Below are 72,089 nucleotides of genomic sequence, written 5' to 3'. Positions count from 1 at the left end.
TGCAGGGTACTTTACTTGGGGGAAAAATCATCAAACAGCTTCTGTGCAGAGAAAAGTAAAATCTGGAGGCTAGAACCAATATGCTAGAGCAGCCAAATCATGTCACTCACCATTAACCAAGAGGTAAACTTCTGCCTCAAAATGGCAAAAATTACAGAAATAAATTAAAATGGATAATTGAAACACTAGAATTGCAAGCCAATCAGTTGACAGGTCCATAGAACTTTATATGCAGAGCATTTAATTAGGATAAAGCAAAAAAAGTGGTCTATGATTGGATGAGGTATGGACTATGTGTTCAACAAATAACCGTACTCATAGTCATAACATTGGTAACAGCCTAACTAAAGCTGTCCTTCTCCTCATTAATTTCTCTTTGTTCCTTTTCTCCATAGCTAGCAGCAGAATCTTAGTACTTATCAATAAAATGAGTCAGCAGAAACTTAGCTTCCATATCACCAAAAGATTGATTTCAAATTCCAGCCAAAAGATCAATTAGCAAATGTTCATATCATTAAAGTTCACATGACAGCAAAAGATACATCATATAATAAGAAGAGGGGGGACAAGATTCTTGTCTCGCCTGATCAAGCAAAACTAGATGGGAACACAAGAATAACGTTAGAAGCGTCTAACCTCTCCATTCCAGGACAAGGAGGGCCACTAGCGATGTGCTCCAATGTAAGGACCTCCCTCACTGCTAAATACTCCAGAACCTGCAAAGATCATTTGAAAGCTTGCTCAGCATCCTTATCTGTCTTCTTTCAATAGAATGCAAATAGAAACATACTGTCTATTTTCGTCTAATTTTAAACTTCGTACTCTTCACTAAACCAGGGATTCCATCTTTACAGTTGCAAAATTACACTTCAACTTAAGTTCTTCTAAGAACGAATTTTCTAGGTGTCTTGAACACCAGGAAAGATAGGACTTGAAATGGACATACCTGAGGAAAAGTTCATATGGGACTAATTGAGGATAAATTAACAACAAAATGGTTTAGACAGGTGAAACAATGACTTTTGGATGCTCCCGCCAATTCAGCAGTGATCAGATCAATCAAACAATATAATAACCCAAAAATACAAAGCTCAGTGATGTGAGCACCTTGAGAAGCTTTCGAAGTATAGGGATCTTCTTAAAATCCCTCCTGTATTGTTTCATAATGTTGTGAAGCATCTGCAAACCTGAAATGACAAATAAGGATTTTTTTTAAAAGACTAAAGTAAGGTTGATGCAGTCTAAAGCTAATTCTAAGACTTGATTAGGATATGATGCACCATGCACATACAGACAAACTGCACTCACTATAAAGAAACCTGCCCAACATGTGAGCATCCATTCACAGAGAGTCCTCATTCCCCAATGAGATCTATAAATACTTAAAAATATGCAACAAAAGGAAAGGGAACAAGTACCATTTTTGCTTATAATATCAACTAGTACAACTCGGGATCTTGTTTTCAGAAGTGCATCAAGGATCATTGAAAGATCTCGGTTGCTGAAAGAAAAAGGAGAAATTATAGCCAATAACTCCTCAAAAAAATGATAAAAAGAATAAAAGAAATACCAATAAAAATAATCACATCAAGAAAAGCAGACCTCTGGATTGCTTCGTTGCCTCTATCACCTGAAGCTGCAGTGAGAAATAGGAGCTTCAAGTAACCCTTAGGAGCATCCTGTCATAACAAGAAAACAGAAGCCAAATCCAAAATTGTTCTTAGCAGCAGTATATATGATTAGAAGGAAAATATCAACAGCTGAAATCAAAACAGCATCCCAACATAAAAAATCAGATACATAACTCCAGATGAACAGAAATGACAATAAGACATCTACAAGGCATAAAGTGCCAGCAGGTGACCATCAGGACCGACAATGGTAGAAGGTTCTAGGATGGACATTAATCACAACATTCGGATATGGCATTAAGTACTAATTCAGTAGGCTATGGAGTGTGGCATTTGCAGCAAGTATATATCATTTTAAACTTATACATATCAAAATTATTAAAGCTAAAAAAGGAAAAAAAAAAAAAAGATCAAAAATTTAAAGCTAATATATTCGTTTGAAGTCCCGTGAAATTTTTCTAATTTTTTAAATTTTTTCTGGGGCAGAAAATTAATGAATACTTTCAAAAAGTTCAGGTAAATAGGCTCTAAAGCTACTTGGTACTTACTTTCCTTTTGCTAATCCCACCATCAGAATCCAACAACTCATTAAGTTTCTCTTCAACTGCACGCAACAAAAGCAGACAATGTTAGATACCTCCACCCAAGAATAAGCTTTGACATGAGTGGCAAATTAGAAATCTCCGACCTGCCTCAAACCGGCCACCAGAAGATCCTTCAACTGCTTTTCTGGGTTTGCTGAAAACCATCTGGGACTTGTGGGCAGTCCCCTGAACTTTGTCCATGTTAATTGAACTACCACTGTCTTTACTTTTCTTGATAGAGCCTGATGATATGGATTGTTTCACAAGAGGATGTAACCGTTTATCAATTGTATTGGACTTCTTTGTCCTGGTCCTGCTTGTGTCATCACGATGTAATTTGCTAAGCGGCTTGCTGGTAGAAGAGATTTCAGATTTCTCACTAGCATTCAGAACCTCCTTGGCAAAATTTCTTGCGGAGTTGCAGACACAGATATACTTGCATCATTATTTGTTTGTAGAATAATATCAACAGGCAGATCAGAAGAAGGGAGATTTGTATTTGGATCCCCATTATCTTCTGATGTTCGTGACTTCCCAATATCAGCAGCAGACTGATCCATTGAATTCTCATACCCTGAGGTGATTTGCGCACCCAATTGATTCAATGGATGAACTGTGCTACCATTCTCGAAAAGCATAATGGGTTCTGGATATTCATCATCCGAATCACCTTGAACAATTACATCAGTATTAAGTGGATCGCCACCTATGTAACCTCGACATTGTGGTGAACCACAAACGCATTTTTTAGCTGCAGCACCAAACACCCTTACATAGTTGTAATCAAATGTAACCTCTTCACCCTGCAAAACGGAAAAAACAATGTATTGATAGGTAGGGAATTGTAGTTGCAGAAGTGACAACATCCAGCCAGCAGACACAGGTGACATAGATAAGCAACACCTTTTCTTCCTCCTTGGTAAAAAAAAAAAAGCAACACTTCATTTCTATCCTCTTTTCTATCCTCTTTTACCTTTCTTTGAGAGATTTTCTTCAACAGCCTCTCATTTATTTTTGTTTCTTTGCTTCCTAGCCAACTTTAGAAAAATGGGATCCATAGTGATGAAATTAAAAGTGACTTAACAGCTGAAGTTGGTTGACAAAGTTCTATGTGCAGAGTAGTTGTCAAAGGCACTGTAGTACTTTAAGCATATGAATTTCAAGCTTCAGCATGTTAATGAGAATATAAAAACTATCTTGATTAAACTGATTTTTTCAAAAATTTCTAAAGAATAAAAGCATTAATACATCAACGTATAAGAAATTATCCCCAGTGGGAACTCATCAGCATTCAAAATGTCCGCCAATTGCAAAGAACAGAGGTGGACATCCATAAATACTAGCAAGTCAAACACAATAATTGTGCTCTCATGAAATTTTTAGTAGTGCAAGCAACAATATCAACAGCACTTCTTACCTTCTTAATATCCCTTATTGCAAACAATCCAATGCAAATTTCTCCATTCACCATCCACTGTTTCAAAAGATTTACAAGTCAAACACTAGATTCATAAGAACAGTTCATGGACAGAGCTGTCCAGTGAATACAAGACTATTCTGCAAATAAAGAATGCAAAAACCAAATATCAAAGTAACTCTCAGCAGAAAAGAACAAGACATAATGGAGAAGTTGCCAAAAAGCAACCTTTAACAGAAAGAAACAGAGCAATCCAGGAGCATGAGGCCAACTCAGCAAATTGATTCCGGCCCTTTTCGGGACAGAAAGCAGATATTGCTCAGCATCACCCAAACAATAATTAATTACTTATCGCCTAGTATCTTTCTGAAAATTTCTTAAACTTTTCAGCCAAGCATCTACCGCAGATATATGCACGAGGCGTGAACACCCAAAAAGTATACTTTTGAGCTAACTTTATAGTGAACTCATGTTAGCAGCACCATTGGTGGGACCACCTCCAGAATCACAAGCCATCACTCAGAAATCAGCTCCCAATGTTGAGAACAGAAAGAAAAGAAAGTTCAACGAGTGAATCACAACCAGAAAAAGAAGCCAACAAGCTGTTTGTGAGAATCCAGAAAGAAAAAAAAAAATAGCTACCCAAAAGATAGAAGATGCACAATATGAACAGGTCAAATAGCTATAAGCTATGACAACAACACTTTGATTAAATTTCAAGTCATCTAAATGAGGTCAACATATCAGAGTAGTCATCGTTATTACAATTTTTTTTTTCTGACAAAGAAACTAAACCTATCTCATCAATATCTCATCTCAGAAAGGTGAGACATCAAAAAGAATTTTTTCCTTTGCTTAATGGCCTACATAAGAAAGTACTCTGGTCATGAAAACCTCTAAAAGAGGCCAAAGTCCCAGTAAATAAAAAGGCCTACATAAATGTGCAGATCAATATTCTAACAACAACTCCATGGTACTTATATAAGAGAAAAATACTCACAGATACATCACTGAAACTGAAACTGATGAACTTCCACTTCTACGTAATTTGTATGAACCGGCCCCCCATGGGGGGTTTTTATTTTTTTTTGGGGGGGGGGGGGCACAGTAGGGGATAAAGAAGGCAGATCATTTAAATAATTTGTGACACCGATAAAAAAGTATGCAGGGCCAAGACAATGTTTACAAATTAACAAGTACAGAAAAGGCACTTGAGGTGGATTGATAGGTCACCTTCTCTGTTCGGCAATTGGGATCACAGCTGTGGTTGATGAACCGCCCCAAGTTCCCTTTGGCACACGCATCAATAACCTAAAGGGTGGAAAGGAGTCATGGATCAAAAGAGAACGTCAGGAAAGGTAAACAGAAAGGCAAAGCATTAAGTTACCTTAAAGACGTAACTGTAACAAAAGATAGACCAATCATTACCGAAGACATCTTGCTTTGAAGAAAAAAGTCACAGGAATGATAATGCAGAAAGAAACACAAACACCAATCTTCACAAATGCTTAAAGAAACAGAACTTCAAAGTCGACGAAAAATTCATCTAGTTAAAAAGAAAAAAAAAAAAAAAAAAAAAAAAAAAAGGGCAAGGGTTCCATCATGGAGAAGCCAAATGCAGAAGCATGGTAGTACGCCTATGAAGCAGGAACCATTTTTAATTCTGAATGAGATTCTCATTTTAAAAGTCTCAAAGAGTGGTGGGAACCGAAGACAACTCATGCTCAACTTTGTGATTTCGAAGTACAAGTGAGGAATAACAAGATAAAAAGATCAACTTGATGTATCCAGAGGATAAAATACTTCCAAGAACAATGCATAACTCTAAAAATCCAACAAAATATCTTGGAAATTAATTTTTTTCATTATATTGATCCATCTCATCCCGGTGGGAATGTACTCGAAACTTTTTTTGGGTGGGTGGACCAGCAGAAAAAGGTCCAATAAATAAGGCACAAGGGGAAGCCTCCTCAGTGCAGGGAGAAACTTAAGAAGTGAGCGAAGGGTTTCTGTTTCTATTAAAGCAAACAAGTACATATACTCAGTTCTCAAAACAGTTAATATCATCGAATATACTTCTGTCACATTTCGGAGAAATGTTTGCAGCATTGTCATTGAAGTAGTTTTCTTTGAAAAGCCTATCTAGACTGATGATTTGAGAAACATCCACCAAAATAGGGAAAATATTAGATTTCACTTTTCAAAAGTAATAATTAACTTGAGAGCCATAATCCTATTCAATCAATTTATGCCACCTGAAAGGAGAGCAACCCCACAATGCACAATCTACTCAGATTATAGATAAAATCAATCAGGCCTCAAAATTCATATTACTAAGAACAACCCAGTGCTACTGTGCAATGTGTACTACTAATATACAGTCAAAATGGGATAGATGCATACCTCGCTACCATTCAGTGTCATAAAATAGAAATGCTTATGACCCTGGGAAGCATACTCCCTTTGCCGTGCCTTATATGCAGGCATATCAAGCACCTGGATGTATCACATAAAGAAAAGTCAGCAACAGATGGATAGCAGGTGCAAGAGAACTAACAAAAGAACCTAAAACATTTTGCTTGTTCTGAAAGAAATTAAACATTAAGCAAGAACTTTTTATTCTTGTGAGTATAAAGCTGAAACATCGTTACAAGTACGCCAAAAACAAAAAAACAAAATAGAAAAGATCAAGGCATGTAAAACATCAAACTAAATTGGCACTTCAAAAACATAAAACTTATTAATAAAAGTGCCATTTCAACAAAATTCTCTCTGTGGCAAACAACACACTTTTCTCAAACAATCAATAACAACAGTTGGTGGAAATGAAAGGCCAAATTTTCCATAGCATAGATCCAAGAATCCAATCCTGATCTTAAACTTCAGTCCATTGAATTTCAGGGGGAAAATCAATAAGTAGAAGAAACTGTGTAAAAACTTCATTCGGCCAAAAGAAGAAACAACATTGGCCAAACACCGTGCCCTTTTAAAGGAGGACATGACCACATAAGGCGGAAAAAGTTCTTCCAATCAGATTTTGCAAAATAAAGTCGACAGGATCACCTCAGTTACCAGCGTGAGTTAAACTCCCAGAGATACTTTCCCCCAATAGAATGCATAAGTAGGCAAATTCAATTTATTCAAAAAAATCTTACTTGGCAGACAGTCAAAAGTAAAGTCTCGTAAGTACGAGCCTAATAAAATCAGGCAGCAGAACAAACATAAAACTCATGTGCATTACAAACTCCAACATTACCTCTCCTACGTATTCAATTATAAATCCCCCCTTGGATACATCCTCTAGCACCTGCAGCCCATAACCCTTCTTTCCACATCGAAGCCATTGCATTTTGGCATACTTGCGTTTCTGGAACTGTGGATAAATCCATAATTTCAGATATAACTCTGAAAATAAAATAATAGCAAGATGCAGTGTCCCTTCCTTGGCAAAGTACAATACCTGTTGATTTGAACAGAGGTCCCCACAAGGGCAGGTACCTTGAACACATTCAATGTTCAGCATTCGATTCAGGCATTCATCTCCACATCCTGACTTACCATTTGAAGGTGGTTTGCAATGGCAAACCATTATCTGGAAACAAGCACGATGACGATGACAAATCAAGATGACATGAACAACCACAAACTTCATGTGCCTCAAAGCAGAAAGTATATAAAGCAGAGCACTATAAATCAAAAAAGAAACAATCAAAACCAGGCAACTGGCCAAGGGAGAGATTTAATCAGCCACATATTCCCTCCAGGGCTGAATTCAGAGTATTTACTCAAGTTTGAAGAGAAACGAATGCTACACATGATAAAGGTAAAAGGCAGAATTGATCAGAAGCAGTAGCCAAGCATTGGCAAGTCAGAACCACTGGTAAATAATTTCACAGCCCTGACATGTAAGGTATTCAAAAAGGTTCAGGATACAAGACATCAATCATGAAGGCGCTGTCATGAAGGCGCAGCTAGCTCAACACCAAAACCAGGAGAATAATATATCAACTCAAGCAACCAAAGTTCACACTCAAATGCCAAGAATCAGATGTTGACCTCATCAATTGTTTGAGTTCTCCTGCTCCGGTGGAGAAACTTATTTGATTCTATCCGAACAAAAGATGATTTCTGAGGGACTGCAATGTAGATATGTAGAGTCAAGTACAGAGAAGCAGAAAGCAAAAATCCACCCTCAATTTAAAGTGAAAATGCAACCACATGCCCTACACAGACAAAACTATAATCAACTCAAACTTGGACTGCCCACCACCCCAAGAAAAGCCTCACCTCCTCAGCAAATTTCATATGCATCAAATACTTTTTTTTTTTTGGTTGATGATGTACCGTGGACCACGTACATAACTTGAAAGCAATAAACCATGCAGATTGATTAGCTTGCAAGTTTATTCTCTCTCACAAACTCTGATTTGTCAGATTGTCAGTATCGTGTTTATGTCGACTCTTCAACAAGCGGCCTTTCTAACCTCACCTATGTAATTTTATAAATTACTGCCATCAGGGGGAAAAGACAAGGCTTTGCAAGCCTGATTTAATGACTTAGGGATTCCACTAAAATGAAGGGGTGATCAGCAAGAAGCTAAAAGAGAAAATGCAGACCTATCCAGTAAAATTATCTTATATATCTAGTAACGACATAAAGAAAACCTGTTAAGCGGCTCAAACCCAATTCTTTATAATTGGGACGAGCAGTGCCCTCGTCTTCTTCACAAGAAGCATCTGATATGTCCAACTCAGCATTTATATCTGCATTAGACTTCTCTTGAGGGATTGAACAGTCGGCGAAAGCTACATCCGTGTTGTCTTTACAGGTCCTACAAAAAGAATCAGTGAGCTACTAAGCAATTACATAGAAACCATAGTAGTCTACGGAGACCAATCAGGCAAAACATTCGGCTGCTTCCCTGAGTTAAGAAAAATCTGGGCAAAGTAGACATTTAGAAACATATGTTCCATGCAAGAGGCAAAAAATTAATTCTATGGTAGTTTCAACTCACAAATCATTATGAAATTAGACCTCAAAAGGCCAAAAACTGAAGCAAACATAAAGTTCTTCAAAGGCATCAATTTATCACCAAAGCAATCTCACAAACACTAAACGATGGCGGTGTTACCTTCATGTCCTACAAAAAGCAACTAATGGCTGTAACAATATTTCTATTGAGTTTATCCTCAGCTTCAAAAGTAAAATATATATTAGTGAGGCCTGTACAGCTGCCGCAAATATGACAAGCACAAAAGCAGAGCCAATATGGATAAAACTTGATCCTTTTCAGTGGAGGCATTTCTGGAGGCAAAGCATACATATAGGCTGATTGTAGCTCCCTAAAATTAGATCATGCAATGCTAGAATATTTTGCAAAATCTGAAGCTATAACAATTCTAAAGCCAGACCATTGTAAATATGATGAACAAAAGAAAGAACTGTAGTGTACCAATGGCTATTTGTATCTTCAATAGAATCTGCAAGTGCAGCCAGTATCCTTCTCCATTTGTAGCAATCATCACAACGAACCCAAGCATTACGCAACAGTAAATGTTGGTCCCCTGAATCTCCCGAAATTGTCCCTGATCCAGGGGTACTTATAGGGACTAATCCAGCATCAGCATTAGAGTCAATTTTGTTACCCTGGTCACCGGCTATATCACAGTCTACAATGCCAATTTTAAAGAATCAGAAATTCAAATCTCTTGAGTGGCCTACTTCATCTACCAAGGCTACCAAAAGATTTACATTCAACATTACAAAAACGCTAGATTTTCCTCTAATCAAGACAATAGTAGGACAAAAGCTACAACTATTAAAAGCTAAATACCTGCTTTCATGGGACTTTTCACTTGAGACAGGGCCTGATTATCAATGTCTTCAGCCTTTACCTTGTTCTTTCCCAAGGGGCTTAGCCCGTTTTCCTTCCTGCTCTTTGTAGTATTGGAGCTTTTAGAGCCCCGCTTATACACTCTGCTAGATTTTGCATTTTGAGAAAGTTTACGTCCCGAACTCTTGGTGGAGCAATTTAATATACTGGCATTTTCAGATTCAGATAGTCCAAGACTTCCATCTTCCTCAGGGAATGTCCTATCAGCATTATCCACTTCCTGAAAAGCTCTAGGCACTGCACACCCAGCCTCCACTGGTGAAGTTAACAATTCACTATGGCTCAAGCAATCAATGGAAGCATTAGTCATGGTTGATACAGTAAAGTCCTCTTTAGATAAATGGCAGTCACTCGAATTTTGTCTGCCACCACGTTTCTTTGAAGATTTATCCTTGAGTGAGCGTGTTGAACCAGACAAACCATCTTTCATAGCATGATTACCTCGACGAGGCACCTTAATTTTCTTTTTTCCTCTTTTGGAGCCATCAACATTTTCGCAAGTGGCTAATTCTTGGGCACGGCGTAAAACAGCTTCATCAATGTCTTCCCTAAACCCTTCACCATCTTGGGCTTCTGGAACTAAATTAATTACTTCTGAATCAGGAGAAGTTTCAGGATCCAAATAACTGCCATCAGCAGTTCCTCCTGCTGTTTCAATCTCTGCACAATCAGGAATGCCAAGACAATCTTCTCTAGCATTTCCAGTGGACTTTTCTAAAATGATACCAGTGTCTGAGTTTCCAGTTTCCAAACCTGAACTTAAGCGAGGATCAGCAGAAACAAGTTTTTCCTTTGAACTGATATTGTCTAGACATCCCTCTACCCGTGATTTGTATTCACCATCGTCCGTTTGGGGAACCTCGGCACAGGTTCCCTTGAACGATGTCGTTGCACCAGTATTGGCAACAATGCTTACAGATCGGGCAGATTCAACAACCTCTATTACATTTGAACTACCCAGAATGGGTCCTTTGCCCAGTTTTACCTTCAACCTGATACGTGTGGATGAACCACAATTTGTTCCATTGGACAAGTTTGGGTTACTAACTTGCTGATCCTTTTTCTTTTTATCACTTCCTCTGCCAGTCCTAGCTTTACTTCGTCTTTGGCTTTTCACTTGCGTGAATCCCAGCCCATTCACCTGCTCAAACAGTTGAGAAACATTTTGAAGTGCACCCCAGGGGGAAGAACGGGCTGTTTTGGAGAGTGGGGTCCTCTTCTTTTTGGAAGCCTCACTGACAAATTCTCGAGTTTCAAGAAGGCATACTACTTTGCTTGCATTCCTCGAGTTCCTTGCAGCCCTTTTTACCTGAGTCTTCCTGCCTGATTTACTTATCCGGCCACTCTTCTGGGAGGAGGATGATACAATTTTGGGACCTGTGGTCTCAGAGCTGTGATCAGACTGAGTAGAACATTTTCCATCATCTATGCCATCCTTAAAATTGTCAACCTTAGAGTTTGGAACGATGACACCATTTGAAACCTCTGGCACATTTTTCAGCTTCAAAGAGCAGTTTGTGTATGTCGAAGATGGCAGATACGACGGCAGAAGATACGAATCCGCAACAGTGAGCTGAGAAGCAAATTCCAATGCCCCTTTCCCTGAACTGCTGCCAGCACTTTCGTCCAATTGTCCATCACATTCACGTGAAACCACAAGTTTCTCTTCTGTGAACTCTGCATCATCTGCAGCAAAAGCGATGCCTAGATCAGGTATTTCCATGCTTGAAGAATAAAATGGTTCAGGATCACCAATAACGCCCATATCCCCATCCTCACTCCTTCCCTGACAAGGCCACAAAGTGTAATGCTCCGCAAGAAGACTACTCGGAAAATCATCAGAACACGAGGGTTCCAACGTTTCATGGAAACTTTTTGAAGGCGATAGCTGGGTGCAGGCAGGGGCAGCAGCATCCCTTATTTCACTCGAGAGAACAGCAGCATTACCGTTCACGCCTTGGCCATCCTTCAGGTCCAAATCATCCAATGAACCGGCCTCGTTGGCAGACGCCATCAAACCAGCTTCCGAGCATAACGAGATTCTGCCAAGCGTATAATCCTCCGCTATAACTGAATTGCCATCTTCGTCGACCATGGAGCCCGTCCACTTCTCCGATAGAGGGAAGGCACGGCTCTCGTCCGGCATCGTGGAATAATCCACGGTTCCAGCGACCCCTTCCGACGCCATTTTACAACCCATCGACGATACGTTTACGTCGCAACTCCCATCTTCTCCTCCCAGCGTCAACGGATCCATGCCGTCGTCCGTACTCCGCTTCACTTCCCTCAAGCCGTTGACTCTTTCATCCCGAAGACCGGCCACATTATCACCATCCACCTCTCCGTTCTCTGCGTAAGAACAACCGGTCGCCATAGCTTCACGAAACGAACCGACGCCGCTTCCGCCGCCCTGCGAAACCGACAAACCGCCGCCCGAATCGGCACCCGCGCCGGTCAAACCGTCGTCCGCGAAGCCCGCGTCCGCGTCCTTCCCCGCAACGACGCAATCGACCGAATCCGTACAATCGCCTCTCGCCTCATCCGCCATCCCGCCACCCGGACTGCCCACGTGTACCTCGCCCAGCGTCATCCGCAGAGGAGGCCTCGCCGCGTCACCACCGATGCCGCACCGCCCCCGCCCCCGCCCCCGCGCCGCGCCGCCGGAGACCGGACGTTCCAGATCGGCGGGGTCGCCGGCGATCTGGAACGCGAGCTCAAGCGTCCGGACCGACCGGCGAAAACGGAGAGCGAAAGGGGGGAAAACCGGCGGTCAATCGCGGCACGGCTATGCTGGTCGCGAACTCCGAAATGCGCCCGGAATCTTCAATGGCCATCAAACGAGAGGGAGGAGAAAGTCGTGCGTGCGCGTCTGCAAACCCTAGACCGCGAGGGGGGGAGAATTTTTTTATTTTTTTATTTCTTTCTCTGTCCTTCCTTCCCTCCTTGCTTCCTTCCTTTCCTTCCTCTTTCTCTCTTTGGCAGACTAGAGCACGAGAATACGATTCAATAGAACGAGGAAGGAGGTAACGTGGGAAGCGGCGATGCCGCCGGTCTCGTGTGGCCTGGGCTTTTGAACTCCGGCCCAGTAAAAGCCCGTGGGCTTACTGGGCCGATAATAAAGCCGGAGGGTTAACCCGCTGACGGATGAATTGAAATGAGCATCCGTCGCGTCGTTTGTAAATTTGACTATTTAGGAAATCGAAAAAGTTCGAGGATTTGTGGCTGCATTTGGCCTCCTGAATTTATAGCTGGGATAAGACTAAATAAAATACACTATATCTTATCCATTATTTAGTAAGTGGTGATAATTAATTCGGATATTTTCGTATCATGTCTTTTTCGTAATTTAGTATAAACTGCATATCAATACAAATAAATTTGAAAATATACAAATAAATATTGTAAAAATCTCTCGTGGTTCACCTCCAAAATATCTACAAATGTATAGACGGTGATGATCTCCATCAATCAATCTATGACTGTTGCAATATCTTAATTTTAAACAACACGGGAGCACATTAGCGCGTTTAGAGCCACGAGTTTGACTTTGACTCTCTTGCCATTTTGGTGGAGCTTTGACGTGACTAAAGAATCATGGAGGAGTCGTGAAGAGTTAACGTGAACTAGAAATACAGAATAATATTGAATAAAAGGAAATGGAGATGGTAGGTATTTTTTTTAGAAATTTCATTGCTCTTCATTCATCAAATTTAGGAAATTCCCTTTCAATTTTGAATTTGTTCATTTGAAATCTGATTTTCCCACTTCGAATTTATTAGCTATTTTTTTATCTCATTTATTATTTCCTTTTTATTCACTTCCATTGATCTTTAATATTTTTTTTTTAAAATAAACTATAATAATATGCCTAAAATATGTAATAAATATAGATACTGATATATAAGCACAAACACACAAGCACATTATAAATAAAAATGAAAATTATGCTAGTTTTGAATTTTCTTTTTCATATTAGAATTTAAATATTATTTTAATTTTACTAAACTAAGAAGTTTGTCATTCAAAGAAGATAATTTTTATGTCACGAATATAACAAATCATGTTCATTTTTTATCCTACCCCTCATTGGATTTTTTTATCCAAGGTATATCCTCATCATATCAAACATATGATAAGATAAATTTTATCCTAATTATCAAAACTAGCATAAGTGCATAAAGAATTGAATAGGACAAACCAAGAAAGTTAAAAAATGAGTGAACAAAATAAAAATTTGTTGACTAAAACACGTACTCGCTAAAACTATATGGTCCACAATCTCATTTAACCTTAAAACTATATGCATGCCTTGTCGAGACTCTTAAAAACATACAGTGATTAGACCACAGCTGTCACTTAATTTTATCTTATTGGAAAATGATACACATTGTATATGTCAAAACAACTTCATAGAGAATTTCTTAGTTCACCAAATCATAAACCTGGTGTTTGGCAAGCATTAAAAACAAGCTCATGGTTCAGTCATAGATGACAAAAAAATTAATAGGAAGATTTTTTTTTTTTTTTTTTTGGCTTTCCACCCATTTATTAGTCTCTAACATCCTCTTATCACATTGAATTAACTACATTATTCCTTTATATCCACTTCAAACAATTTTTGTTCACTCTAGTCACATATTCCACACCCATTTCAATTCAACATTTCCTTCCATATATCTCTTATTCTAAACTTATTTCGCCAATTATTAACTTTATTTCTCTAGATTATCCTCATAATCATGAATTTGTTCACTTCGATTTTAAAAATGAATTTATGAGAATGTACTAAAAGATTAAACACTGTAGTTGATGAATGCATTATACACAATTTACTCATCTTTCATTGTATTTTTTTTATTGCAATCATTATGGAACACAATATTAAATAGGACGAAAACTGCTTGAATGTGTCTATTGAAGATGCAATTGTGAATGGGGAACATTAATCAATCATGTCAGCAAGTTCATTTAGAGCCTCTCACGCTAAACATTGATGCTCATTCCTTGACATATATTTATATCTATATATATATATATATATATATATATTCATTTTAAGTGAATAGTGACTCTTTTATTTATGTAATTTAAAACTTTTATTATCTGTTTCAAGTTAAAAAAAATAAAATCAAGAGAGTAACCTTTTAAAGAGAGCCAAGCACTTCAACAAACATTTGGCCTTGTTCGGTCCAGCTTTCCTAATGAGCTTTGGGCCCCCATTGCCCATTGGGGAAAATATTTTGCGATTGGTTCATACTTTTGAGTCTCCATTTGTCAAATGCTAGCATTTTCAGAATGCTAGTCTAAGATTTAATGAATTTTTCTTTCAAATATTGCCCTTACTAATAATCATGTTTTCCTTTTTTGCCATAAAAAAACATTGTTCATCGTCTTCTCCCTTCTTCCTCACAAAGCTCCTGCCTTCCTCGTGAAGCTCATTCGGCGAACGACGCTCGCCCGGGGGGGTAGATCTGGTTGCCGGGAAGCCTCACCTGAGGTCGAGTGACCTCAAGCGTCGCTTGGTCACGCAACCCAAGCGCCCGCCGCCTAGTTCGAGCGACCCAACCGCTTGAGGCCGTGCGACCTCGGGCGACACCCTAGGTCACACCCGAGGTCAAGCGACCCAAGTGACGCAACCCGAGGCCGCGCAACCTCGGACGTCGTCGCTTGAGGTCGCCGACCTCGGCAAGCCGCCTCCCCCACCGCCACCGCCACTAGCCACCTCCCCACCACCACCACCACCATTGCCGAGCAACTTCATCTCCTCCTCCCTTTTCTTTTCTTTTTTTCTTTTTTTCTTTTTTTCTTTTTTCTTTTCACCTTAAAGATGCTTTGCAAAATATACACAAAATTGAGTTTCCAAACACACCAACATTCACAAAATGCCCATTCATTCAAAGTTACTCGAGGAAATGCAAAGTTGTTTCTTCAAAATTGAACCAAACGGGCCCATTGATCTTTTGTTAAGTTGCATATGCAACTTTTCATTATTGCGGTGGATAATTTTGTTTTCATTAATTGTTTTTTTAAATTGTGATGCATTTAGAATTGACAAAAAAAAAATGTATTTGCAAATGGTTTGAACGAGCTGTCTTATAACACCATTACCATTGCCATATCTCTTGTCAATGGCTAATTATAAATAAAGATAATAATATTATTCTATATAATAATGTTTTAGGGAGTATTTTCTTTTGCATTTGCATGATGATGATGGATGTTTGGAATTTTTTTATGTATTGAACTTTGTCATATTTTTAATTTTTTCAAAAGTATATTTAAAACATCATATAATGATCGCATGAAATATAATAAAAAAAGTGGATTATTAGATTCACTGAATAAAATGAAAGTTGGGCAATTAAAAGTACATGCTATAATGTGATGACATATATCAGAGATATAATTAAACAAAATGACCGAGTCTTTTCACTTTACTCGTGCTTACGTTATTTTTTTAATAATGGTTTTCTAGTAAACTCATTATCACAATAGTTAGTTCCTGACAAAAAAAAAAAACAATATTTGTTTAGCTATCTACCAACTAAATTATTTTTCGGAAAAGAGGGACACAAATTATGTTCCAAATGGAGAAAGTAAAGGGAAAAATAAAAAGAAAAACAAAAAAAATGCGATAAACAATATTAAATCAACAGTGATCTCCACATTTAACCTTTTTAAATATTGTTTGAGATGATAATAAATATTATTTGAAATGAGCATGGGTAATTTCCTCTATAATAAAATTGAAACAAATGAGAAATAAGAAAAAAAAATGTGTCACGCCCTGAACCTCGAGCACGCCAACATCCCACCATGGTCATGCAAATGCGACATTCCCAGATAGTGTCGCCGACCCCATTCATTTATTATTGCGCAAGAGGAACGTATTATAAAACTCTTGACAATGAAATACACGATAGAAAAACAGGAAGCAAAACCACAACATAACACTTTTATAATTCAATAAAATTACAAATAGAGATCTACGGCCAAAAGTCTATAGAAGACCGGCTCTTAAAAAGGAATTGTCCTACGACCTACAAGTCGAACACGTTCTCCAATCCTTATGACTTCACCTCTACAACTCCTCAAGGTCAACCAAAGTTATCTACCCGCTCCGTTTACCATGAACTTGAAATTTTAATCCCACAACCGGGATGAGACATTGTCTCAGCAAGTTCAACCCCCTAAACCCCTATTAGAAAGAAAATACGCTCCGGGTGGCCTAGCCACATCACATAGAAAACTTACTTCGCATTAGTCTTTATCTGCAGGTTAGCATAGTTTATATAATTCAATCACATGCAATTATGATAACCAAACAACTATGGCACAATCACATTATCAGAACAATTCAACCACTTGGATCGTCTCAGCGATTAATCGACTTGGCCGATTACATGTCATTTTAGCAAATCAATCATTGCTTCCAATCATGACCCTATAGGAAGGTTTAATAACCAGTGGCAATCACGGTCCCACTCGACACGACCTTTAATTAGGTGATAGATCTCGGCCCAATGGGCACGACCTCTAATAGGTGGTCAATCACGGCCCCACTGAGCACAACCTTTAATAAGTGGTCAATCATGGCCCCACTAGACACAACCTTTAAATAGGTGGTCAATCACGGCCCCACTAGACACAACCTTTAATAGGTGGTCAAATACAGTCGTTCTTCCATTAAATTTTGACACTTGAGATTTTATAAAAAGAATCTCTATGTATCGCAATCACACTCCATTTGCCACAATCAATCATCAAATTCAAATTCTAAATACACAGCAGCGATCGACACGAAATTCTGAGCAATCGGGGTCAAAAATTATTTTTTCCTTTTTTTAATAATAATTTCGGAATATAATATAATATTATAAATTCCAGAATTTCAAACAATTAAATAATTCAAAATTAAAATCCTATTATGTCCCATTAAGGTTTATTATTAAATAAGCTCTCTTAGCCTTTAATTAAACATACTTTAAATTAAACAAACATCTTAATCTAAATCACAATTAAATAAACTAAACTAACCACCTAAGCTTATTTAACTTAGACTAAGCACACTTAGGGCATCATTAACCGTCTAATCAAGATTTAATAAGCTAAACTCACCCGATTAACGAACCGATCAGACCAAAACAACAAAAATGACGCGAGGATCGACTTTCCTTAAGGCGAGCCGAGCGTCCAAGCTCGGGAAGGCGGCCAAAATGGGCCAAACCTTCGCTGCAATACCCATTTCTTCCCTCTCCGTTTGCTGCTAGTTGGGGTCGGGAAAGGGCCGATTCGAAGCCAACTTGGGTCGGGAACGGGCGGAGGAGACTGGCGGGGCTTGGACGGGCCAGTGGGGAGGTCAACGGCGGCTCACGGTGGCAGGGACGAGATCCGGCAGCTCCTAGAACGCACGGACCGAGGCTGAGACGCAGCTGGGCGTCGACCAAACGCGGGCAACAGTGGAGCGCGAGACAGTGAGCGACGACGGGCGGAGGCGTGCGGAGGCGTGTGGCTGCTCCAACAGTGCTGTTAACTACTCTGGTGTCTTCTCAGATCTGGTGGAGCGTCGAGCACGAGCTGGAGATCGAGGAGAGAGGTTGCTCAACGAACAGAGAAGAAGGAGAAAGGAGGGGGCCGACTAACGGCGGTCCGGCGAAGGCGTGCAACGGCGTGAGGCCCGACGACTTGCTGGTCGATCTTCGCTGTTGCTGGCGTCGGAAGAAGAAGATGAAGAAGATGGAGGAGAGAGGCTCGACGGGAGAGAGGGAGGGAGGGAGGAGAGAGAGATGGGACCATTTCTTTTTCTTTTTCTTTTTCTTTTTCTTTAATCCAACAAAAATGGCCCACCATGATCTCATGCGACATCATTTCTCACTCACTCAAATCTTCCACCACAATCTTCTCAATAGGTCCAATTTCAATTTCCGCCGTGGCATACCAATTTTTAAACTTTATACATCATATTATTCAATTCTCTTCTAATTGAACCAAATTGAAATCCATAAAATTAATCAAATATCACCACAATTTAATTTACGTCATCACTTGACTATAGAACTAACTTGAGTTCCAAAAGCACGACCAAAAGTGGGTCTACTAATTTCTCGAGCCAAAATAACAATTCTCCGATTTAATTGCTGAAAAACTCTGATTACATGAAAAATCTTCCGAAAATGAGTTAATATTCCTAAAATGATTTGTGACACATCCAGACTTCCAATTTATGAATTCGATCTCAATTTCATGGTTAATTTCACTCTGGCACGATATTAGCACGTCCTAATCTACCGGATAGTTTTTAGAAATTTTCGTGCATTTGACATGTGGTTGATTAAGCCACAATATACATCTTTGACACATCGGCGACTCTCGATTATTGGGATAATCTCAAGGTTTCAAATACGGACATAGGGTACCCAATCGACAGAAAAATCGGTCTAGTGTTGATCGACAAGAATTGTGTGATATGGTGGAATCACCCACACTCGATCACATGCCTCTATCGAGTCGACCTATCTCCAGTCTTTAATCGATTTTTAATTATATCGTAATGACCCTTGCAGATTAGTTCGGTCGAAAGGTCGCTTCCTAGTCAAATTCTCGAGTCTGATGCATTAGAAACTCTTAACGACTTCACCCGATAGACTAGTTTTTACATGAGTGGCCGACTCAAGGAAAAGAACTATATGTGTGCCAACGAAATGCCCGTCTCAATTTATTGAAAATAGAAAATTGGTATGTCACAACTCTTCCCCTCTTATAAAAAATTCGTCCTCGAAATTTAAACCATTACACATCTTAAGCAAAAAGGTGAGGGTACAATTATCTCATCGAATCTTCGGTTTCCCAAGTTGCTCCTTCAATGTTGGTGCTACCAGATCACTGCTATCTTGTCCAAATCACTTCGGATCCAAAATATTAAACATTTGCCCACTTAAAATTCCAAAGGTCTTCAACACAAAATCTGCGAAGCTAAACTAGCGATTCTGAGCGATTTCTAAACTGTCTCTGACAATTGCGACTAAATCACTAATTTCTGAACAAACTCTGGACTTGCGATTTTCTGATTTCTGATCTCATCTCAACCGACTGAAATCCTGTATACTCTGCTCTGCATTAATTAAAAAGACAAATTACCACAAGGAATCTCGAGATAGGTTAAATTTCAAGAGTTGAATTTTTTAAAAGTCGTGTGATGGTAATGATGCCAAGATAATCACTCACTTTTAACCCTTTGATATTTGAAAGTCTTTGAAGCCTTTCTAAGCCTCACCCGAACCAACACTACAACCCTTATCCAAAGTCTCTTCTGATTGGGATGGTTCGAGTTGAAATGAGATATCACATAGGAGCTACTGCTAGAAGGAGTGGAAGCAATCATCTCTTATCTTATCTTCAAGGTTCTTGGCTTGTAAACCTGATGAAGATATTGATTGAATATTCATTTCTTGGCCTCAAAGTGCATATCCTTTGTGTAAGCCCATGACCAAGCTATCATTAGAGTCCATTTAAAAGACCTTTTGATCAATGGATTGTATTCACTATGAACATTTTCAAAAACCTTAGACATAGGTTGAGTGAGATTTCTCCAGTGAGATTTAAACAGTTTTCCCATATCAATGGTTGGGAACAAAAGCCCTTTTTGAGAACTAGTGTGAAAGACCTATTTTGATTAGGATATTTCCACCTAGCATATTTGAATTAACCCTTAGATGGTTAATCAGATCCAATTTTGTTAAAATCTTCTCTGAAAGGATTTGACAATCAATATTATTTCGCAAGATTATTTCTCCAGCAATTTCGAAAATCATACCCGGTCGAAACCCGTTTGTATACGGTGAGACTATCATACCCAGTCGAAACCCATTTGTATATGGTGAGACATTCCTCTAAGTCAAAACCCGTTTGTATACGGTGAGACTATCATACCCAGTCGAAACCCGTTTATATACGATGAGACTATCATACTCGGTCGAAACCCGTTCGTATACGGTGAGACCTTCCTCTTAGTCAAAACCCATTTGTATACGGTGAGACTATCATACCCGGTCGAAACCTGTTAGTATACAATGAGACCTTTCTCTCAATCTAAACCATAGGATTTGTGAGTCCATCCTTAAACCTTATTTTAGGTTCTAGGTTATCCTTAAACCTTGTCTTTAGGTTAGTGGTTATCTTTAAACCATTCATTTTCCATTTAGTGATTTCATTGTCTTCATTCCATTCCATGAGAGAGAGAAATAGAGATAGAGCGAATAAACCCCAACAAGAGTTCAAATACCCTGATGAGCAAAGGTAAGTATCAGGTACGTCCCTAACCAATCATCATTGCTCTTGTCATTTTCTATTTTTCAAAGCCGAGTCGACTAAAAATTTCATATATCAATTTTGTCTTTGAGTGGAACCTCTTCGAGCTCCCACCCAAAGAGGGGCAGCTGTTGACACCCGAAATTTTCGTCGACATTTTAATTATCCATTTTTTGCAAAATATAAAAAAAATAAAGAGCCAAAAAGAAAACAAAAAGAAAACAAAGAAAAGAAAAAAATAAAGAAAACAAAACAAAACAAAAAGAAAAAAATGAATGAAATGAAAAGAAAAAAATTAAAAATAAAAGGAAAACGAAAAAGAAAAATGAGAGAAAAAAAGGAAAAAATAAAAAGAAAAAGGAGGGGGCTCACATTCGGGGAGGACAAGGGCTTGCTCTCTTGCTCTCTCTCTCTCTCTCAAAGGCTCGAACGGAGGATCTCTCTGGATGCTTGGGGACGCTCGCTCTTCTGGTTCTCTCTCGATCTCTCTCAGGCGGTTTGGCGGCAACAACCTCCTCTGCACTTCCCAAAAACCCTAGAAAACAGATCAACTGCCGGGGAAGGAACTGGAGGTGAGGTGCTTAGATCCAAAGCCAATTGGCAACGGTGACAGCGAGGAGGATGAGACCAGCGGTTCTAGTTCCGCCGGATCTGATTCTCTCTCGGTAGACCTCCCTCTCTGGATTCTTGACTCTCCGGATTTGACTCGCCGAATTTGACCGGTAATATCAACGATATCAACGGAGACTGCGGTGGTGACAGGGGGTTCAGATACGACGCTCGCTTGCTCGATCGGGGATTCTCTCTTTATCGATTCTCTGATTCGGATGATCGTTTGCTCAATCGTGATCTCGCTCCCGGCTAGATCTGACTCTCTCGTCGTGGACCGCATCCCTCCGGAGTTTGAGATGCGGGGCTCAGTTTGCGCCAAGTTCGGAAGTCTTGACTTGGCTCCGAGGGTATAGATTTGAAGTTGATCGGTGGTGACATTGGCAGTAGCTTCTAATTTTTTTCTTTGTTCTGTTTCCCCGAGGCGAAACCGAAGACTAGATCCGCTGTATTGGAAGGTAGAAGCTTCTAGAGATTGATCCTTTCCCGATCCATTCAAGAACTGTCCATCTTGTTGCTTTGCTCGCCATCCTCTTTCGGGTATAGTTGTAACGCCGGTGTCTTTTATGTAGAGCAATAACATAGATTTAGCTTAAGTTTTCATTCGGTAGTTTCTGCTGAACATACTTCCGCTTCTGCATTCCGCATGTCTAGTAATGGGAGGGGATTCCTGGTGTTCGTTATTTTGGGGAATGGTTATTGAAAAAGTGAAAGGTCTCATGAACTCTGTCTTATTATCCTCTGATGGAAAAACTTTGAAGCTGAGGCTGATTATGGGATTGAAATCGAGAATTCTAAAGTGAAAGTAGCATCTTATTAAGGATGTATTATTGATTTGATCCTGCTTGGACGATGTTGTGCTCGCGTGATTTTAAGTTGCTGATTCACCCTCGCATTTTGGTCACTAAAATGAGATGCCTGTCATATGTTTGTGAAGATACCTGAATGAATTTCTGCCTAGTGTCTTCATCAATCTATATGCAAAATGTTCATGGCTTACTTAAATCATGATGCCCATATTGATTTCATCTTGCTTACTGTTGATCCAATCAATCTTAATAATTTCAGCATTATGACATGCTTAAAACCTGTGCTTATTGGCCTCGCCGACTTTGAGTGATATTCGTTTCCACTTCGAATCAGATTGAGTTTTAGAAAGTAATAAATCTCTGTTCTGGTCTTGTTTTTTTTTTTTCTCAAATTTGGGAAGTTTTCTCGATCAAGTAGAGATCTATTGATAGATGAAATTGATGGCTAAAGTTGGCGGATATAAGCAGAAATTTGTAGAAATAGAAACATGGTTTGTTACTTTTGTCGACCCTTTTAAGGTTGTAAGGTTTGCTGTGATTCATTTTTAGAACTACTCTTTGTGCATTGTTAGATGGTTTTATAAACCATTAGTTATGCATTATGTTCTAATTCATTTGTGGCTGATTTGTATGTCCTCATGATGATCATTTTTCGACTATCAATTTGACGTCAATTTGACGTCAATTAGACTCAACTTCTCTTAAGAAGTGGGCTTGTTTTAATCTTTCCTATGATGCTGATCTCACATGATTTGCGATGAGTTGATGATTATTGATGATGAACTTGAAGTTGATTGAACTTGATTTGCCTTGATCTGCAAATTCGTATACCTGATATATCAGTTTCTGTTTTGGTTGAAACGAGGTGTTAGATAAGGTTTTTTGATCTCGAGCCCTTCTAGACATATAAAATGCACTTCTAGAGCTTCGATTTGATATGTTGCACGCCCTGAACGGACGTCGTTCAATCATCGAAAAACGCCTACAAAATCTGTTGACTCTGCAGTAGTTTTAAGGTTGATTTGCTGTTTTGCGATTTTCTATTTTAACTGATATGAGCTGGTTGTTGTGGTTTTCTGTGTTCGAAGTCTTCATGAAGGTTGAAGATGGTTCAATTATCTTTCCAATGAGCTATAGAATGCCCTAATTGGACTTCATTTAATATGGTTTTTGTCTGTTCGAAGTGTTGTTCATAATCTGCCAAATATTTGTCTCTGTATTCTGAATGACCTTCTGTGTAAATCACTTGATATGAACTGATAGATAATGTTATTAAGACTTAATGTCTTCTAGATAATTGTAATAGACATCTCAAGCTTTAAAAATGACATATTGCATGCTTGAATCGACCATCATTAGCCATGTTTAACATTTTTTTTTAATTCATTCTGAAATCTGGAATTTGCTTTGGTCAGAAATGCATACTCTGTTTTTGGGTGGGCTTGATTGTCTGCCACTTTCCTACGACTTTTTTAGCATAGATTTTGAGGGTGATAATACCAAAAAAAAAAGAGTAAGTAAATCACGTGTGGGATGGTCTTGTTCTATTTTTATCTTTTTTTAGCAAAGTTCTGTTATTTGATAATTGATATTAGATATCCACCATCAAACCAATTTCCAACATTAATCACTTTGCCCAGTAACTTATTTGTGTTCTATTGATCCAAACTCTGTGTGTTTTTGTTTGTAAAGATGTCCAGAGTTATGTTGTTTTTTAGTATCGATATTTCTTTGCTTGCTATTCATATGTCTTAGTGTGTTGAATTGTTTAGCTGTGTCATTGATGTGATGTTCGCGGTTCATGTGTGCATTTGCTATGTTAACTGATGTCGAAGATGTACATAATATTAGTCCTCTAAGTTGCTGGACGTAAGAAGTTATGATATGAATGACCTGAGGTTGATGTTATGTAGTTCTTAAGGTGTATAAACATGCATGGCGAGATGGACATGTATGGATATGGATTGCTCATCACATTGTCATCATTTCCAACTTTGAATATAATAAAAATGTTTGCTGGCCATTTTGTTCTCATGGGGAATGCGAGGACTTTTAATACCATTTTGGGAGTGTTCTAGTTGTGTGAATATATAGAGAGAATGCCGCGTTGATGTTACATTTGCTTTTCATCAAATTGGGGCAATTCAAGGCTTGAAACATATAAGAAATGATAAAATTCCATGTTGCCCTGCTCTATGGTAGACTGATTGGTTCATATTCTAGTATTTTTAGAAATTCATATGTTGATATGATGATAGTGTCGTTATGAGATCTATTTGGGATATCACCTAGAATTTAATTTAGAGACTTTGTGACTTTAGTCACTCTTTTTGAACATAAAAGATGTCTTGCTTTTGATTGTCTTAATATGTGATGATTGTTTCTTTCATTTGTATGCATTTAATCATCCAGATTTCTTAGATTAGGTTTAGAATAGGATCCTAAAAGTGGAGAAGAAGTGAAGATGGTGGAGGTTGATGTCCACTCCGACCGTTATTATGTAATATTCGTTTCTCTCCCGACATATGTCTCGGGTTCCTTGTGTTGTATAAAATCCGACGAGTTGCGGGTTTTCTTTTTCCTCATTTTTCTTAATTGTGTTTTCTCTTTTATATTTTTAGAATTGCGTGATTAGGTTTAATTACTTTTTTTGATTGTTTGTTTCATGTCTTGCAATTTCATTTTTATTGTTTGTTTTCATTTCATTTCTTAAGAATAGAATAGAATGAAAGTAATCCACCACGCATGGACATTTAGTATAGAATTGACGATCCTGAAAATATAAAAAGAAATGCATGAACAATGTTAGGAAAAACACAACAAAGTGTTTAGGTACCGAAAGGGCGCTAATAGCAATATTAGCGTAACCCAAGTCCCCGAACCTAGATATCTGGTTACATAGGAATTGAGGGAACACTCCCAACCTCGATTGGGTTTCTAGCCGACCCCCAAAATGAGGCTAGTGGCGACTCCTGTATATTTTTTAGGTTGTTAAATGCCTAGATTATATAAATAAATCCGCTGTCACGCGGGGTATGAGCTTGGGAGAGCTCGTGATCTCATGAGGGAACTCTCGTGATCAAGTATCCCTAAACCCGACCTTTCCCTCCTTGGTCATTTCGAGGGGCGGCGAGATCGGGTCGCGACAACGCTCTCATGAACTTACGTGGACAGTTCCTAACACAATGACCGTGTTGGCCACATTCATATCATGCTCCCTTTTTTACTCTGACACTAGGCTGACTCATGCCTCATTTCCACAAACTCGGCACAAAATCGGTGAGTCCTCTACCTCCCATCAAGTGACATCATGCACCATTCCTTGCACTGGGGGTCCGTTCGAAGTACCTCATTAAACATCCTAAAGCATGTTTCCTCTATTTTTTTTCTCTCGATGGCGGTGCAAAAACAGCTATGGTTCCATCCGTCTATCCAGACAATCTTTGATCAAATGGCTTTACTGGCGACACTCGTAACAAGTCATTTCTCTCTTACAGCACAGGACAGATCCATGTCCTTTCTTACAGACACGACACACATCGATCGAGTGGAGCACTGACTTTCTAATTCTACTATTTCGGTTGGGTGAAATAGGGCACCTTTCTTCTGACATCAGCCTTTCCCCAATCGATTTCCGTTTCTGTTTACATTGAACTTTGACTCAGATACGGCGGCTTGATCCTCGATCACAACTCCAAATTGGGCGTCAACAGGCGCGGCAACAACAACGGTCATAACACTGGTAGCGGTAGAAACAACGGCAACAATGGCGGCTCAGTCCTGAACTTATTAACCCAACAAGCTTCCAAGGAACACTAGCGCCTTAACGATCCCATCAAACCTAGGATCGCTTGGTATTGCTACACTCTCAGTACCGACTTACGGCGATACTCTCACATTCGCGTTGGTCTAAGCCTGCGCTTTACCTTGGGTACCAACTCTTGTCAGCGTCCTACCCTGAGGTACAGGTCCTATCGATCTCTTCCAAGGAGTTCTTCACTCCTGGTCACTCATCCTACAGACTCTTTATAGACACCTATTTTCCAATTCCAACATCAGGTTGAAATTTGAGTGACCCCAAAAGCACACTACCAAACAGCTATCAATCACATGCGTCAGCATATTAAAAGCATTTCCTACTAACTATCTCACGACTCATCGCACCTTATCACTCCATACACAGACTATGCTCTGATACCACTTAAACGGGGATGTCATGCCCTAAACCTCGAGCGTGCCAACATCCCACCATGGTCATGCAAATGCGACATTCCCAAGTAATGTCACCGACCCCATTCATTTATTATTGCACAAGCGGAACGTATTATAAAACCCCTAACAATGAAATACGAGATAGAAAAGCAGGAAGCAAAACCACAACATAACACTTTCTTAATTCAACAGAATTACAAACAAAGGTCTACGGCCAAAAGTCTGCAGAAGACCGGCTCTTAAAAAGGAATTGTCCTACGACCTACAAGTCGGACACGTTCTCCAATCCTTATGACTTCACCTCTGTAACTTCTCAAGGCCAACCAAAGTTATCTGTCCGCTCCGTTCACCAGGGACCTGAAATTTTAATTCCACAACTGGGTGGACATTGTCTCAGCAAGTTCAACCCCTAAACCCCTATTAGAAAGAAAATACGCCCCGGGTTGCCTAGCCACATCACACAGAAAACTTACATCGCATTAGTCTTCATCTGCAGGTTAATATAGTTTATATAATTCAACAACGTGCAATTATGATAACCGAACAATTATGGCACAATCACATTATTAGAACAATTCAACCACTTGGATGTCTCAACGATTAATCAATTCGGCCGATTACATGTCATTCTAGCAAATCAATTATTGCTTCCAATCACGACACCTATAGGAAGGTTTAACAACCAGTGGCAATCCCGGCCCCACTCGGCACGACCTTTAATTAGGTGGTAAATCTTGGCCCGATTGGCACGACCTCTAATAAGTGGTCAATCACAGCCCTATTGGGCATGACCTCTAATAGGTGGTCAATTATGGCCCCACTTGACACAACCTTTAAATATGTGGTCAATCACGGCCCCACTAGACACAATCTTTAATAGGTGGTCAAATACAGTCGTTCTTCCATTAAATTTTGACACTTGAGATTTTATAATAAGAATCTCTATGTATCGCAATCACACTCCATTTGCCACAATCAATCATCAAATTCAAATTCTAAATACACAGTAGCAGTCGGCACGAAATTCTGAGCAATCGGGGTCAAAAATAATTTTTTCCTTTTTTTAATAATAATTTCGGAATATAATATAATATTATAAATTCTAGAATTTTGAAACAATTAAATAACTCAAAATTAAAATCCTATTATGTCCCATCAAGGTTTATTATTAAATAAGCTCTTAGCCTTTAATTAAACATGTTTTAAATTAAACAAACATCTTAATCTAAATAACAATTAAATAAACTAAACTAACCACCTAAGCTTACTTAACTTAGACTAAGCATACTTAGGATATCATTAACCGTCTAATTAAGATTTAGTGAGCTAAACTCACCCAATTAACGAACCGATCGGACCAAAACGATGAGGACGACGCGAGGATCGACTTTCCTCAAGGCAGACTGAGCATCCGGGCTCGGGAAGGCAGCCAAAACGGGCCAAAACTTTGCTGCAATACCCATTTCTTCCCTCTCTGTTCGCTGCTGGTTAGGGCCGGGAAAGGGCCGATACGGAGCCAACTTGGGTCGGGAACGGGCGGAGGAGACCGGCGGGGCATGGATGGGCCGGTGGGGAGGTCAACGGTGGCAGGGACGAGCTCCGGCAACTCCTGGAATGCACGGACCGAGGCTGAGACGCAGCTGGGCGTCGGCCAAGCGCGGGCGAGCGCGAGCAGCGGCGGAGCGTGAGACGGCGAGCGGCGACGGGCGGAGGCGTGCGGCTGCTCCAACGATGCAGTTAGCTGCTCCGGTGTCTTCTCAGATCTGCTGGAGCGTCGAGCACGAGCTGGAGATCGAGGAGAGAGGCTGCTCGACGGACAGAGAAGAAGGAGAAAGGAGGGGGCCGACTAACGATGGTCCGGCGAAGGCGTGAGGCCCAGCGGCTTGCTGGTCGATCTTCGTTGTTGCTGGTGTTGGAAGAAGAAGATGAAGAAGATGGAGGAGAGAGGCTCGACGGGAGAGAGGGAGGGAGGAGAGAGAAGGAGAGAGAGAGAGAGATGGGATCATTTCTTTTTCTTGAATCCAACAAAAATGGCCCACCATGACCTCATGTGACATCATTTCCAACTCACCCAAATCTTCCACCACAATCTTCCCAATAGGTCCAATTTCAATTTCCGCCGTGACATACCAATTTTTAAACTTTATACATCATATTCTTCAATTCTCTTTTAATTGAACCAAATTGAAATCCATAAAATTAATCAAATATCACCACAATTTAATTTATGTAATCACTTGACTATAGAACCAACTTGAGTTCCAAAAGCACGACCAAAAGCGGGATTACTAATTTCTCGAGCCAAAATAGTCATTCTCTGATTTAATTGCTGAAAAACTCTGATTACATGAAAAATCTTTCGAAAATGAGTTAATATTCTTAAAATGATTTGTGACACACCCAAACTTCCAATTTCTGAATTTGTTCTCAATTTCACGGTTGATTTCACTCTGGCACGATATTAGTGCGTCTTAATCTACCGGGTAGCTTTTAGAAATTTTTGTGCATTTGACCTGTGGTTGATCAAGCCACAATGTACATCTTTGACACATCGGCGACTCTCAATTGTTGGGGTAATCTCAATGTTTCAAATACAGACATAGGGTACCCAATCAACAAAAAAGTCAGTCTAGTGTTGATAGACAAAAATTGTGCGATATGGTGGAATCACCCACACTCGATGACATGCCTCTGTCAAGTCGACGTATCTTCGGTCTTTAATCGATTTTTAATTGTGCCGTAATGACCCTTGCAGATTAACTCGGTCGAAAGGTCGTTTCCTGGTCAAATTCTCGAGTTTGATATATTAGAAACTCTTAACGACTTCACTCGATAGACTAGTTTTCACATAAATGGCCGACTCAAGGAAAAGAACTATATGCATGCCAACGAAATGTCCATCTCAATTTATTGAAAATATAATTGGAAAATCGGGATGTCACAAAAGGTATGAAATTATCTTAAATGGATATGTAAGGGATAATATAATCAATTCAATGTGATTACAATTGATAGAAGTTGATAAATGAAAGATTAAGTGAGAATTTTTATAGTGCCATGCATAAACAATTCTAGGAGTGCCCCAAAACTTTCCAAAAGAAGCAAATTGTACTGGATGTGGAACATATATAATGCTTTTTGGGTGATTGTTATATCATGACGATGAAGGATAATTATAAGATGAAGTAAGATTGGTACATTATTATTCATGATAAGTGCATTAGAAGTTTTAAAATTTGTTACATAAACGTAACCAAGTCCTAAAACTTAAAAAAAATGTAATTAAATCATAAAATTTATCAAATTGGTAGAATGTCATTCTGTAAATTCCATCCGACTTGACTAATGAAAAATGTCAGCATTGACTAATGAAAAATGTCAGCATGACTATTCTTGTTATTGTCTCTCTCTCTCTTATGTGATGATGGCATGGTTGAAATATGAAATACAAGACTCAAATGACGTTACTTTGGTTCAAATATGATATTTTTAATAAAAATTTTAGTTAAATATTATAAAATATAAACAAACTTAAAAAAATTGTTAAACAGGGAAAACTCATACGTAGGCTTGCGATGGTGGCCGGGCCTTTCTAGCGATCTACTTTTTCCATTTTTTGTAGTTTTTAAGTTTGTTTATTTTTTAATATAACTTAAACAAAATTTGCGTAAAAAATAGATTTTGATTATAAAAAAAAAGAATGACGTCATTTTAGCCACATTAGCATAACGTATAATAGAGAAAATGATTTTTAAAAAAGGCTATGTCGGTATTTTCCATTAGCCAAATTGAATGGAGTTAACAAAATAACTTAATTATATTTTTGAAAATTTTAATATTTGATTGTACTATCATGACAATTTTTATTTTTATTTTTAGTGTGCTTGTCCTCTACAATTTCATCTTTCATGGGCCATTGTAAGTTGTGTGAAAATAGTGAAGGCAACACGGTCGGAGCCTAAACTTTTATCCTAGCTCCCTCATAATAATTTATGATGTGTAAATCTTTTCACAAGATTCATATGGCTCAAGCCCAGCTACATCAGGTTGGACTTTCACGTTGTTTGTGCTTATCCAAGTCTAGAAAAGAAAAGAAAAAGAATAAAAGAATCATACCTTTGATGCTATTGTGGCTGCTGTTGTGGCTCGAGCAAGGTCTAGGCAATGCTCGCGATCATGGGGGCCTATGATTAGGTCTAAGCATTAGACTTGATTATGTACTTGACATTCATCAATCCCATTTAAGCTTAAAGCAAAGTTTTGGCGGGTCTTTGTAATTACACTCCCTCCCATGGTTGAGTTCACCTCTCATGCTTATCAAGCTGCTAGAACCCTAAACATTTGATATAGACAAAATAACGTTGGTGGAACCAAAGGGAAGACCTTTGGGCTTCTATCATAGCCCGTCCATTGGGTTCACCCATTGATTAGGTGTAGAAGGCACCCATAGGCGAGACAATTCAAGAATACCCATTTTTGAATTTTTGTGTCATGGATTGATTTAAATGGGCTGCCATATCATGTCGCAAATGCATCCACTTTAACATTTTTAGATTGATGTCTACGAAGTGGAAGTTGGAGGTGGATAGCAAGCAATTTAACTGTTCAGTTTCTGTCAATTATTAAATGTCGAAGTGGAATCGAGGGACACGCACACATACAGATATACAAAATGAATGCTATATGCATTATTAGCCATAAAAGTATTCAGACACAAACGGTCAATTTAGGGACAGGTGAAAGCTTTTACATATTTTACGGTTGCTTCTATTTCTTGGGACTTTCAATCATTCGAGCCGGGCCGGAGCCCATCGGGTCGGGCTCACCGAGCCGAGCCGAACCGTACCGGCTCGAAGCTCCACCCCCCCGGAAGATTTGGCAGGTTTTTTGGTTTTCCCTAAATTCTTCGAGCCCGAATAAACCCAAAATCACCGGTCACCGGTTGCATCCCGCGCAACCCCTCCGTCCCTCCCTCGATACGCCTTTGATTCTCGGCCGAACCCTCGCCCCCCCCTCCCTTCAATTCCGTATCGGACCTCCATCGCGGAAAATTCCATGGAGGTCCATCAGAAGGCCGATGCTGCCGGTGCCGGCGCCGGCGGCGGAGGCGGAGGCGGAGGCGGAGGCGGCGATTCCAATCCTAGGGTTCTGTCGTCGTTCGTCAAGTCCGGCGACCGGCAGGTGTTCTCGGTGGAGCTCCGGCCCGGCGAGACCACGATTGTGTCTTGGAAGAAGCTCGTCAAGGACGCCAATAAGCCCGACGGCGGATCCTCCTCGGCCGCGGCGGTGGCCGAGGCCGCCGTCGCCACCGTCGCGGCTCCTTCCTCCGCGGCTCCCCACGCGGCTCTCGAGCCTCGCGCCGTCCCGGTAACCTTCTTACCTTCTGTGTCCCTTGCGTTTCGGGTGCAATTCGATTGGGGTGGCTTGGGGGAGGACGTGTTTGGGGTTCCTGTCTTTAGGTGCCGCCAGTGTATTCTGAGTAGGGGTGCGTGGGATTGTCTCAATTGAGCCTGCGTTCGAGTCGGAGTTGTTTTGTTTGTAGAATGGAGCTCATTTTGCTTTTGCTCCGATTTGGCAGCGTCCAACAGGAATGACATACTTCTATATTTACAGTGCGTACATAGACTGGAAGTTAGAGGTTTAGATGCTCTGGGTAAGCAGAAGTCTTTTGGTCGCAGTGTACAGTTAACTGGTTTTTTAGCAGGTATAAACTGGTACTGAATTCGGAGTAAGAATTAGGTGCGGATTTTGTGGATGGATAGCCGTGGATAGGCTTCAACAAGTAGCCCTGGCAGAATGCATGGCTCGTGCTGGTCAATGAGCTTAAGGGAAAAGTCCTGCTACTCGGAGCACTCACTTGTTGCCTTCTCACTGCTTTGTAGGTCTTCTAGTGCCGCATTGTCTGCATTCTGCGATGGGTCGCGTTGATTGACCCTCATGGATATGTTAACTTAGACCAGAAGTTATCTATATCTATGAGGTCAATGGCCCGACATGGCAAATGGCAACACAGATAAATACTAAGTCATTCCAGTGACTTATTGGCTGAATCGACTAAGATTCTCACGGATGATAGTTGTCCGAGCTCCAATAGCTATGTTTTTGTGAATAGCTATAGCATCTGCATATGGAGCATATGTGGTTAACACAAGTTGTTGCATGCTTCTTTATCAGGAGATCTGCTAACCTGAATGACTTTTTGACAAAATTTATACAGTTAGTTTTTGACAGTGCTTTGCAACAACCCTAGAATTTTTGGCTTGGTTAAGTGGGAAATGCTTTCACCTGGTATATATATTTAATCTAAATAAGGTGATTTGAGTTAAGTTCTATGTTCCGATTCCAACTTGTAGCTCCACAACTTTGTCTTGATCGATTGGCTTATGAATCTATTGTTAGCATGCACTTTACATGAAATAGCACTATTAGCATGTTGTCTGGTACAAATTGGATTTTTATGTCTACAGGGACAGCCAGTGGAACGTGAAACAAAAGAAGCTGCCCCACTAAATAGTTTCAGTGCTGTAATTGAAAAGATAGAGCGGCTTTACATGGTATGTAGTGTTCTTGCCCTCTCTTGTAAATAGTAGGGCAAACCATGCTAATACTGGAATGGGCACTTTCCATTGCATTTAATCAAATTGCTTGAAGGGGACTTTGTCCTGCCAAATTGATGTACATGCTGATACTAGAATGGTTCATTTCAGGGTAAAGACAGCAGTGATGATGAAGATTTAAATGATATTCCTGATGAGGACCAATATGACACAGAGGATTCTTTTATTGATGATGCTGAATTGGTTGGTTTTGAATAGTTTACCTTGCATGTTGCTTTCTTTTTCTTGAAATCTTCTTGTTAACAGCATGAGCAAATAACTTTTATCTCTTCAGGATGAATATTTTGAAGTAGAAAATGCAGATATAAAGTACGATGGTTTTTTCGTCAATAGAGGGAAGTTGGAATGCATGTGAGTTTTCTTGTTCCCCTGGTATTGATATGCTTTTTTCCCTTTAGCTTAAGCTTGCCTTTCACTTTTTATTTTGTCCGTTTTTTGTTGAGATGTTATTTAATAATTGAAATTGAATTCGTTTTTGGTCAATGGTCATAACTCTTCACATTTGATATGCCTTCTGATGAAAATTGTCAATCAAGAACTTGAGATAGAAGAAAAGTTCTAGTTTTGACGGTCAACAATGAAATATGCCGACATTCTGAAAAAAAAAATTCAATTTTGAACCTGCTTATTTTCCGAACATAGCATATCAGACACTGAGAAGGTGGAATGTGTACATGTCCCTGACTCTTGCCTTAGGAATCACTGTGCTTGTTTGGAATCACTTTATTCTAATACCTGTTTGCCAAAATATCCTTTCTAATTACTTCAAATTGATGGGGCAGTCCTGTATATGTTAAATTTCTGAATTTAGAGGACAATGTGTTTTGCTTCTCTGAAGTTTGGAATCATTAGTTTTTGGTTTCTTGCATGAGGAATTAAGGTTCTGCTTTTACCCATTCAGCCGTTATTTATGATGTCATGTAGATTTTATTGTGGGATTGAATATCAAATGTACCTATGCTATTGCTGAACACCACGTAAAATGCTTGAAAAAACTTGCTTCAATTTCTTTTGGCCTTCTGTTTTACCAGAAACAAACCCACCGTACCACCTAATCAGCAACCAAAGAAAAGGCGGAGAAGAGATTTTGCAAAGATTAATGGAGAGAAAGGTGATGGTTTTGTACCAAATAAACATGTTAAAGTGGACAAGCCTGGTCCTGCAAAAGCTGCTACATTGGCTGGGAAGCATTCTTCCAATCCTTCCCAAAGTTCGGCCACTGAGCCTAATGAGAATCTGAAATCACAAAACCAGTATTTATCTGGAAGCGGTTCAAGGAAGAAATCGGTTGACTCTAAGGTGATAGTAGATCCAGCTCCATCTGCAAAAGTTGTGAATGGTGATGCCTTAGCATCTCTGACGGATACCAAGGATATTGACAAGCACAATATGGTAAACCTCCAGTCTAAGAACCATAGTGGCAAGTTGAAAGATCCCAGCAGACCATCAGATGTTTTGCATCATAGACACCATGACAAAAGTGGATTTTTGCAGCAATCTGGAAGACAATTGAAAAATGTTGATGACCCAGAAGCATCAAATAGGCCTAAGGAAAAGAGCAATGTTCGTGAAGTGCCTGACTTAAATATGCCTGATGGCAAACATGCTATTGAAATATCAGTAAGTTCTTTATCTTTCTGTTGTTTTCTTTGAGTGTTCAAAGTACGAAAATTGTGGATTAAATTTTATTCAAAATAGATACGTAAATATATCTTAGGATGTGTTTGGTTTGGCATTTCCAAGGGGTTTTCGGCCTCCAAAGCCTCTTGAGAAAATGCTGGATTATTTGGCAATTATTTTTGAAGGAGCTTTCAAGTGAAAGCCAGCACTAGGAAGGTTGAAGTCCCAATCCTAATAGGGACTAGCATTAAGCTTTAGCATTTAGCCAAATGCTGAAACTCATTTTTTTCCTTTCAAAACTATCATTACTAATTCTTCAAATTTTCAAATTTGTCTATCTTTATTATTTTTAATTAAAAAAGGACCAAACCTTTCGTTGGTCCGGCAAAGGGCACGGCTATCGGCGAGCCAGATCTGGCGCCAATGGCTGTTGGTCGAGGTCACTCGAGGTCGGGCAACCTCCGGTGAGGGTCGTGTGACTTTGGCGAGGCCGTCGGAGGTTGCAAGGCGGCATGCGACCTAGGCGGCCGTCCCTTGGGTCTCGTGGCCTTAGGCAATCCTCACCCGAGTCTCACAAGGGTCGCGTGACGGTGGCCGTTGGTCGTGAGACCCAGGTGAGGGCCGCCTGAGGCCGTGAGACCTAGGTGGTGGTTGCTTGGGTTGCCTGACCCTCATCGGAGGTCACCTGATGGCCGCTAGTACCAAATCTGGCTTGCTAGCAGCTGTAGCCCTTCGCCAGACCGGCGTAGGATTTGGTCTTTTTTTTTCTAAAGTATATATTTGATTTTTTTTTTTCAATTTTAAATTAAAAAAAAAAAAAAACTAATATTAATCACCCAAAGGGCTTTTTAAATGTGTTTTCTATCAAAAGGCATTTTTCTCATAGTTGCTTCTCAAAGCGCAGTTTACCAAATAGCTTTTGCATTTCTTAAACACAGTCAAGATGCTTGATATACTTTTTTTAGGTTGCCTGATTCTGTATGTCCTATTTGGCAGAAGCCTCCACACTCACACAGGAAGGATGGTTCCAGTTTTAGGCCAAAAAGCACAATGCTTGAGAAAGCCATTAGGGATTTGGAGAAGATAGTTGCAGAATGTAAGCATTGAAAACTTGAATTGATTTCTCTATTTTGAAGATTTCATTTTATTTGCTCAATTAAGCACCTCTTTTGTTTTAACAATACAGCTAGGCCACCTGCTGCAGAGAATCAGGATGCTGATTATTCATCCCAGTCTGTGAAGAGGAGATTACCATCTGACGTAAAGCTGAAACTTGCTAAAGTTGCTAGGCTGGCGGTACAAACAAAAACCTTTATGACATGGATCCTTTTCTCTTTCCTTTGTGCACCCCACTGACAAGCGAAGTTGCATAGACTTCTTGTTGACTTTATATTTGACTATGAAATGATGCCATCAATTTTCATTATCGCAGCAGTCAAGTCATGGAAAAATATCCAAGGAGCTAATAAATCGCCTAATGAGCATTCTTGGTCATTTGGTACAGCTTAGAACACTAAAGGTAGATAATCTCACGTTTCTCCATTTTTTGCTCCTTCTTGGTAATTCGGATATCTGTTTGCTACAAAGTTTGAACCTTTTGAGAGAAACTGGTCTCTGTCTCATGTAACGTTTGAATTATTGACATGGGTGCTTTTTCATATTCTTTGCAATTATTAGTTGAAATTCTTGACTCTTACCCTTTGAAGAAGCTTTATTGATTCTGTAATATTGCCCAGTCTTTGGAATGAGACCCTTGCATCACATAACAGCTCCATTGCAGGACAAAATAGAAATCGTAGTAGTAATTATAATCCAAAAATCAATTTGTCAATCCACGATGCATGAATTATCAGGAAGTATACCATTGTATGGTTGTCTGTTTCACAGTGCTATTATATGTCACAGGGCAATAAGGTATGGGTTTAGCTCTTTAATTGTAGTCATAGTTCATAGAGAATATCATATTAAATACTATGTCATTTATATAATCACATGAAACTCTCTCGAGTTCCTTTTAGGACAAACCTTTTGTTGTCCAGTAATTTGATTTACAATATTTCATTGCTTCTACTCAATGAATCTTATTGTTTAATTGGCCCTGATTCTTGATATGGGGACAATTTCAATTCAAGATGCAAATTTTTTGGTGTTATGGCCTTGAGCATGTATGGGTCTCTACCATTTTGGAAATCCAATATTGGTTGGTTTAAATGGATGTTTTTGATGTCTGCACCGTATCTGTCCTAACCTAGCTGATCAACAACTGGATGGGAAGTATCCCGCACCTTTTCTCAACCACCCCAAATGGCCTATCCTGGGACAACCCAAAATAATCTTGCAATGTGAGCATCCCTAGTTGTGTTCTTCATCTCCATCTTCAGTTCAGCAGTGACTAGAATTAATCAAATCCAATACCAAACCTTCAAAATTAGTTAATTGAATGAAAGAGAAAAAATTGAGAGGCAGTTGGTTTTGTCTGTATGATTTTTGCTAGAGAGACGGTAGAGAAGGAAAGAAAAGAAGAGAAAAGGGAGATATTCCCGCGAGCACGCACGGCACACACTCACAGAGAGGATTCCTGGGACTTTGAAGCTTTGATCAGAGAGAAAGGGAAAGGAAACTTGTGTGATAATTTCGTGGGAAAGGGAAACTTGTTTTGGTTGTACATGTTATTCAGAACCAAATAAGTCCAAGCTGAAAAACACCGGTTAAAGAAGATAATTATCAGTCGCACCGCTCAGGTCAAGATCGTTTTCATTTACCAACCATGGAAGATTTGGCAATTAAATTGGTTGAGCTGCTTAAATTGCCAACTGTCCCTTGACTGGTTTGTTCACCACTTATGTCTCTATATTGAGTATCATCTCTTTCATCTAAGGAACATTATACTGCTGTTGCCATTATTAATATTATGTTCATTAATTTGATAGTATTCTGCTGGAATTTGCTTCAAAAGGAGGTGATTGGCTTCATATTCTATCATATATTTTGTTGCCAGCTGTCAGTGAACGCTTAAATTGTCATCCCATTGCTTCAATATTTTGATTTTTTTGGCACATTTACTGTTTCCTAGATATATGTATATTATGTTCTCTGCTGCTGATGCATTTTGTTGGTTCAGAGAAACTTGAAAGTCATGGTCACTATGGGTTTGTCAGCAAAGCAGGATAAAGAGAACAGGTTCCAGCAGATTAAGAAGGAAGTTGCTGATATGGTTCGCATGCGTATTCCCTCTTTGGAAACTAAGGTAGGTTTTGGTCGAGTCTCTCTCTCTCTCTCTCTGATGTGCTTGCATGCACAAGGTGCATACCTTAGAAGAGTGCCATTGACTTTGAATGCTTCAGTGAATGTAAAGGTTGAACATGTAAACATCCTTCATTCAATCTTAGCTCCAATTCTTAGCAAATATCCCCCCTCAAATAAGGAAAAGAGCATACTAAAAGAAACTAACCAATTAAAAACAAATTACGTATGAAAAGAATTAACAAATGAGAAATTACTGAATTAATTGAAAAATAAAGCTGCTAAAACACATCTCTTTTTATTTCTCCTGGTGCTAGAAGTTTGAAACTAACCTTTTCTTTATCTTTTATATTAATGTGAGTATTTTGAAGATTTGTATTTTGGAAAATCTAAACATAGCTGAAATCAATGTGCATCACTTATATAGAAAAAGAAAACTTTCTAATTGAGGAATGATTGTGCAATAGTCTGTAAAAAAAGAACTACAATTGTGGAAATGATGAAACTCGTCATTATAAACTCTTGAGCATCACAAGGAACAGATGTTCCATCATTTGCATATAGAATTGGCCCAAATTGCTGGGTGGGGGGCTTTTTATGTTCATCGAAAGTCCTATTTTTATTAAGACTCGATAATAATCCCAATGTGTTAGTAATTTTTTCAAACAAGGATTGATATATTAGTGTGGGGGCATTTTATATATTGAGTTAATAACTTTTCAAGCATTTCTAGTAAGGATCAAAGGACCATATTAAAACCCAATTAATGAATGCAAAATGGATCAATAAATTTTAACGTGGAATGAAAAACTTGTCAACAATTATATGTCTCTCTCATCAGTCATTACGAGGAAGCAGGAGATTGGGCCATGATGAAGAGTGTGGACGGCTCATTTGACACGGAGCAACCGCCCAAGTGTGGAGTATGGGTTGAAAATGGGTTTGTCAGACTCATTAAAACCCATATCTGGTTGGGCTTTGCTACTCTAAAGCCATAACAACCTGTTCTTAAATTCAAACCAACACAGATAATACCCAGCCAGCTAAGTATGAATTAAAAAGCGGGTCTTTGACCCATTATGCCATCTTTGCTTGGGATAGACTCGAATGGGGGTTAAGGTTGCAGAATTTTTCTTGCTGATACCACTGGGTTATAGGGGCTAGGCTTTTGAGGTTCACATTGTTTTGAACCTTTTTGCTTCATGTTTCCTCCACTAAACCCCCCATGCACGCCCACCCACTCCACCATATAATCAGACACATGCGCCAGACAAAAGAAAATGGAACTTAACTTGTTTTAGCCTTTGACAATTGAAGGGCCTCATTGGTTGTGTCACATAATTTTCTTCATAACTTGGCATATTTGAAAGACCTCATCGTTTTTGTCGCATCTTATACTTTTCCCTAACAAACAACTATTTCATCAATCATATTTTCTAAAACTCATATTTAGATCTTGGATTTGAATTTCACATATACTTTGTTTCAACATGATATGCTGTATTCTATCTTGTTGCCAGGGTCTCTTATGCTGTATTCTATCTTGTTGCCAGGGTCTCTTATGAAGCATTAATCTGAGCACATCCCTTTGTTTTCTTGCTTCTTTTCTCTCCAATTCCTTCTGTTTTATTGTCTTTTTTTTTCGTTGGGTTCATTGATGGGAGGAGAGTGACAGTGTATCATATGATTTCTTTGAATCTTATCAGCTATGAAGCTCAGAGTATTTCACTACCCTCTCTTTCATGGCTTTCACTGCTGGTGCACATTACTAGGCAAAATAGAATGATTTGTCATCTTTAACGGTTTCTTTGTGCAACGTGACTGTGATGCCAAGGGTTCAAAGAATTTGCTTTTTATTGGTTCCTTTAATTTATGTTATTGCATTGCTTACCAAGGTTATCATTCTCCGCCAAATATTCAGGCTCTACAGCATCAATCTGGAGCATCAGATGATTTTCAGGAATCAGAAGAAAAAACAATCCCTAAAAAACAATATGATATGGATGCTGCAATGGAGGACAAGATTTGTGATCTCTATGACCTTTTTATTGATGTACATAATTCGTCTGCATTTTTTATACTGCATTTTTTGAGTTGAAACATGCTTTAGAAATCTACTTTTAAACGTGGTTGTCTATTTGATTTCATGCTTTCAGGGTCTTGATGAGGACACTGGTCCACAAGTCAGAAAATTATATGCTGAGGTACCACTAGCCCCAAAAAACTAAAAATTACTATTTGTATTGCTGTCTAGCTGTTACAGACTTGTTGCAATCTTGTTTTGACGGTTTATCTTTGTGAAGTGTTCACAAAACCATCATGATTGTGTATATTGCCATAGTTTGCAGGAAATAATAGCTGGATGCGGGATCCACTGCATTTACAGTGCTGATATTTAAGATATAATATAGTCACAGTTGCAAGCATGTTCATATAGTTGTCAAACATGGTGATGATTTACCTGATGTGGGTTTCACATGTAGTGTTGGTTTATGATTTATTTGTGTTTATATGAAATTATGCAAGAACCAAACCTGCCTTTGCCCTTGTTCTGAATTAATAACTAATGCAAAGAGTGGACAGTGCTACCTGCTTTTTGAAATGGCTGCAGTTCTTAACTTTGGGCACCTGTGAAGTCGTTTCAAGTAAACATTTTTATGATAAGTGTGATAGCATGCATAATGAAACATGGGGAACCCACTAAATTGGCTGGCTTGACTTGTTATTTTATATGGTCTCTGTTTATTTATCACCTTGGTTGGTTTTTACCTGCATCCACTGGTTCTGAGGCTTTTGTCAGAGTAATGTCTTGACTTTTTGGAGACTGGGTACAGCTTGCAGAGTTGTGGCCAAATGGTTTTATGGCAATTTGTAGGGCCAAAGAGAAGCGAAGGGCACTTTACAGCAGACACAAGGTATGATTATTTCTACGTTCTTCCAGCAACTTTCTTTTCCATGGACTGAAAGAGAATATGTAGTGCTTGGTGAAAAGGGAGAACGCCAATTTTTTGTGCTTTTCCTGCCTGCCACATGACTTAACATAGTTTTCCTTCAAAGTGATTATTATATTGTCCTTTTATTCCACTGATTGCTTTGACATGTTTTATGGGTAATTGTACATGATATGGCTTTTATGTTTCTTCATGTGGATGGAAGAAACGGTGATTCCCAAGTCGCAAAGCAATTAAATTGGTTGTATGCTTTATAGAATAGATTAGACATTGATAGTATAATTAATATTTGTGCCTTGAGCGGTGTAATTTATGAATTTGGAGACGTTATAGTGGCAGAAGTATCTGCAGTTTCGCTTTCGACGAGAACGTAGAGTAGCATCTTTCTTCTTTACTCCTGTATGTGAATCTCTTCCATGTGCGACACATAAGCAGATATATGCCACTAAATGCTAGCTTATGCCATTCTTTTGATCTGTTTATAGGAGGATCAGGAGAAAATAAGGCGGAAAAAGATGTTGGCGCCTAAAATTGAGGAGTCAGTTCGAGTTGAGGGTGTTTCAGTTGCTCAGCCACAACCCCCGCCTGAGAGATTGTCTATTGATTCAGGCATTCATGGTTCAACTTCTGCTAGCAGGCCTATTCACAGCCCAACAGCAGCAACTGCTAGGATTCCCAGTCCTTCAGCAAATGTCTCCTCCGATAGAATTAAGCAAGAGAAAACCAAGGTAACTTCAAGCAACTTCTCGGAAGATGCGAGACATGGAGAGGCCATAGTGCCTAAGAAAAAGGTTAAGAGAAAACCGGAGGTGGATTTGAATGAAATGCCTTTCCATTCAGAGAAGTTCGGAGAGGAAAAAATCGTATCTTCCAAACCCAATCCCTCTCTTCCCCCTAAAATAAACCTTCAACCAACTGCAGCACCGAGTTTTGAACAGTCGAGTTAACGCTACATAGTGAGAATTAGAAAGCATACACCTTTGAGATGTCCTTGCAACATAAGTTCATTTCCTTTTGCTGATCTTTTCAATAGCTATTTGAATTCATTTGACTGACTGGTTGTCACCGCCTTTGTAGTTAACTGGCATTGTGGGATGCCTCATATCTCTACCAGTGATTTCTCCGGGGCAAGAGCTGTAAATTCCTATTTGCCTTAAAATTAGTTGCCTTTTTTTGAGTTCATTTCGGAGATCGTCTTCTTTGTCATCAATATAGAGCGGCAGTTAAAACAATTAGTTCTTCTCTTGATGGACGAGGTACTCTTGGTCTTTCTGTAAAGAAGTACCTTACTAGGTAAATAAGTTGGGAGTGGCAAGGCAAACAAATCGAGATTTCTTAGGACTTTTTGGTGTTTCATTGTCTGATCGTGCGGAGTCCTGTTGATTGCATTGGATTAGAGATGAGTTTGATCCAGCTTGTCTTAAAGCTGACCGTAGGCATACCGATGAATTAGTCTAGCAGTCTTGCTTGAGAATCCTTAATGCAAGCTTGTTGAGTAACTGAGGTCAAGACTTATTTCTGATTTATAGTAAACTTATCATAAGTTTCTTCAAGAAGAGTAGTGTCATAAACTCGACATGGCTATAGCTGCAGGGTTAGTTAAGTAAATGCATATAAATGACCGATTATACCTTTACTCTTACTACTAGACTTATTATTTTGTCTTGTGATAGTGCAAATTTCACGGGGCTCTGAATGTTCTGTCCAATTTTGTGATACTCATGTGTGACCCGAGATGCCATGTACCGATTCATTCGATTTTCGCAGTTAACGTATTTGTCCCAAAATTATATGTGCAAACATAGCAAGTGTATTTCCAGAGTCGAGTTTATGGAGTGATAAATCATAAACTTTGTCAGTGTCTGACATGAGTATATCCAATGATGAATCCGTAAGTCGACCTAAAAGATGTTGCGGTAATGCATTTGGGTCTTCAAATTTATCGTATTCGTCCTTGTTAGTCTTTCCATTAGTTCTGTTAGATGGAAAATGTTATGTGGCTAGAAAAAAGCCACTTGATACTATTCATCCATTGATGAAATTAACAAAAGGACTTAAATACATCGGAGTTACAACTTCACGTATGATATAAAAGTTTTGGCTCGTGATATTATCATAATTAATATTAAGGTTTGCTCTGTAATTGTCTCTAAAAAAATTTTGGTTGGTCATATAATCTATTGTTGAACTCTATTAAAAGATTTATTGCCAAGAATTTCTAAGCCTCGGTTGCTCTTGAAACATGATCCAAAGTGTTATCTATGATCCAATGTAATTTTTAAGGCATTGGTCCGATCCAATGTAATTTTTAAGGCATTGGTCCAAACGGAAAACTTCATGTGAAGATTCGATCTAGACATATGGTTGACTTCTTAGGGAAAATTAACAAAATAGTCTTAAACGGATATCAATTTAGTTATAAACTTTTTTATCTCGTCAATTTAATTTAAAATATTTTGACGATTTATTAATATAGTCTTTTTAGTGAATTATAGTTGAAAATCATAGTTGTGAATATCCATCGTCCTACATGGTATGACCAGTCTTGACATAGACAATTTTTAAAAATTATTATGAATTTTTTTTTTTTTCTCTTTTATTTTGTTTTTCATGGTGTGACCGGCATAGTATATGACTTTTCAAAGTTTGAGAGCAAGCATGTAACGGGGTGAAAGTTAGGGTTTTTAACTTTGAGAAATATCCACAAAATCAATAGCAAAATAGGGAATTAAAAAAGGAAAAATCGAAATTGGTATAATATAAAAGTTTAGGACTGAATCGATAAAAGTACAATAAAATTTAAAACTTTTTGGACAATTTTCTCCTAGCATTTCGATACGTATCGTCATTAAGCTTTACTTGGAAATGGATTAAATCACTGGTTCTTGACCAAAGTTTTTCTTATTAAATTTTTTTAACTTCGTCAACCTTGCATCCTCTCTCTTTTTTAACTTCAGTAACTACTGGTCCTCACGCATGCGCTGCTCGAGTTTTTGATTGCTTTTTGTGTCTTTGTGCGATTAAAAAAAATATGATGACTGAACTATGATTGAATAGACAGAATAGCGCAATGAACGATATGAAATGACCATAAGCACCACTACAGGGGAAAAACATGCATAAATGGTTATGATTAACATGAAGTTAAAGCTCATGAACAAGTAAAATTCTTACCGAGAAGTTCCAATTAATAAGAATCCTGGTGAACCAAAAGTAAGAGATCAAATGCCCATTTGCTTTTCTTTTTAAGCACATATATATCACCACAATGGGAAACTGTTCCACAATGAAAGGTTTTTTTTTTTTCAGAAAAATAGTGAAATGAATAAAGGCATGGACAATTGGCACTGTTGATCAAAAAGAGGAAAAATTCTTCAATCAAAATGGAAGACACATATGCCTGGTAACCGTCTATTGGCAAGATGAAAGTGCACCTCATTTAGGAAAACTTGCACCTGGAAAAGGGAAAGGAAATTGCCAAAATTTCCATAACTATGGCCCTAGATTTTCCATATGTAACAAACTGTCCCCTGATGTGTCGAGTGCCTGATCTTTTAAATTTTGTTAAAATCTTTCCCCTGTAATTTTGTAAAATGAAAGTATTAATTACAGTTGAGGTAAAATAAAAGAAATGAAATATATTTTCATTGCGATCAAAGGTCATGCAAATCCTTTTCGATTGTATCTTTACTTTTATATGAAACTCATCTCATCCTCACTATTTTCAAAAGCAGCAATAGGAAATGGGTCAACTCCGAAGGAAGATGAAAAGAAATTTCGACCGAGAAAATCGATGAATTAATTCTCAATGTTTCCACTTTGACTCAACTAACTTGTTTGAATTTATGACCAACTTAGGACGCGTTTGATAATCATTTTATTTTCGGGAACAATTTTTTATCATAAATAATTCTTTCTGATTCTATTATTGGTAATAATTTTTGAACAAAAGAATACGTTTCGTAACTGCACAAAATTTATATTCTCGGGATAGAAATGTGTTTTGTAGGATTCTTAATTTTTTTATTTCTTTTAATTTTTAATACTTTTCCTATATTTTTCTTTTTTTTTCTTTTACCTTTTTTCTTCTTCTTCCTCCTTCTTTGTTGCCAGCAGCCAGCTGGGCAAGTTCTAGCGAGCTTGTCAAAAGCTCACTTGACCATGGCAAACCTCAGCCTTGTCGTGGCTAGATGAGCTTTTGGTGAGCTCACCGGATCTCTCCCCATCGGTCGCCAACCACAACCGGCGGTGGCGGCATCGGTGGTAGTGGCTAGTGATTGGCTGGGATTGGAAGGAAGAAGAAGAGAGAAGGAGAAAAGAAAAGAAAGAAAAAAAAAGTTTAAGCTTGATTTTGAAATTGTTTCCGAGAATAAAAATAACTTTTTCCTACTTCTTGATTTTGTTTCAAATCTATATCTAAAAACAAATTTTTATCAAACGGATTTATATTCTTTTTCGTTTCGAAAAAAAAATAATAGAAATAGCTATTCCGGGGATGGTTACCAAATAGGGCCTTAGGGCGCGTTTGGTAACCATTCTATTTTCATGAATAATTTTTTATCAAAAATTATTTTTTTTTAAATTTTGTTCTTGGGAACAATTTCATAAAATTTTGGTATTATTAAAATTTCTATTCTTTTGGATAGAAATGTGTTTGGTAGGAATTTTTAATTTTTTTATTTCTTTTAATTTTTAATACTTTTATTATATTTTTTCCTTTTTTTTTTTCTTCTTTCTCCTTGGTTGGCGATTGGCTAGGCTAATTTTGGTGAGCTTGTTGGAGCTCATTGAGGCTCCACCTCGCCTAGGCATGGCAAGCCTGAGGCCAACCTCACCGCCAAGGGAGGCTGGCTCACCATGGTCAAACAAGCAACGAGCTTGTTGGACCTTGCCCCATTGGTCGTCGCATGAGGCTCAACCTCAATGGTGATGACCAGGCTAGAAGGAAGAAGAAGAACCCCATTGAGGCAAAAGAAGAAATGGCGAGAGACTAGAAGGAAGAAAAGAAAAGAAAAGAAAAATAAAGTTAGGCTTGATTCTTGAAATTGTTCACATGAATAAGAAGTAATTTTTTTATACTTCTTGATTTCGTTTCAAATCTATTATCGAATAAAAGTAGATTTTTATTCTTAGGAATAAAAATTTTACCAAATGAATTTATATTATTTTTTTGTTCCAGGAACAAATGAATAAAAATAGCTATGTTGGAGATGGTTATCAAACAGGGCCTTATTTTCTCTGGGCAATCCATGTTCTTATCTCAAATTGTGTGAAGGGACATGTCAAATTTTACCATATCGATATTTTAGAGGATGAATTTAATCTTACAAAAAATTAGACTAATTTGACTATAAAAAAATGAAATAAATTAATAGGATGACGTTGAGGTTAAATTGACCACTCCTCTTAATTTTAATGGCAGGCCTTCCATACTATTAAGTTAATAAAAGTCATTATCTCAACAATAGGAGTTGTATTTGATATATTATCATGTCGAGATAGTTACTGTCATGAGATAGTCATTGAAGAAAATTATTGTTTGACACCATATGGTTTATTTTTTCAGCACCATTCACAATTCAAAAATATTTTAAGGCTCCATTGTTTCATGAAAATAAATACTTCGAAAAATATTTCTGTAAAAATAATCATTTGCATCGTTTAAAAAAATAAATGAATGAAAAATATTTCCATCATTCATATTTAAATTATTATTAAATTAATTATTTATTATTATTATTAATGAGGACATTATTCATTGACTAATTATTTCAATTATAATAAAATGAGGCTGTGGTTCTCAACTTATGCTCTAAACTTTCTTAAGTACCAACAACATCCAAATGAATACAATATAAGAAAATTAAACAATTTGGAAATTCCAAGAATTAGGATAATCGATGTCCGAGCGAGCCGGTCCTCGGCCTAATACCGGGGCCAAGTTTTCCATTTCTACTTTAAATTTTCTATTAATTTATTAAGAGAGCCTGGGAACTTACACACCCGACTTCCTTTCTAATCTTCATCTATTATTAACATAAAAATAACATTTCTCTAGGCAAGCGCGCGGGGAGGGTTTTAATTTCCTCCATCTCAAGTCACTTTCCATCCCTTTGATCACGCTCATCTCAAAGGAAGTCAACCCATTGCTCCTCGATGTCTAGATTCGTCCGTGCGGACCACGCTCTCCTTCTCCATCTCCGTAGCCAAGGAGAAGAACCAACCGGTGCCGACGTCAGCGAGGCCGTCCTGGAGGGGTTGATCTCCAGATCTGTATGCTCCTCGGTTGCCTCAAGCTGCACCACGCTGATCTTCTCCATCTCCACAGCCGCGGCTCTCTTCATGGCCGCCGTCTCTCTCCCTCTCTCTCTCCTTCTGTAATATTTCTATCCAGCCGGTTTTGCGTAAAGAATTGGCATTTTGATTGGTTATGGTGCATCTATTAACATTTTTGTCTAGAAATAATGATTGGTTATAAATAAAAGAAGTATATATATATCTTGTTTTTGTTTCAAATCTATTCTTTGACTTTTTTTTACTGTGGTGAATAGAAAAATTAGCTGATGACATTAAGTGAATATCTGTTCTTTTTCTTTCTCTAGTAAACAAAAAAACATTAAAAAAAAAAAAACATGATGGTTATCAAACATGTCATTGATTCTATCCAAAAGGAGCCAAAATTTTACTAAGTTCTCTTTAGAATGAGTATGTGGCCCTCAACTTTAAACAGGAAATATTTTAAACATTTAGACATGGATTATTGTAAAAAAATGAGAACACCATTCATTGACTAACAATTTCAAACAATACAATTATTTAAAAAAATTTATTTTTTCAATTATTCATTCGTCAAGCAACAACGGACGGAAGATTAAACCCACCCACCACGAGTCATCGGTGGTTCCACTTTCCAACGGCTAATGAATTTGGGCCAAAGAAATCTCGCCGTTGCGTTTATTACAAAGTCTTGGTCCACTTATATTATTTTTAGTTGGGTACGCCGTTCAAAAGCTATAAAGGTAGGTGGCTAGAACGGGACGTTTTTTTTTTTTTTTTTTTTGACAAACTCGACCAGAAAGGGACGTCCCATACGTCCTGGAAAAGCAGCGACTGGCCCGGATGGTACTTTTCCAGGAAGACGAAAATATAACGTCGTTGCCAAGGTTCGTCGTGGAGCACGCGGAGGCATCTGAGATTCTGAGGCATCGCCACCGCGGAGGATCTCTCAAATTATTCTTTGAGATCGTGCATCGGAAGATGGCAAAAGCATCTTTCGCTCGCCCGTTCGCCGCTCGGCGCATGGTGAAGGGTTTGTTTGTTTGCGTTTCGTTTAAAAAATTGTTCCGCGAACAGAAATGAAAAAATGTTTTCCTAACAATTTTGAACAAAAACGCTTTGTAAAACTTGTTACGGGAATAAAAAATAAACAAAAACATGTATGGTAAATTTGGATAATTTTTTTATTTTTTTTCATTTTTCTTTTTCATTTTTTCTTTTTTCTTCTTTTTTGCTCAGGCCGCCCGGCGAGGCCGAGCCGCCCGCCGGCGGGAGGCGCGGCCTCGCCGAGCCACCGCCAGGGCCGACTCGCCCCAGATCCTAGGCAAGGCCGAGGCTCCGGCCGCTGGGCGCTCGGCCTCGCCGGATCCTCGGCGAGATTGAGCTCGCCCGGGCGGCGAGGTCGGCCTCGCCATGGTCGGGCGAGCTCGAGCTCGCCCAGATCCGCGAGGCCGACCTCGCCCAACGGCCGCGAGCCTTAGCCTGCCCGCCCTTAGCCTCGCCGAGCCACCGCCCGGTCGGCGTGGCGGTGGCTCGGCGAGGCCGAGGCTCGCCGGCCGCCGGGCGAGGCTCGGCTCGGGGATGGCGAGCCTCGGCCTAGGCCGGGGCGCGAGCCTCGCCGTGGCTGGGCGAGGCCGGCCGACCCTCGTCGGTGGCTCGGTCCGCCGCCATGGCCGAGGCCACGGCCGGCCAAAAGAAAAAGAACAAGAAAATAAGAGAAAAAGAAAAAAGTGTTTCTCAAAGTGTTTAAAACAAGAAACACAAAATTTGTGTTTGTCTTTGTTTCTTTTTTTTTGTTCCTGGGAACAAAAGAACAAAAAATAGAAAAAGTGTTTAAAAACAAAAAAAAGAAATACAAACAAACGCAGCCAAAGCTTCCCCGAGACAAAAGCTGTTTGTTCATTGCGTTAAGTTAAAGAAAAGAAGAATCATTTGTCGTCCGTGCTTTTTCTTTTCTCTTTACAAAAAGAAAGGGAATGGTGCGTTCGCTAGGCTGCCAGCAGATTTCTATGTAGTTGTACGTTTCACGCGATGTACATCCCGAAGGAAATTGCTCAAGGCTTCCCCCTCCGCACGGTCATCTTCTCAAGGCAACCCGATTCATTATGACGGAAAGACTCGTTCATACAAGTTTTGTCCAGAACAACAGAAGGAGCAATCGTTGGAAGAGCATATGGCCAGCAACTACGGCGAGTGTTCTTGGGTTTCGGTGGCAAGGAGCTGAGGTCAAGACATATTTCTGATGAATACTAAAACTTATTATGAGGTACTTCAAGAAGGGAAGTGTCATAACCTCAACGTGATTTAGCACACAAATTGATCCGACTGATTCAGGCTCATTATGATGGCACGGCACGCTAAGATTTTCTAAGTTAAAAACTACAAATGAAGCAAACATTAAAATTTACAAAGTAGAAAGGGCCGACTTCAAAACTGTTTTTACAATTTATTCTGGGAAAGAATAGGTTTAATTGCCGGAATTCCTTCTGAGCTTTGACATTGTTGAACAATTGCCCCTGAAAAGTTATAAATCACCCCCTCAACTTTGATATCATTTCACAGCAACCCTCAGAACTTGAAAAGCCCTGCTGAACTTTAATTTTTCTTGGTCTCTAGCATTTTGGGAAAACTATCCTAAATCTATTACTTTTGCCAATTTAACCCTAATTTTTTCAATTTTGCAAATTCAATCCTAAATTTTTCAATTTTACCAATTCAATCTTAAATATTTTCACTTTTTGTTAATTAAGTCAATGTGACTAATTTTGACTGAAATTTGCCAACGTAAACATGGTAGTGCCATGTAAGATGACCAGTCTCCGAAGTGGATAATTTTTAATAATATTTTAGCATTTTTTGAATTATTATTTCTTCTTTCTTCTTCTTTTTGTCGATAGACGACCATGGCTGAGTCGGGGTTGCCCTTGCCTAGGCGAGACCTAAAGAGGGTCGACCTTGCCTAGGCCAAGGCAACCTAGCCGAGTGTCGGTTGGGCCAAGTTGAGGACCCTCGCTAGGTCTCACCTAGGCTAGGGTGAGCCCTAGTGAGGGTTCCCCTACTAGATCTGGCTAGGTCACCCTAGCCTAGGTGAGGGCTCCCCTCGCGAGGGCTTATCCTCGCTTGTGGTAGGCAAGGCCAACACACCCATCCAGCAATGGCTGGTAGCTAGGTCGGGGTCACCCTCACCCAGGTGAGAGTTGGCAAGGTGAGCTAGACCTTGCTTGTGGTCGGCGAGGCTAGCCCACTTGCCTAACCATGGCTAATGGCCTTTGCTAGGGTTGCCCTCACCTAAGTGAGACTCGACAAGATCACCTCGCCCAAGCTAAGGCAACCTAGCCAAGTATTAGTTGGGCCAAGCCAACACTGGGTGAGGCCGACTCTCATCGGGTCTCACTTAAGTTAGGGTGAGCCTCGATAGTGGCTCCCCTCCTTCGATTTGGTGAGGTCGCCTTGACTTGGGCAAGCTCCCATTGCCAGGGCTACCCTCGCCTAGCTAGTGGTCACCATCGACAAAAAGAAGAAGAAAGAAAATAAATATACAAATTCAAAAAATATTAAAATATTATTAAAAGTTGTCAACGTTAGTGCTGACCGTGCTATGTATGATGATTAGCGTCCATGTTAGTAAATTCCGATCAAAATTGATGGGATTGACTCAATTGGTAAAATATGAAAATGTTTAGGACTGAATTGACAAAATTAAAAAGTTTAGAATCAAATTGGTAAATGAGCAATAAATTTAGGATTTTTGGACAATTTTTCCTTAGCATTTTGGTATGTATCCTCATTAAGCTTCACATGAAAATGGATTAACTACTGTTTCTTGACCAAAGTATCTCCTGAATTTTCTGAACTTCATCGACCTTGAATCATCTATATTTTTTAACTCCATTAGCTTTTGGTCCTCACGCATGCACTGCTCGCATTTCTGATTGCTTTTTGTGTCTTTGTGCAATAAAAAATATATAAAAAAAAGCCATGACTGAGAGCTATGATTGAATAGACATAAAGAGCAATGAAAGAAATGACTATAAGCACCATTACAGTAGAAAAACAAACATAAATGATCATGATTAGCATGTTCATGAAATAGTAAAATTCTTATCGAGAAGTTCCAGTTAATACGAATACTGGTGGGCCTAAAGTAATAGATCAAATGCTTATATGCTTTTCTTTTTAAGCACGTGTATACACTAGAGGTGTGCATGGTCCGGGCGGGCGGTTCTCGAACTTAGAACTGGGAACCGCCCGCTAAGGACTGGTTCCGAAAAATTGGAATCGGGATCCACCGTTGTTGCATGGATCCACTCGGAACCGGGACCGGTCCGGTCCGATTCCCTGTGGATCCATGGAACCGATCTTGACGCCAAACAATTTTGGTTTTCAATATAGAACGGTCGGGTCTATGAGTTGGGAATAAGAGGAGGAGGTCTATGGTCGGGTTTTCAACATAGAATGGTCACGGAACAATTTTCCGCGGCTGTGGCGGGTGGCGGCCGACGCGAGGGGGCGAATAGCAGCGGCGGTGGTGTCGACGCTCGGGGAGGAATCGAATAGCGATAGGATTAGGAGGAACCGAGGAAGAGATAAAGAGAGAGAGAGAACCGAAGACGAAGGGAATGAGGAGATGACATCTAATCTAGGGTTTTTTTTAGTAATTTTATTTTTTAATATTAAAAAGGTTTCGGTCCGGTCCGGTGGGGCGGATCCGCCCATGGAACCGGGAACCGAACCGAACCCACCGATTCCCTCAAGAACCGCCGGTCGATTCCTTAAGAACCGCCGGTTTCGGTCTGGTTTCGGGCGGTCCGGGCGGTTCCCGGGTATTTTGCACACCCCTAGTATACACACACAAAACAGGAACAGTTCCACAAAAAGAGTTTTTCTTTTTTTCTGAAAAATGGTGAAATAAGTAAAGGCATGGCAATATTTCGGCTAAGTAAAGTGATACAAAATATTACCGACCAAAAAAAAAAAGTGATACAAACAATTCAGGACCCACTGTTGATCAAAAGATGAAAAATTCTTCAAATAAAATGGAAGACACGTATGCCCAGTAGCTAGCGGTCTATTGGGGAATAAAAGTGCACCTCAATTAGGAAAAGTTGCACCTGGAAAAGCTAAAGGAAATTACCAAAATTTCGATAAGTATGACCCCTAAATTTTCCATATGAAACAAATTCTCCCCTGAAGTTTGGCAGTGTGCCACCCGATCTTTTGAAATTTGTTAAAATCTTTCTTCTGTTGTTATTGCAAGATGACGGTATTAATTATAGTTAAAGAAAAAAGGAAATGAAATATATTTATTGCGATAAGATGTTATGCATATTCTTTTCGAATATATCTTTACTTTTGTGTGAAACTCATCTCATCCCCTTTATTATTAAAAGGAATAACAGGAAATGAGTCGATTCAGAAGGAAGATGAAAAGAAATTTCGACGAAAAAAATCGATAACTTAATTCTCAATGTTTCCTCTTTGACTCAACTAACTTGCTTGAAACAAAATTTTCTCATTAAAAAATAATTTACAATTGATAATCCAATCAAGAGAAAAGACATTGCAAGAGCCAAGTAAGTCACATGATGTGGCGTGTAATTCTATTATAAGATCAAAGGCGGCAAACCCATAATCAAAGAAACCGCTTTGTCCCTGAAAATCAACCTGAACCGACTTGAGCTGATCGAACGTTGATGACATCGACCAATTCAATTTAAAACCGAAGCAACCGACACCTAATAAAATCCAAATATTAAGTAATCACCAAAACCTGCCCCACTCACTGTATTGAGGAGGTTGTTGGCTTGATATTCAAGAAAATCGCACTGGATGCAACTCGCCATGCTGCAAACTGAAAAGTGGAGTATGCATTTCATTTGTTCTAATAAGCATTGCCCAATTGATTTTGAAATATTTAGGTTTTGTTTGTTAAGTGAAAAATAAATTATTTGCAAATTGTATTTCTAAACATGATCATATGTATTGCTTGAAATAATTAGTCACTGAAAAATGTTTATTAATGCCATCAATTTAAGTTTAAATATTTTTGTGAACATTGAAATAATTTTTTTTTTCTTAATTTTCGTGAGTGATATATGCAATTATTTTTTAGAAAATTTATTTTTCATAAAGTAAACATATAGTATAAGAGCACAAGTAGAGAGAGAGAGAAAGCTGATATGGGATTTTTATGCATGGTCCTCACGTAAGTCCAAAATGTAGTTTGAGAAAGACAGACAAATACAGCGGAGTAATATTCAATATATGATATAAGAGAATCAATACCTCAACCGCTATATATACCACCAAGCGAAATTTAATGAACAGCAGGCGCCCCATGTTATATATTTGGAAAGTGTACTTTAATTTTTGAGTTTATAAAGTCTAACTCAAAAATTTAAAATGATTAATGGAGTGATATATCATGTGTATGAGAAGCATATAAATCTCATTGTCAAACGATGTGAGATGTTTCAATATTTAGGTTGACAATTCTGTAACTTACCATGATCATTACCATAATTCATTTCATTTTGCATTAATTAAAAAATCATAAATTTTATTCCACGAGGTAAATATTTGCCTTTTCTTTTGTGACATTAATAATTTTTATTTTTTTTATTTTTATGAAAGCATGTTAATGTGCGATAATATGTTGATTACGCATATCGTGTCACATAATATTCTTATTTTCTCTCTGCAATTATGTTTTACCTTGAAGTAAAGGGTCATGCCAAACATTACCATATCATTATTTTAGAGGGTGGAATTTAAACTCTTACACTAGAAAATTAAATAAATTAATAGGATGACATTGAGGTTGCATTTTTTTTTTTTTGTTTTGGTACCTGAGTGGAACCCTCCCAATTTTACTGCTCGTCGCCTTACGACAAGCATACCGCCGCATTGAGGTTGCATTGACCTCTCCCAATTTTAATGGTTGACTATCCATGCTATTAACCTAAATTTGGTTGTGCAGATTCGAATCAAATATGATAAGATAAAAGTGGGATTACAAATCCTCCATTGTAAAAAATTGCATCATATATTTAGTGCCACTTTAAGATAAGATTGAGAGTCATTCTCTCTCTAATAGTACCTCCACTCTTAGACCCTTCATTATTCCACTAAGAACGATAGCCGCTCACTTCGCCCCGCCAGCTTCTACCTGTACCATCCCCTCCAAGGACTCCCGATCCATTGACATCCTCCCGCACATCAATCGTCCCCTTTGTTGCGCATTGATCATTGGTTCCATCCCTTCCCCCTCCCTCCTCTTGCTCGTGTCTCTTAGCATTTCGACAGCGACGACACTATCGTGATGGCCGCTGTCATCGGTGGTAGCGGAACTAGCGAAGGAGGAGTAGATGACAAGGAGAAAATGATGGGGTTGAATAAGGAGAAACTAATAGCAATGAATTGTCTAGGAGATGGCCGATATGAATGGTCATAATAGTCAATTGGGTATAGCGGAGGAGGAGGGGCTGGTGAGAAGGTCGGTTTCAATTGATTCTCCATTCAGGTACTCGAATTGTGCAGAGGTCATGAATTGCAATCTTCTATTGTGAACACAAATGAGTTGAGAACAATTGACGATTTTTCAGTAAATCAATTGGAGAGTAGAGAGACAAAGAATGTCAAGAATTGTGGGATTGTCGCTAATATTCATATGATGCGGCTATTGGAAGATAACAAAGGCTGATTTTTTTTTTTTTAATTTTTGTACCCAATTAAGTTTTATTCCACCCCTGTGTGGCTTTTTTATCAATATTTTATTCGGTATATATGAGTTTATCCGGTTTAGAGGACATTGCAAAACATACGAATTGACAATTTGTTATCCCATTTTGATTTAAATCTAGACTATCAAATGTAATCTTAAGTTAATAAAAGTTATTATCTCAACAATGGTGATTATCTTCATTATATTATCGTGTCTAGATAATTACTACCGCGAGATGATTATTGAAAAATATTATTATTTAATCCCATATGGATTTTTTGAAGCACCATTTACAAACCCAATAATATTTAGGCTCCTTTTTGTTTCGGTGTAAATGAATGACTTGTAAAATATTTTTTTTAAAAATAGTTATCCATATCATTTACGAAAATGAACGAATTAATATATATTCATAATCCATAGAAATGTTTAGGTATAAATTGTCATTCATAATAAAAATATTTTTTATTAACTAATTATGTGAATCAATTATTTTTAGAATAATATTTTCCAAACCATTTATTCTTCACAAAACAAATGAAACGTTAGAAATAAAAGCTAACACATAAAAACAAGTATGGTTAACATCATGAAAACCCGAAAAATACACTTGTGACTATTTATCCCAAATTAATTTTTTTTGATAAAAAAATTCAAAACGATATACTCATGACAATTTATCTTAAATAACCACAAAAAACCCTAAATATTAAATTGGATTAATGCTACAAAAATATCATAAAATTGTTACAACTATGACAAATGAAGAGTAAAATCTCAAATTGCCACATCAATCAACTATCATATGTCATCAAATTTGGTAATTTGATAATAAAATTTAATGAAAACTAACAAATGGATAAATTTGTCAAATATATATTAATTTGAAATTTTTGATAATAAAAAAAGTTTAATTTAAAATAAATTTATCATAAATATATTAATTTGAAATTTTTTGTGATATCAATCCAAACAAATAATAATCTACAATTTTGCATCGCGTGCGAGGAATCTTTGTGTATTCCACTTTCTAATAAGTAAAGACCGGCGCAACGACTTGGACCAAATTTAAGTCTTGGTCCAGTCATACGTTTTTTTTTTTTTTATTGACCAAAGAAACGGGACGTCCGAGACGTCGTTTTGATTTGGGGTTGGTGGGATGTCCCCTTCGTTAGGTGGCTCAACGATGGCTTTTCAAATAATTGCGAACTGCTCTGTTGACTTTTTTGAATTTATTATCACGTTAGGAAAATAATTCGCTAGTCCTTGTTTTTTTTTTATTACATTGGGGTAATTTGCCATCTTTTTTTTTTTTGCCTCACCTTATTTACTCCATCATCTCCTATGGAAAGAAAATTCCATCTGCATCGGTGGAGTCGCCGGCGCGGCGTCCAAAGCGACCACCGCCGGGCGTCCAACCCTCTCCGTCGTACTTGTGATCGGCGCTCATGGGGATGGGAGCCGGAGTAGCAGATCTGAAAGTCGACCGCCGTCGCTCGCAGCCATGGGACGGACCGGTATGGCCAACTCTGAAGGCAAGTTCTCTCCCGTGCTCGGAGAAAACGCAAACAGATAAAAGCTCCACGATTGGAACTCATGGCCGAACCTTTTCCTTTCCTTTGTTCTTTGCCAGCTTGACGCCGGCGGCCATGGACGGCCAGAACGCGGCGCCGATGGCTATGGTCGACGGCTAGGTCTGGAGAGAGAGAGAGGGAAAAAAAAAGGTGGGTGGAGGAGGAGGAAGAAGAATAACGAAAAAGAAAAAAAATCAAATTTTCAATTTATCTGTGAAATCCAACTCCGTGTTTCGATCACTCACTGGACATGAAAAGAGTAAAGGAAAAAAAAATGACACGCTCCACATAAACGTCGTGGCTCTCTCTCTCTCTCCCTCTCTCTCCCTCTCGCAAGTCACGGCAAAAAGAGGAAACGCACGTCGTCCAAAGCTTTTGCCGCCCAGGCACCTCACCAGTAAAAGCGGACACGAGACATGTGGCGCGGCTCGTAAAGGCGTTGCCGATTGGGACCACTGCATCCGGTTCCTTAAATGCTCCGCCGTCCCCACCCCACTATAATTTTTCTAGAGATGGGCATCTTTTATCTTTATCTTTACTTTTTTTTTTGGTCGGATGGAGATGGGTAACGAGGAGCAGTCATCATTCAATCCCTTTGGCTGTTCCGACCAAAAAAAAGAAAAGAATCCCCCTTAGCGGTCGAACAAACCCTTAAAAAGTTTTCGTCCTGATTTTATGTGAACTTAAGATTTTAAGGATGTAAAATATATGGAGGGTCTTCCGTCCTTTTGGGAAGAAAAAGAAGCATCTAAGTAGCGGTCTGGCGGTCCCCGACAGTGCCAAGATAGGCGGTCCTTATCGGTCGGCAACAATCCCTCTCGACGAGGTTTACCCTTGACCAACTTCAATGATGCAAGGTTAGGCGTCCCCTGCTCATAGGGCAACAGGTTTTTTCCGTGGCCAGACAAATAAAGTGGGAGAAACGTCAAGAGTTATGCGTCATTGATTTAAAGGAAACTTCCACGCAACTTACCTCCTCCACCCTGAATCAATTCGAGCTTTGTCTTCCATTGCACGGCAGGCCAGCACCATAAATCAATTCAGACCGCTTCGCAAGTTTTGCCAGTTACCTCGAAGATACGCGCGTCAATATATAATATGCCAGAGCTACTTTTTTCTTCTTTTTCTATTTTTTCTTTATTTCTCTCTTTCTTTTCTTGCTTGACATCAGACCCGAGTGTGTTCTAAACCACTTTATTTGAACTCTGAGTCATAAAATTTGAGATGTTTTCATTGATGAGGGAAGAAAAACTTTTTTTCAATTAGGTAGATAGGGCATATGAACATTGACATGTTAAAATAATGAACATATCTAAACTAAGTATCGAATTATCGGATTATCACTAAAAGCCCCTATCGAAAGTTTTTTATTGATTAAATATGTACTTTGCATAGCATCTAGTACCGGACGGACATATCTAACAAGTATCCGTAGTTCTAGAAACCGTGCGAGCTTTGTTAAAAGGCTGAGGAGGAAAAAGGGAAAAAAAATAAAAATCGACAGGTAATCACAAGTCATGAGGGGAGTTCTCACTTTCTAAAAAGTAAATAAATTAAAGGCGGGGGAAGTTAGCTGTGCTCGACGCCTTGGAAGTTAACGTGTCTCGAAATTTTGAAATGGGTTCCGACTTTAAAAGAGCGAGAAAAGGTCAGCCAAATTCGAAATGTCTTGACGGACAAGAGGAGTGGACAGAAATCTTAACCGGGAACATTTCCAGGATGCAGTGAGAAAGAAAGGAACCGCCAGGGGGACCCCGCTCCTCATGCTAAACGTTCCCTACGTCACATAGGGTTCTCCGTCGTCTTTTGCTTTTCCAATTTTGTGGGGCCCACGGAGCGCTTATTGCGTGGTTCGCTAGCAGAACGTGCTATTTCCGCATCTACCCGTGCTCCGTCCGCATATCGCATTTGTGCATTTTCGTCAAGCCCACAGGGAGAAGGAAGCACCGTGGGGTCGTTCGTCTCCTCTTCCATCTGCATCTTCGTCTCTAGCGTCTCCACTCCGTGCGAAAGAGCGGCAAACCCGACAGGAGGTTCGAGATAGGGATGGGAGGGAATACCGTCGGAGGAGGGAAGAGCAAGCGGCGGCGGCGGCGGCGGCGGAGGAGGAGGAGGAGGATTCCAGAAACGCCAGATACGCTACCCTCCGGCGACCGAAAACGGGCAACGGGAAGGCCCAGCGCCACCACTTGCCATCCATACAAATCCTGCAGGTGAAGGTAAGAGGAAAAGAGCATGTTAGAGAGAGAGAGAGAACTGGAACATCTTATTCGTTTCCAGTTTAATCAACTGAGTGTCCTGTGAGCTTGCACCTCACCGTGTTTTTGTTTTTTTTTCTTCGGTTAATATCACCAAGAATTAACGTGGGATTAATATGGCGTGGTAGATCGGTTTCGGATCATCGGTGGTACTTTTATTTGTTTTTATTTTTGGTTTAAATGAGATGTATAAGAGTGGTACTTTTATTTGTTTTCAAGTTAATATCTTAAAAAACCAAGGAGTATATCTGTGATAAATTTATCTTAAATTATTTTTTTAATCACAAAAAATTTTAAATTAGTATACATTTGATAAATTTAGCCCAAACTGGTACACTTTTGATAAATTTACCCTCTAATAGTTTTCGTTAAATTTTATTGTCAAATTATTAAATTAAATGTTATGCGACAGTTAACTAGTATACCGATTTGAAATTTTACTCTTTATTTGTCACAATTTACAATTATTGTGATTTTTCCTATGGTATTAATTCAATTTATCAAAGGGTATATTTGTCAATTTGGAGTTTTTTGTGATCAAATAAATTAGTTTGGAGTAAATTTATCATAAATATATCAGTTTATGATTTTTTATGATTAGTCGGGATAAATTTGTCACAGGTATACTGATTTGGAGTTTTTCATAGTTAAAAAAATAGTTTGAAATAAATTTATTACCGGGGTACCGCTTTAAGGTTTTTCGTATTATTAACCCATAATTAAATTCAAAGAGATCTTGACAAAAATTGTCACTGTGACCCACCTTTGTAAGGAGGCGTCCTTTCTTATGAGATTATGGGGCTATTTTGTCGTGTTTTCAAAAGAACAAACTCAAACTTGAAAAGGATCTCAAGAGGGCATCAGTCATATCTCCTACGGACAAAGGCATTTTTTATGTTCCTGGTTGCACGGTAGATTCATCGATCTTTGCGTTTTCTCTTACAGGTTCGAGAGCCAAACTAGACAGGCCAACGGCATAGCTGGGAACATCCACGCTTCAACTCCGGCTCTATGATGGACGTTTTGAGGAACCATAACCCCCGTAACTCCATTTTTCCATGAATCCTCCTCTCTTTTTAACTTCATAGAATTTACGTTCAGACCCAAAAATAAAATAATAAAATTCATAGAATTTACTCTCTTTTTTTTTTTGGAGAATACCACAAGCATTGGAGCTTGAAGTACGGCCATGTTCTGTCTTTGTGGGCTCGAGCCCACACCCAACTTTGCTCTTCCAAAGGCCCAATTGGTCCCAGTACCGGCCGTGGCCGATCTTCTACCTATGTGGGCTCGAGAGCCCACACTGAACTTTGCTCTTCCAAAGGCCCAATTGATCCCAGTCCCCTTCGACTCCCGCCACGGGCCACGGCCGATCTTCTATCTCTGTGGGCCCGAGTCCATCACGGGGTTCATTGTCCCAGAGCAAGGTAGGTTGGGCCAGATAGAAGATCGGCCGTGGCCCGAATCCACACTGAACTTTGCTCTTCCAAAGGCCCAATTGAAACACTGGCCGGGCGAGAGATGGCCCATCCATCCGTAATTATACAATATTGGATTTCCACTCGGTTTTGGGAGGGAGGTTCCGCTTTCGATTCTGGATTTTTCAGGAACCGCCAGTTGGGAACCGGAACCGGAACCGGACCGTGATTCCCCCCTGTATAAAAAGGTGAAGCCCTAACCTTGCAATCCTCTGCTTTTGCATTCCGGTTGCTTCCAGATCTGTTCCTTTTTATCCTTTCCCCATCGGCGAGTTCGGGCGATCGGGACTCGGGAGTCTGTTGCTGCAAGTTCTCCGATCTTCAGAGCTGCAAACGCTTCGCTTGTCCGTGAGTTCCCGATAGTCTCGTCTATTTACGAATTGCTTGGCTTTCTTTTTGCTTCTTATTTTTTCGTTTGGGTGAAACCCGCGAACGCGAATGACCTTCTTCGTGTGTTGATTTGGTGATTTTATTTTATTTTTTGCTTTTTATTTTCTTCCTTGTCTGCTTTGGTGTGGTGTTCATGGATACTGGATATGATTGTTCGTGTTGTTGCTCCATCAAAAGTGTAGAGCATTGCTTGGCTGGTTTGCTTGGCGTATTTGATTTGGGGAATGTTGTTGAGAGAACTCAAAGGAGGGGGGTGAGGTGAGGATAGAGATTGTGCGCTTAGAAGAAAATGGGTGGCTCTTTTGTGGAATATATGTTGGATTTAAGGGGCATGATGTTGCAGATGTCTTAGGTGGGACACTTTATGACAGAATTGCTTCTTCTCTTTATAACCTGCAGTTTCTTTTTGCTGCTGCTTTTTTCGTTTGGGTGAAACTCGCGAATGCGAATGATCTTCTTCGTGTGTTGATCTGGTGATATTATTTTAGTTTTTTCTTTATATTTTCTTCCTTGTCTGCTTTGGTGTGGTGTTCGTGGATACCAGATATGATTGTTCGTGTTGTTGCCACATCAAAAGTGTAGAGCATTGCTTGGCTTGTTTGCCTGGCGTATTTGATTTGGGGAATGTCGCTCTTCTGGTCTTCTCTCTCCCCAATACTTTCCCTGCTCTTTCTATTCTCAGTTCTTATCTCTGTCGTTGTCCATGCTCTCTGCGATCTTCCATCATTGGCGCTCCCTGTACAGTGTACACCCTTTCGGGCAGATCACAAGGTAGCTAACGCCGACCAAAGATGATGAAGGGACGTGCTTGGCTACTACTAGGCGTTGTCACAATATGGTGTAAGTCCATTTTGTTATACTTCTTAATTCTTCTTTTGTGTCGTCGATTAGATAAGGGTGATTGGATCGGTCTTGCCTGGGAACTGGGAAGGAACAGTTCTGAAAAATTTGGAGCTGGGAACCGCCAAAGTGAGAGGGAGCAGGAGCAAAGGTGAGAGACGGAGGCAAGGCTGCGAGATGAGTGAGGGGAGATGAAGGGGAAACTTGGGTTTCGATCTGAGAAGTTAGAACTTTGTGTATGCCGGTCTGGTTGGGGTGGGCGTGGAATGGGTAACCCCATTGGTCCTAGTTTTGGGCAGGGAGGTCCGGGTGGTTTTTGGTTCTTCTGCACACCCCAAGCTGCCTACGACTCAGATTGTCAGTTGAAATTACTGAAAAAGTTCTTCGAATTATGCTGCTGGTTGTTGCGCGTTGGCTTTACTGCACGATTAACTGGCTTTGAACTCATCTTTAGTGTTGGTAAAAGGGGAAGGGTACCTAAGATGGCCATTTGGGTTGAGCAGCCAGTCCAGTTCAACCCGAATCTTTTTTAAATGGAGACCTCTTCTAGACAAAAAAAGGAAATACATTTTTGCACCTGTCAAGAATTATAAGCTTTTTGTCATTAGAATTTGAACTTTTACCTGAAGTAATTAAAGTGCTGCTTGTGACGCAGATGTTGGAACTGCCGCTGCTTTGTCTGGCAATGGAACTGTCGTAGTCTATAATTCCACAAAAAAAAGATTTACGCAAGGGTGGTTGAGAAAAGTTCCAGCGCTGGAAGCATCGACTATGCAGTCCTACCGAACGGCAGCAAGTACATTTCCTTTGAACAAGGCAAGGATTATGCTCTATTTTTTGCCAGTGGCTGCTCCGAGGACAAGGATGGTCATCTAAAGGATTGTCACAGCGGAAATTGCCCTGAGAGTGTTTGCACTGCAGAGCATCCCCCAGATGCTGCCACCATGATTTATTATAAGGACGGCAGTTTGAACACCAGCACGGCGCTTGGCTACAACTTTGGCCTCCATGGAGTTTTCCAGTGTAATCGTAAGTGCACCCCCATTTCCTGTATTATTCCCCTCAACAAATGTCCGTCTTCGACGATATTGGAAGAGTCAGGATTGCCCGTGGCATGCAAGATGGGGGTCGGCGTACCCTCTTGCCAAGACGACACCACTGCACCTAGTTTTTATTCTCCTCCTCCAGCAGGCACCAGTTGCTTCGATGGTGCAATTATGAAGATCACGGTGAGTTCACCACCGAAGTGAACTCTTGTAAATTTTTTTTTTTTTTTTTGGTCGGTGATTTTTTGTAATTTCATAACGGGATTTTATAGGGGAGATTTCTGAGGAGCAATTTCAATTTTAGTATATAAGAACGTTTTCAATTTTGCTCGTCTTGTAATTATTTTGACCTCTTTGTATCGCGTTCTCGTCGATCTTTCTTCTCTGCCCTTTTCATGAGAATTTAGAGGAGCATCTTTCTTCTTTGCCGCGTATCGCGACCTATCCTTGGGAAGGGAATAGGTTTATAGGTTTAGAGGTATTTCCCAAAAGGCAGGTCTACGGCTTATGATTAGACATGAGCTCTCTTAAATATATATCTTGCATGATATCAGGATGTTCATAAAAACTTTGTAATAAGGAGTTGATAGAGCTCAAACATATGCCTCGCATGATATCGGGATGTTCATAAGAATTTTGTAATAAGGAATTGTTACTAGCTAGCCTATTAGGATCGTGGGATGTTCATAAGAATTTTGTAATAAAGAGTTGCTACTAGCTAGCTTATTAGGATCGGCTAGAAATCAATAAAGGTATAAAAATGTATCTCACTTTTTACACAGTTAGAAAATTTAGGTTTGGGAACTTGATTATAGTAAAGCGTTTAAATAAATAGTATAAGCGTTTAAATAAATTACATGTGCGTTTTCTTTTTGAAAAGTCAAATAATCTATTTTAATGTTTGTAAAAAAAAATAATCTATTTTAATGTAGAGAGAGAGAGAGAGAGAGTTTCATGGGATAGATGTGGTCATACTATAGATATTACAGATATTAGATGGAAAAAGACGCAAAGAAACTCTACTTTCAGATTGAGAAAGGAGCTAGGTGGCTCAAAACTATAAACTCCAAGGAGGTCATTACCATTAGCATTGCGAGGGACCCGGAGCTTCAAATTGGGTTTAGTAAAAAGTGTTGGGATACAAAATTTAGTAGTTCATTCAACATTTATGCCTCAAGCTAAAGGAATTATTGCCATTTACATTCAACCTGGCCCTTGGGATTTATTGAAACTCTGAAAATGCCTTCAAGATGAGAATTTCTCGAATCCAGGTATTTTGATCCTACCTTGAATTCACCAAAAAACCAGAAACTACATTTCTCATTCCGCTCGTAGTCACCAAATTCGAAGATGCGATTTGAACACAATTCTTGCCACCAAAAAAAAAAAAAAAAAAAAAAAAAAGCGCGTTTAAATAAATTACATGGGAGAGCAAATATTTAATATTAAGTAAAAGATAATACTAATCTTAACTATATTAAAGGAATCAAAATAGCAAAAGCATGCAAACAAGGGTAATTGTCTTTGAAGACAATTGAAATCCTAAAGTAGAGCCCTAAAAGTTCACTCAATATTTTTAGCACACTTTAAAGTTAAGAAACTTCCTTTTAAAAAAAAAAAAATAGCTTGGAAAGTTTGTTTTTAAAAAATTTCAAATGAAAATTTGAATTTTCTAACATTTTTTTTTGAATTTTCTAATTTTTCTAATTTTGAATTATTATTTTTAAAAGCTCGAATTTTCAATATTTTCTGAAAGTTTTTGAATTTTTATTTTCCCTGAAAGTTCTTGAATTTTCGGAAATCTTTTGATTTTTCTTTTTGAAAATCTTTAGTTTTTGAAATTTTTTAATATATATTTAATATTAATATTTAATAATATATTCGGAAAAAGGGTCCCGACTGGTAAACCCAGTCCGGCCCGTTGACCCAACGACGAGCTGGACCCAACCCAATTGGATTAAAAAAGGAAATTTTTTAAAAAAAAATTAAATTAATTTTTCTAATTTTTTTAATGATTTTCGTAATTTCTTTTATTATCCACCATTTTGCCTTCTTCCCTATTTTGCCTTTTCCACTGCACCTTTTTCTGCACTCCTCCGAAAAACTTTTCTTTCTTTTCCATATTTTATTTTACTTTTTTAACTTTTTCCGTATTTTTATTTTTATTTTTATTTTATTTTTCTTTCATTTTTCATTTGTCTCTTAGCTGCCTTCATTTCTCTGTACCGGGTCCAAGACCCTGCATCTTGAGGACCGCATGCTTGGTGCCGGCATCGCGGGGATTAGGCCCGGGGAACCAATCCAAGTTTAGTTACAAGCCCCGCCAGTTTATCATTATCCTCTTTTTACACGAGAGGAAAGGGCTCGATTTAAGGTCTCCAGCTCGACCACCCTATGCCCTTCTTCCCCACGTATTTTTTCTCCCCATGCATCTTCTTCTCCCCGACGCCTCCTTGCACGTCTTCCCCCGAAACTTCACCCAGACGGCAACAGCGGCATGGCAACCAGCGACTCTTCCACCGTCGAACCACCACTTTCTATTGGTTGTCCACTCCGACCAACGTCGGCTACGAACTCCGGCGGCCAAACCATTTTCGGGCACAAAAATCACCCCCGGCTCAAGAATACACGATTGCTCCACGAAAATCGCATGAAATCGCAATGGAAACATAAAAGACAGGCACGGTCCGACGTATATAAGAGCAAGCACGAACCAAACCGAGCTTCAACCCGGGTTGCTTCTCCGTTCTCTCTGGAGCATTTTGTCAAACACATGAGGTGCGCTACTATATAACGAGGTGTTTTTGGCTCAACCGAAGCTCGAACCATAGCGGGATCTTCGACACACGACAAACAAGACGTCGGAAACAAAAAGTAAGGCGATGCAGGCTGGAGCTCGCGCAAACCGGACGGCCACGAGCTCTGGCCTCGTGTACCCGAGAAAGAGAGCACACACAAAGGCCGAGGGGACTTAGCTGGTTCGGGTGGGGCGCTGTGGCAAACGGCAGCTAACGGACAGGCCACTGACGACGGCAGATCGCTCTCTCGGGCTCACGCTCTCCTCGCTCTCTCTTTATCTCTCTCTCCTGGACACTCTCCGAAGAACTCCCCCCTTCACAAATGAGTGAGCCCCTCTCTTTTAAGGGCGACCGGCAGGCGCGCATGGCCCCTGCCACCGCCAGCTTGCCGGCCGGACTGATCCGACCCGCGGATCATGCCGCCATCTGCTCTGTGGCGATCCTCTGTCTCCTTATGCTCGTACTTTGCTTCTTTCTTCCTTCTTTTTACAGGAGCGTGGTTGGCATGAGGGGAGGAAAGAAAAGAGAGGAGGGGTCGGGTTAGGGAAAAGAAAAGAGAGGCTGGGCTTGGGCCCAGGCGGCAAAAGTTACAGAGAAAAGGAGAATTGGAAAGGACTGGGCCTAGCCCGGTCCGCTCTTCTTCTTTTTTTCCGATTTTTTTAAAACTATTTTTCAAAATATTTAATCATTAGCGATAGTAATGTATATGCTCCTAATTTCTCTGCGTAACGGATTTTAATGAAAACATACGATGTATTTTAATGAAAATTATTTATTTTACTTTTTACTTTTTTTCTTTTTCTTTTCTTTTTTTTAGCAACTAATTCATAATTTTGTACACGATTAAATCCTAAATAAAATGGTAAAATTTAAGTATCAACACCGTTGTATGTGAATAATTTCTGAGTGCGGTGCATAAGCAGATGTGGGCCACTAAATGGTAGCTTATGCCGTCCTTATCATCTGTTTATAGGACTATCAAGAGATAATGAAGCGGAAAAAGATGTTGGCGCCTAGAACAGGGGAGGCTGTTTGAGTGGATGGTCTTTCGGTTGCTCAGCCATGACAACCGCCAGAGAGATTGTCTATTGATTTAGGCATTCATGGTTCAACTTCTGCTAGCAAACCTATACACTGCCCAACGGCAGCAACTGGTAGGGTTCCCAGTCACCAGTTCCCTTGAGCAAATGTCTTCTCAGATAGACTTAAGCATAAGAAAACCTAGGTAAGTTCGAGCAACTTCTTGGAAGATGCGGGACAGGGAGAGGCCACGTTGCGTGAGAGAAAGGTTAAGAGAAAATCAGAGGTGGATCTGAATGAAATGCCTTTTCATTCAGAGAAGTTCGAAGAGGAAAGACTCATATCTGCCAAACATAATCCTGTTCTTTCCCCTAAAATAAATCTTCAACCAACTGCGGCGTTGAGTTTTGAACAGTCGAGTTAATGCTATATACCGATAATTATAAAGCATACACCTTTTAAGATGTCCCTTGCAACATAAGTTCATTTCCTGTTGTTGATCTTTTCTATAGCAATTTGAATTCATTTGATTGATTGGTCCTCACTGCCTTTGTAGTTAACTGGCAGTGTAGGATGCCTCATATCTGTAGCAGTGATTTCTCCAGGGCAAGAGCTGTAAATTCCTATTGGCCTGAAAATTAGTTGCCTTTTTGTAAGTTTATATCAAAGCTCATCTTCTATGTCATCAATATAGAGCGGCAGTTATCAGTTGGTTTTTCTCTTGATGGATGAGGTACTCTTGGTCATTACGTCATGAAGCATCAAGGCAAACAGATCGAGATTTCCTAGAACTTTTCAGTGTTTGGCTATCTGATCGTGCAGAATCCAATTGATTGCATTGGATTAGAGATGAGTTTGGTCCAGCTCCTGTATTAAGGTTGACCGTGGGCAATACTGATGAATTAGTCTAGCAGTCTTGCTCAAGAATCCTCAATAGGAAGTTGTTTAGCAACTGAGCTCGAGACATTTTTCTGATAAACAGTAAACTTACCATAGGGTACTTCCAGAAGAATGGTGTCATAAACTCAACGTGGATTTAGCAGCAGGGTTTTTTAAATGAATGCATATCATATAACCCATTGTACCACCATGGAAATTGCTTATATGCGTCTTGATGGCTTATTCAAAATCTTCTTTGTATGAGGGTGCCTCGGATTATTCAATATTGAGAAACTTTATTTGTGATCAACAGCATTACTATGACACCAATGAAAATGATGAAATTATTCTTAATAAATGTTTCGATAAGAAGAGATACAAAATATGCAGGAATTTTCGATAATTGTTAATTTGCAGCGACAGAGCATGTTAAAACTTGTGTTTTATGTTATTTAGCAAAAACTCTCGGTATCAAATGAGGCAAATGAATATAGAGCATAAAAAGGCACTTTTTAAAAGGATTTACTAAGTTCGAAAGCCTTTTATGTAACTCTCTATTGTCATTTTGAGAAATGAATAGAATCTTTCTTTTGATCAAGAAAAAGAAAAGAAAAGAAAGGAGAATGATTTTAGACAAGAAAAAAAAGGGAGAATGATAATTAAAGTTTCTAAGCGGCGACCCTTGTATTTGCTGATACTCTGGATTAAGGACATCTTCAGAATTTTCCCTTTCTGTACATGAGATTCTAAGTGGTGGAGTTTGAATTTGATCATTGATGAGACCCAACAGATCCTAGCTTCTAATGAAGTGAAGAAATTGTGTCTGCCATAGATTGAAATTTCCTTTGAAAAGTTTGATAGTCACAAAGTTTGAAAGGTTTGCATATAGGGTATGGGTATCTTGGATTTGGGTATTCCGTCATGATTGTGTAGATGGAGAAGAGATGAACTCAAGGAAAAGGATGAAAACAAATATGATAAAATTGGTTCTTAGTATAAGGCTCGATACCAAGAAGAAAATTAGAGGAATTAAGAAAGCAATGATTCAAAGGTAAATTTTCCAAGAGAAGAGTGTTCTTTACCGAAAGCCATAATACACATTTTGCTTCTACGATACATACTGCTATTTATATTGAGAAGACAACCAGATTTCCTATTATATATTTCAGATATCTAATCTTATGGATTGATCGGATCAAATAATCCGCAATTAGAATAATCAAAATCAAATCATATCTCTTACTCTAATCTAATCTTCCTATGGCAGAATTAAATCATATCTTCTATTCTAATCTAATCTTCCGATGGTTATTAACCTTATCAGTTTCAAGGCCCCAATATGTTTCCTAGCAATCTTTCTAACTTCTCTCTTTGCTCGCCAAAAGGATCTAAGATATTGCAAGTTACTCATGACTAGTCCGAGCACTATGCCACATAATAATCCTATTTCCACGGCCTCTGGTTCGACAAAATCTGCAAAGACCAAGTGAACCCCGCCTTCAGGCAGGACAGGAAGCTTCCCCGGCGCCCTGGAATCAGCACAAGATTTGGACAATGGAAACCCGCACAATCCTAGGTTCCCACGATAGGATTCAGCTTGAAATGTGTTGAATTGGTTCCCTCGAGGAATTGGTCCTGTTAGTTGATTGGAAGAGACATTTAGGACCTCCAAAAACGTGAGATTTGTCAATTCGGTTGGTAACATCCCGCTAAGCTCATTTGAAGAAAGATCCAACCACTCAAGCTTGGAAAGGTCCCCCAAAGATGATGGTATATGGCCATCGAGATTATTATGAGAAAGGTTGAGCCCCTTGAGTGATCCTAGCTCTCCTATTACATCCGGAATCATTCCTTGGAACTTGTTGCTTGATAGATCAACGGTCGTCCGGGTCACTAGGATTTTAGGGAGATTCACTTCAATTCCTTTAATAATCTCAGTCACGGAATCCTGGTAGTAACCTTGGTCCATGTATCGCAACTCGGATCCATCCTGATCAGTCGACACCATCGCTTTCAGCTTTGCAAAGTAGGTGCTGGGCAAAGGACCGGTGAACTCATTGGAGGAAAGGTCGAGAATGCGCAACTGCGGAAAGGGAAATTCAGTTTTGGGGTTGGCTATGGAGCCGCGAAGTCTGTTTGATCGCAAGAACAAGACTCGCAGGCTAGGAAGTATTTCCAACCATCTTGGGAAAGTATCGTTCAACTTGTTACCACTGAGATCCAGCGCTTCAAGTTGCTTGCAATTGATTACAGAGCGTGGCAACAGGCCTTCAAATTTGTTTCCATTGAGGTGAAGACTTCTCAGGACAGCATTTTCGCCAAATGTGAGGGAGATAGTGCCGGAAATTCCATTTTCTTGCAGATCCAACACTACAAGGCTGTCGCTGATGTTCCCTAGACAGTGAGGGATTGTTCCAGTGAAATTGTTATGAGAGAGGTCAAGAATTTGTAGGCCCTTCATTTCACAAATAGAGCCAGGGATATAGCCCGTCACTTGATTTCTAGCCAGTGAGAAGACGCGAACCGAATTCGGGAGTGATAGAGGTAGAAACGGCCCTTGGATCAAGTTCGAATACAGGTCAAGGACTATAAGATTTTCCCATGGAACTTGTTCGAAGCTAGTGAGGGAGTTGTGAGATATATTGAGATAAGACAATGACTCAGTCCCAACATCCCACATCCATGGCGGGATATCACCGTGGATTATGTTGCGCGACAGGTCTAAATACTCCACGCTGGTTGAATTTCTCAAGAATGTAGGCATTACAGTAATGTTGCACCCAGAAAGACTGACTTTTGAAAGTTTCGGCAAGACATGATCGATAGTTATGCTATTGCTCAGTGACAAAATGTTGTCCGAAAGATCGAGATCTTTTAGATTTATGAGTCTCGAGAGCAATCGTTGGTCTAAAACACTGGTCAGATTATTTCCAGATATACTCAAGTAGGTGAGGTTCCCAAGCTGAAAAATCGAGTTTGGGATTGAGCCACGCAACTTATTACCACTCAGGTCAACATGATCTAATGAGGGTGCAGCAAGGAACTCGTTGACGTGACCACTGAGCCTATTGTTACTGAGGTCTAGCCTCGTCAAGGATGGAAGAGAGAACAGTGATGATGGTATAGACCCCCAAATGAGGTTATTTGAAATCTCGAGTTGGGCTAGATTGGAAAGATTTTTTATGCTCGGAGGAATAGGGCCCTCGAATTGGTTATGTGAGAAAAGCAGTTTTTGAAGTTGTGTCTTGTTGTCGAAGACATTGGGTATCGGACCTGTGAAATTGTTGAAGGAAAGATCGAGCAGAGTGAGCCGATCAATGTTTGACAGAGTTGGAGGAACCTCACCACTAAGCTTATTCGATGAGAATTCCAATCTGGTGAGTCGTGTTAGGTTACCAAGTGACAACGGAATAGAGCCAATGAAATTACACTGCTGTAGCAAGAGTGTCTCCAGAGAATGCAGGTCACCGATTGACTCCGGTAATACTCCAGAGAAGCCTGTGGAGGACAAGTCCAAAACCTTCAAAGAGCTGTTCCAAGTTGATTCAGGTAAGTAACCCGAAAGCTCCTTGTTGCCTGATAAATTGAGACATGTCAGCTTTGGCAAAAGGAAAATGTTTGCTGCTAACGTGCCACGCAATTGACAGGAACTGAGGCTGAGGACTTCCAGAGATGGAGGGAGATTCATTAAGTGACTCACGTCAATACCCGACATGTTTAACTGATCGAGAATGAGGATTCTTAACATGGTCAGGTTTTGAAGCAGCATATCAGAATTTGACCCTGATGGCCTTTCTGCTTTGTGAGGAGAAGAAAGATTGAGGGAACCCAATGAAGATAGTTTAGTGCTGTTTGAAGACGCTACAGAAGAGTAGCAGGTCTGGCTTGGGGGGTAGCAGCCAAGTTCAAGGCGAATCACATGACCTGTCATATGATCACACGTGACTCCCTCCCATGAGCAACAATCCTTGTCGGCATTCCAGGAAAGCATCTTTGGCGTCGTGGACCAAAAGCCGTCCGTTTGACAGAAGAGGGATGTTGAATTGGGCATCATCGCTTTTATGAACTGAAGCAGGTCAGACTTCTGATCAGGACGACAGGGCGCTGCTGCCCCAAGAGAGGGAGGAGGGAAAAATGATGAGCTAAGGGCTTGTATTCCAATGAGGAATGAGAACAGAAACAGGATAATCAGACAAGATCCTACCGAGCGATCCATTTTTTTATGTTAGAGAGTAACTGCAATAGTTGGCCGTGGTATCAACATTTGGCAGAGTTGGCTTATATAGATGTGTTGGTTACTATTTTGGAAAGCGCCCCATTAAAATTTTAGAGATTATTCATGAAATACCAGGTCTTTGTTTAAGATTTCACATTATTTGTTGAGGCATTGGACCCCACAAACGAGGAAATTTCTCCGCAATTTTACACAACCACCTACGATCTTGAAGAGACTGACATCTACCCTCTATCAACTGTTTACTCTTGTACACCTGAAATGTGCTCATTCTGAGCATGTGATTCTTCGTCAATAAGCCAAAATTATACCACCATCAAGATCTTCAAGCATGAAATGCGACCTGGCATCTGTCCATAATATCAGAAAATCGCAAGAGGAGATGATCTGACGGTCCACAGAATACCGAAGGTAAATCCTACAAAAGGGTTGACAAATAAAATTTTGAAGAGGTCACCGTTAAGTAAAAGAACACCTTTGCTCCAACCCCAAACGAACAGCGGACGCTGCTTTGCTTTGGGAGTTAACCTCGAGAATAGATATAGATTGCTTTTTTGTGTATTATCAAACATGAAGAGATTGGACCTAAGCAGATTCTTAAAAAGCTCAAGGGAAAGAAGCAGGCAGGAGATTCGTTCTAGGGTGGAAAACTCCGCAATGTTACTCCTACATTCTCTTT

General features: G+C 39.4%; 3 protein-coding genes and 1 long non-coding RNA gene across 8 annotated transcripts in view; 2 read left to right on the top strand and 2 right to left on the bottom strand.

Moving 5' to 3' along the window:
- LOC104450544 (histone-lysine N-methyltransferase ASHH2) overlaps positions 1-12,504 on the bottom strand; it is a 15,190-nt gene extending 2,686 nt beyond the window's left edge. The window contains 16 exon segments of the mRNA XM_010065140.3: positions 637-716; positions 1,108-1,187; positions 1,419-1,501; positions 1,603-1,679; positions 2,180-2,235; positions 2,320-2,600; positions 2,603-3,018; positions 3,633-3,689; positions 4,866-4,943; positions 6,036-6,128; positions 6,889-7,005; positions 7,093-7,224; positions 7,689-7,768; positions 8,298-8,464; positions 9,086-9,302; positions 9,467-12,504. Of these exon segments, the coding sequence (XP_010063442.2) occupies positions 637-716; positions 1,108-1,187; positions 1,419-1,501; positions 1,603-1,679; positions 2,180-2,235; positions 2,320-2,600; positions 2,603-3,018; positions 3,633-3,689; positions 4,866-4,943; positions 6,036-6,128; positions 6,889-7,005; positions 7,093-7,224; positions 7,689-7,768; positions 8,298-8,464; positions 9,086-9,302; positions 9,467-12,074 (4,622 nt within the window). The 5' untranslated portion in view covers positions 12,075-12,504.
- Positions 12,505-31,376: 18,872 nt separating this feature from the next.
- LOC104450543 (ubinuclein-1) lies at positions 31,377-42,244 on the top strand. 3 transcript variants are annotated; one of them, XM_010065138.3, is made up of 14 exons: positions 31,379-31,830; positions 32,931-33,017; positions 33,171-33,263; positions 33,355-33,431; positions 34,112-34,472; positions 34,575-34,700; positions 35,697-35,796; positions 35,887-35,996; positions 36,133-36,219; positions 37,822-37,947; positions 39,865-39,996; positions 40,100-40,147; positions 40,778-40,858; positions 41,380-42,244. In XM_010065138.3, the coding sequence occupies exons 1-14, from the start codon at positions 31,519-31,521 to the stop codon at positions 41,839-41,841; spliced, it is 2,202 nt and encodes a 733-aa protein (XP_010063440.2). In that variant the 5' UTR covers positions 31,379-31,518; the 3' UTR covers positions 41,842-42,244. The 3 variants fall into 3 exon arrangements, with proteins under 3 accessions (XP_010063439.2, XP_010063438.2, XP_010063440.2); XM_010065137.3 differs by having other exon boundaries at positions 31,377-31,830; positions 34,112-34,700; positions 36,136-36,219; XM_010065136.3 differs by having other exon boundaries at positions 31,378-31,830; positions 34,112-34,700.
- Positions 42,245-57,465: 15,221 nt separating this feature from the next.
- LOC104450542 lies at positions 57,466-62,864 on the top strand. Of its 3 annotated transcripts, none has more exons than XR_005551730.1 (5): positions 57,466-58,686; positions 59,671-59,767; positions 59,882-60,551; positions 61,276-61,433; positions 62,089-62,864. It is a non-coding gene; the product is annotated as an uncharacterized LOC104450542 (long non-coding RNA). The 3 variants fall into 3 exon arrangements; XR_005551729.1 differs by having other exon boundaries at positions 57,486-58,686; positions 59,893-60,551; positions 61,338-61,433; XR_005551728.1 differs by having other exon boundaries at positions 57,487-58,686; positions 61,338-61,433.
- Positions 62,865-68,464: 5,600 nt separating this feature from the next.
- Positions 68,465-71,227, bottom strand: LOC104431065 (receptor-like protein 35). Its single transcript, XM_010043753.2, has one exon. The coding sequence runs from the start codon at positions 71,225-71,227 to the stop codon at positions 68,465-68,467; it is 2,763 nt and encodes a 920-aa protein (XP_010042055.2).
- Positions 71,228-72,089: the final 862 nt, after the last annotated feature.

Source organism: Eucalyptus grandis, chromosome 6 (assembly GCF_016545825.1).
Source record: "Eucalyptus grandis isolate ANBG69807.140 chromosome 6, ASM1654582v1, whole genome shotgun sequence".
NCBI lineage: Eukaryota > Viridiplantae > Streptophyta > Magnoliopsida > Myrtales > Myrtaceae > Eucalyptus > Eucalyptus grandis.
The sequence above is the reverse complement of the archived record's forward strand: the minus strand, read 5'-3'. Positions and strand labels throughout refer to the sequence as shown.

Coding starts and splice junctions, on each gene's coding strand:
- LOC104450543 (XM_010065136.3), top strand. CDS start 31,519: ATGGAGGTCCATCAGAAGGCCGATGCTGCCGGTGCCGGCGCCGGCGGC. Junction 35,797..35,886: donor GGAGAAGATAGTTGCAGAAT/GTAAGCATTGAA, acceptor TTAACAATACAG/CTAGGCCACCTGCTGCAGAG. Junction 40,148..40,777: donor TCAGAAAATTATATGCTGAG/GTACCACTAGCC, acceptor GACTGGGTACAG/CTTGCAGAGTTGTGGCCAAA.
- LOC104431065 (XM_010043753.2), bottom strand. CDS start 71,227: ATGCCCAATTCAACATCCCTCTTCTGTCAAACGGACGGCTTTTGGTCC.